This window comes from Urocitellus parryii, unplaced genomic scaffold (genome assembly GCF_045843805.1).
Source record: "Urocitellus parryii isolate mUroPar1 unplaced genomic scaffold, mUroPar1.hap1 Scaffold_37, whole genome shotgun sequence".
Classification (NCBI taxonomy): Eukaryota; Metazoa; Chordata; class Mammalia; order Rodentia; family Sciuridae; genus Urocitellus; species Urocitellus parryii.
Window position 1 is genome coordinate 6171865 of NW_027553327.1, and position 72089 is coordinate 6243953.

At 46.6% G+C, this 72089-nt stretch overlaps 2 pseudogenes; one reads left to right on the top strand and one right to left on the bottom strand.

Annotated features, from left to right (window-relative positions):
• Positions 1 to 23333: 23333 nt before the first annotated feature.
• Positions 23334 to 25920, top strand: LOC144252193 (rho-related GTP-binding protein RhoC-like; annotated as a pseudogene).
• A 1049-nt stretch (positions 25921 to 26969) lies between these two features.
• On the bottom strand, positions 26970 to 41200 carry LOC144252168 (helicase MOV-10-like; annotated as a pseudogene).
• Between the last annotated feature and the right edge of the window lie 30889 nt (positions 41201 to 72089).

The following is a 72089-nucleotide window of genomic DNA, read 5'->3' on the forward strand; positions in this document are numbered from 1 at the left end:
AACCAAACACCTTTCCTACATATTCTCAGAATATGAGACAGAACCACAAATTCACACATACACCCACAAAGGAACCTCCTTACCCCAAGTACGTCTTTGACTATCCGGAGTGTCCTCTGACTGGTGGGCCATACTATATTCCCGAGCAGTGGCCTGTCCTGTCTCAGATCTGGTCTCTTTGGCCAAATCTGTGAAGTTGTCAGGTGCCGGCCATGAGCCAATACCTTCTTTCTCAGGAAAGTTCCCTCTTCAGAACTTTCCTGTCAATTGGCCATCCTCACATCAGTAGGTACAAAGAAAGACTGACTCTGTCCTTGGTAAATCCAAACAAGTGAGCCCAATGGGACTGGGACTGGGACTGGCTCTGGGTGCTTCACTACCCAAATCCCAAGTTCAGAGAGTTCCATCACCAAGGAAGTGAGGTGAAGTCACTTCCTTCAAGGAACTGAATGAGGTCACTGCCTTGGCAACCACGTTGTCCTAACAGTTGCCTCCAAGGGTCCCATAGATGGAGGCTACCCCATGTTCCTGTGACACTTCCACAAGTTATAATGGTATATAGAATTCTCTCTCTCTCTCTCTCTCTCTCTCTCTCTCTCTCTATCCTCTCTCTCTTTAAAAAAATTCAACTCTGCTATTATAGCACAAAAGTAGCCAATAATAAGTAGGCAATAATAAACAAATAAACATGGTTCTGTTGCAACAAAACTTTATTAACAAGGAAAGGTGACCAAGGAGTTTCATTTACAGACTCCTGTAGCAGACTGTAAGAAACTAGAAGCCATCAGGGCTGGCTTCTCAGCTTTCAGGGGTTGACAGGGGCTCCATTCCATTTCCTCCAGAAAAGGCAAAAATCAATTCTTTTTGTAATGGCATTAGTTTTGTTTTATTGTGTCCTGTGCTCTGGTGTTTTGATGTTGTGGTGAAGTGATACAGTACTGGGCTTGAACCCAGGGGCACTTGACCACTGTTATATCCACACCCCTTTTTACTTTTTATTTTGAGACAGAATCTTGCTAAATTGCCTGGGCTGAGCTCAAGTTTGTGATCCTCCCGATTCAGCTTCTCCAGTCACTGGGATTACATGTGTGCCCACTGCACCTGGCTGCTTCTTCCCTCTTTCTGTGTGTATATCTCTAAATGTTTCCATTTTTCTTCTGTCCTCTTGCACTCAAGCCATGAAAGTGTCCAGGCTCTTTCACGTTAATAATTCTCCTCCTCTTTCTTTCTCTTCTTCATCCCTCTCTCCTCCTCCTCCTCTTTTTCTTCCTTTGTGCTGGAGATTGAACCCAGAGGTGCTTAACCACTGAGCAACATCCCCAGCCTATTTTATAGTTTATTCAAAGACAGGGTCTCAGGAAGTTGCTTAGGGTCTTGCTAAATGTTGAGGCTGGCTTTGAACTTAGATATCCCTGCCTCAGCCTCCTGAGCTGCTGGGATTACAGGTGTGCACCACAGCACCTAGCTTCACATTCATTCTTGCTAACTACTTCCCAGGTCCCTCAGCAGTTCTGGGGTAAAAAGTGATGAGCAGTAATGAAAAGATCACTTGTCTGGGTGGTTCCCTGGGCAGAACAAGCAAGCAGTCTGCTGCGTATCTTTGGGAAAATTATCTAAGCTCTCCAAGCCACCCTTTCCTTATCTAATAAATGAGCGAGTTAACTAACTGGCCTGAAATCCCTTCCAGCTGTGAGCTTGTGATTTTAGGAAGCTACAGCATCAACTCTGTGCAACTGTCTAGGGCCATTAATTAAGATGTCACTCACAGACCTTAAGGAAACTGCCAGGAGACAACAGAAATCCATTACATGATCTGTAACTAGCAACCTTCCTAAGGCCTTCACAGCTGAGGGGCAGAGGGTGCCTGTGAACTCAGAGGATGTGAGACCCAGCACACTAAGGGGAGATGAGGAAGACAATCCATGGAAACCAATTTACATTCTAGGCTCTCATTGTACAGCTACAAAATGCACACAAATATTGACTTAGTTGGAAACAAGATCCCAGGTAACTACTATTGGAAAGTGGACCAACTTCTCCATCAGATCCTCTCATGTGGGGCTTTTCTGGCCATGCAAAGGATACCCTTCAAAGCCCTTCAGATAAATATATGAATAGGTTTGAAGGAAATGTGTCTTTGAGGAGCTAATAAAATAAACTACCAGATCCAAGCATGTGTCAAAGGAAAGCAGTCTCCTCTGAGCTTTTATTGCCTGACTCTGCTAAAGTTGTCTCACTTGTAGTCTAAATAATTAACTTACCCATCTCTAAAGGAGCATTCAGAGAAAAACAAAACCCACCCCTGCCCTCAAGTTCAGGTTTCCACGGCACCCAGGGCAGGCCAGGAGGCTGGGAAGCTATCCCAAGCTGCAAACATGGCCTGACTTCAGAGGTTCACTGGGGTTAGTGACCTTCTGAAAAAGGCCAAGAGTTGCTTTTTGTATTTGAGCTAAAGTTTTTTTGCAATTTTGAAAGTTTTTTTTAAACCAAATGACACAAACAGCAAAAACAAAGAATGTGCAACAAACTGTCCTCAATCTGATAGAGAAGGTGTCCCACTTTTGTGGTCTGCAAAGCCTAAAATATTTACTCTCCAACTCTTTCCAGGAATAGTATGTCAACCTTTACTCCCCTCCTCCAGGTCCTTTCCCAGCCTTGAAGGAGGCAAGAATGGCTCTGATCAGCTCACTGACAACCCCACCTGAGAGCCCACTCTATGCAGAGATTATAGTTGTCAGAGCACTGATATTTACAGTCCAGCAAGAAGCTGGCACCATTGTTCACCCCATTAACAAAAAAGAAAGAAAAAGAAAAAATACACTAGGGTGGGGTGAGGGAGACATCAGTCTTGATTCTACTGTATAAAGAGGTAGGCAGAGAGGGAGGAACTGAAACTAGTCCCAAATCATCTAATTTGCCTACTTGAGTATCAGAAAGTGGCATCATCCCAGTTGGTTTCTGATGACACCCTACCCCTAAAGCCCTGGTGATCCCCACCATCACAGAGGCTGCATCCAAGCTATCATATGGTGCCAGCTGATCCTCAGCCCTAGACAAAGGCTCCAGCCTACCACCTCAGCAGGTGAATTCGAAGTGACAGGACTTTGTCCAGCCCTACACTCCTTTCAGACTTTCTCCTAGAACCAGAACCTCTGAGAGCATCACAGGCTAAAGACCACAAAAGAGACGGGTCAGAGCAGGCAATGGGGATGCCAACCGATCACCCCCACTGCAAGTGGGCTGAGTGACCTCTGTGTTATCATGGAGCCTATTTGGAATTTGGGGGGCTTAGGGCAGAGTGGAGACAAAGTGACTCTACATCCTGGTGTGTAAAGATTCTGGTTTATTGCAGATAGGAGAACAGTAAACTTGGTCAAAGTGTCTAGCATATTCCAAGAAATATGTTGCTACTGTCCAGCCAATGCTTTACAGGGTCAGGTATAATAAGGAAGGTCTAGGTTGGAATTCCAATGTCCACACTAGTGAAAGGCTGCAGTCTTAGAGATTTGAGAGACCAGGCTGTGAGCTCATGGGATAATCCTCTCAACCTCAGCACTCTGGGGCTCAGTTTCTTTCTCTCTCTCTCTCTCTCTCTCTCTCTCTCTCTCTCTCTCTCTCTCTCTCTCTTGGTAATGCTGGGGATCAAACTCAGACCTCTCACATATGCTAGGCAAGTACTCTACTATTGAGTTACACCCACAGCTCTTTTTATTTTGAGACAAGGACTTGCTAAATTTTCCAGGCTGTCCTCAAACTTGTGATCCTCCTGCCTCAGTCCCAGAGTTGCTGGGATTAGGTGTGCACCACCACATCCAGCTTTCTTATCTGTTACAATAAACAAATTAACAGAAACCTGAGGTGCTTGGATGAGTCTAAGGACCTGTGCATTCCATACACAACAAACAGCTCAAACATGCTGTTACTCCACAGATGCTTCATTGCTTTCCTTCCCCAAGTCAATCCAATCCCATCCAAATGAGAGATTACTGGCCTGGCATAAGGAAGAAAGCTTTCCTTCAACTTGTTAGCAGTTTACCATGGAATCAGGGTGGATGGAAAGGCGCTGATTGTGAATTCTCATCTTTGTGCCTTGTGACCAGGGAGTAGCCAAAGAGCTTCGAAAATTTCATCCCCAAACTCCTATCATGCCCTCAGCAGGTGGTTCAGAAGTCATGGTTCCATAGACTCTCAATGACCTAAATTATCTGTCTTCAATTCCCCAGCCCAACTGGATATTCCTTAAGGGCAGGAATTGTGTCTTGAACTTCTTTGTCTCTAGCAGAGCACAGTCTTCAAGATATGTGGTTGGAGATCCATCCATATCTGCTTAGAGACTTGATTAAAATCAAGAGAGTTAATGCTGAATTTGACATGAAGCATGAGTCCAGGTAAGTGAATCTCTAAATTTGCTGGGTGATGACTGGATGCCATTCTTCAGTCCAAGGCTCAATCAAGCTTCTCCTGTCCAGGCTGTGATCCCTAAGAGCTATCGTGTTACCTAAACAGCAAACAATAGAAGACAAGGTGGATCCATTCCATTGTGCCAGAGACTCTCCAGGATACGCAGGTCACATTGCTGCTGGACCCTTGCTCCTGAAGCAGTCCAGGCTGCAAAAGTGGCCCAGCTGGACCATGCAAACATAAATCAGGCACGCTTTACCCACTATTTGCTTCCAGGTCACTGTACAAATTGCAAGCAGTGTAGGCTTTATGGGCTACAAACCTAAACATATAATGTGGTGACAAATGTCACAAGCTCTTTGGTGGGTCTCACTCTCATCTAGGCTTAGGTATATTCAGAATGGCTGTCTCCTTTCTCTGCCTACAGATAAGATGCTCTATATCTAGTCAAACTCCCTGCTCCATTTGTTCTGTGCTCTGGGAAAATTGTTGCTTTCTTCAAAACTGTTGAGGCTGCCTTTCTTTCTCTTCTTGTTTGTTTGTCTGTTTGATGTGTGTGGTGATGGGCACGGAATGTAGAAGGCAGTGCCTTGGCTTGCCCCACATTGTCACTCATCTGTACAAATGGTGATGACAAAGAGATGCAACTAATTAACCATGACACGCATGGAATTGCTAACAACTTTAATAAAATTTTAATTACCCCTTGTTTCATGGGATAGGCAACAAACCATGAAAATAATAATCCTCTTGGGTGCTGTCACAGCAGACAGAACAATTTGACTAGAGGAAGGGAGGTATGAACTGTTTGGAGTTTAGAATTGTGGGAATGGAGGGACAGTCCATGGAGAAGTGTTGGGCAGAGTGACTACTATACCTGGAATTCAGGTAGGAGGAGAGACTCCTCCCTGAATTATCTAGATAGCTTCCCCAATTCCCCACTTTGTTTGTATAGACTTGATGTTTTCCAGAAGCAAACTCACTATAGGCAAAGAAGAGAAAACAAGGCATATGGACCATCAAAAAATCTGCCAGAAAGACACTCCTGGATTTCTGATCCAGAGCCCTAACACCAGTCCTCAGAGTCTGACTGTACATGGATGGACCACCTGAGGATGCAGTGAGTATCTCACTGCTCACAGATACCAACTTGGGTCATGCCATCCTGGATCCCCAGGGCTCCTGTGCCCCCTTGGATGCCCCAGGTGAAAGAGGAAGAAGAGTAGTAGAATGAGGTGTCCACCTGGATACCTTAGTGGGTTTTGACTTTGTGTCCACTGCTGCAGCTCCATCCCGACAGATCCGGGAGCACCTTACACTCCTCCCCTGGCAGGCAGGGCTCCATCTGACACCACCACCTCTGCAGGATGATAGAGGCTATTGGGGCAGGAGGCAGGAGTGCATCTCTAAGCTCTCTGCAAGCAGTCAAGAGGGGGGGGTGGGTCTGTGAATGAGGTACACATTTCCACACACCCCTGGCATGGAGTCCAGTGTTTTCCTTGTCTTCTGCCTACTCTGGGATACCCAGAGAGGAAGAAATGTTGAGGCCTGGGGACATAGCCCTACCAACTTTAATACTACAAGTCCCAGCATCTCACCAAAAACATTGAGGGGGAAAGGAGGCAGGTGAAGTCGTCTCTGAGGCAATCATGTCATTGGCACAGAGGTACCAATCTTCAGCTTGGTGTGTGTGAGCTACTATGCACCATGTGCAGAGGTCCACAGACCAGGAGGGCACAAGCTGGCATGCATGTGATCACACTGGGCATGGTTACTCAGATGCCACTTAAGCGTGAGAACAGAAGCCAGAGTGGGTAGGTGGGAAAGGGTGATGTGAAGGAACACAAGTGTTCATGTAAAGGCAGGGTTGAGAGTAGAGCATGTGGAAGAGGCTGGGGAGAGAGCAGTAGGTGAAGAGCCCATGTCTGAAAGGCTGTGTGTGGCAGAAAACCTAAAGTATGAGGGAACTTATCTGTCGGTGTGGGCTGGGCAGTGAGGGACAGCACACAACAAGAGCTTTCCTTGTCTATAACACAGAGATAGTCATATCTGCCCTCCTGTCCCCTAGAGGGTACCCCATCATTTGAGACTCTGATCATGAAAGCCCTGAGATGGGTATGAAATTGGATCCCCAGAAGATGAAAAGGCCCAACCAGACCTCCTTATCTCTCTGCTCAGAGTCTCACTGACCAGGGCCTAGCTTCTCACTCACCATCCACAGAGGAGGGCTTTGCCTGCATAGTGCCAGCCACCTGGCTGGAAACCAGGTGTGCTGGAAAACCTCCTTCCCAGTCCCTACTGCCTCCCCTTAACCTGTGGCAGTTGGAGGCTGCGAGGAAGCAAAGGCCAGGAGGGTCCACAGCCACGTCAGGCACAGTGCCAGCAGCCAGTGGCCTGAGTTCCAGTTCTACACGGCCCTTTCACTCATCCTGTGGAGAGAAGGGCACACCTCGCATAGCTCCAGACAGGAGGAGCTCTCCTAGTGCCCAGCCCCAGTTGCTTCTCTGTGCTATGCCCTCTGGGAGGCAAGGGTGGGTAAGATGCCCACCTTGTCCCCAAGCAGCTCAAAGCCTGGCACAAAGTCACTGTAGGAAGCGATGGATGCCACAGAGAACAGGGGAGCAGGAAGGGAGGACCTGAGGAGGAAGTGACATTTAAAAGGGGTCTTAGAGCTGGGCACAGTGGCACACTTGTAATCCCAGCTGCTTGCGAGTCTGAGGCAAGAGCATCCAGAGTTCAGAGCCAGCCTCAGCAAAAAGCCAGGTGCTAAGCAACTCAGTGAGACCCTGTCTCTAAATAAAGTACTAAATAGGGCTGGGGATGTGGCTCAGTGGTTGAGTGCCCCTGAGTTCAATCCCTGGTATCCTCCCAAAATTAAAACAAAAAATGGGCTGTGGTGTGGAAGGAACAATCATGCTAACTCCCATTTTTTTTTCAGTTCTTAACCCAGGCATGCTCTTGAATCCTTCATGACTATTCCAAAAAGTAGGATAGTTATTACCTATTTTATAGATGAGCAAATGGAAACTCAAAAAGTCTGGACACAACACAAACAGCCACCAGTGAAGGACTGGCTAAATGCTTTGAAGAGAATCTGGGAAGTCTCTTCCAAACAGCTGTGGAAACACAATGGAAAATGCTTTATTTAATGATGCATTCAGTGATCTCCAATGATAATCCACTGTTAAGAGGGAGCAGCAACATGTGGGACGATGTGTATAAAATGTGTAAAAGAGAGGGATTATTTATGCTGCTTGAATAGGCATAAACTAGCTCTGGAGCCACATGTGGTGGTCTGTACCTGTAAATCTCAGCAACTCTGGAGGCTGAGGCAGGATTGCAAGTTGGAGGTCATCCAGGGCAACTTAGTGAGAGCTTGTCTTACAATAAAAAGGGCATGCATTTCGGAGGCCAGATAAGTCTGGCTGAAGATTCCTTAAATGGTGTGTCCTGGAGTCCTGCTAGTAGGTTCTATACCAGGCTCCGATGTCATTGGTGTAGGATCCATATTTTAATACTGTTCCTAAAATTTCATTTAATACCAAGATGTCTTTGACTTGATTTTATTCTTTGTAATTCTAGAAACAAGATTGTAGTTTAGCCATTACTGATATTTTTAAAAAAGGGATATGATTTCTTGCACAGCGCTTCAAAAGAGAAACAAGCTTTGGTTCTCAATGCTGACTTTTCTTTTTCAGGTACAAGTTTTCTAGCTCAGACAACTGAGAAAAACTATAGATCATTCTTGAGGCATTGGTTACACGTTGATTTTCTATATTGCAGGCAGATTGGGCTGTGATGGGTGGTGTGCAGGCAGATATAGGATCTGACAACCTGGGAGGTTCTGTACTAAAATGTTACTTTGTATCAGTTTTAGTAAAACAAAATAAAGGACAATTTCAGAAAATAAATAATTGAAAATAAAAAGGGCCAAGGAAGTAGCTGGCAATAGAGTAGCCCTGAGTACAATCACTAATACAGCGAGCGAGCGAGCGCGCACACACACACACACACACACACACACACACACAACACCAAACCAAACCAAACCTCACCAAATAAAAATGTCAAAAAATTAGCTATGGAAAAAAACAGGAATAACATTGTTTGCCATTAAGAAGGAAAAGTGGTTGGCTGAGAAAGAAGATGACTTATTTTTCTACTAATTTCTTTTTTACTCCCTATTTATTTTTTCCTTTTTTGTACCAGGGATTGGACCTAGGGATACTTAACCATTGAGCCACATCCCCTGCCCCACCCTTTTTATATTTATTTATTTATTGTTTGTTTGTTTGATTTGAGAAAGGGTCTTGCTAAATTGCTTAAAGCCTCCTTATGTTGCTGAGGAGGTACACAAAGGCTGGGAGCTGCCCAGCCACAGATGGGGGCAAAATCAATCTCAGAAGGCATCAGAGTCTCAAGCTCAGGGTTAGACCTGGGTCACTACCTCTGTTGCTCACCTAGCCCCTTGGGTCACTGCTGACCTCCCTCAAGTGCCAGCACAATTCTGAGAGTATTAGGGATCAACCAAATGCCAGGAACCTGCTGCCATATTAGAATAAAATGCCCGATGTCTGCCCACCCCTCACACTTCAAATCTTCAGCTGTTTCTTCACTTACATTTTGCTAGGAACTTTTAGCTTCAGTCTGCTCATCTGCTGGTCTCAGACTCACTCCACCTGGACAAGTAGGAAAGATTTCAGTGAGTTGTGAGGTCCAGAGGGAGCCTGGGCCCTGGTCTGGTTGGGTAAAGGAAAGTTTGGGAGAAGGCAAGGGGGTGGGCTGGCCGGAGTCCAGTTATGAAGCTGTTCTAGGCAGGGGCAGAGTCTCTTCTTCTGGATTGGGAATGGCCCTTACAGAGTCAGGATGAGACTGGGACCAGTGGCCAGGGAGCTTCAATATCACAGGACTGAAGTAGTGGTGGGAGGGGTCTAAGAATCAGCACTGTCATCTCTCTGATTTGGGACAGAGCTGAGGATCAGGGGAGGGTTCTAATCAGAATCTGCCAGATAGATTCCTGCTGGGATAGACCTCTGGGGAGGATTCCTGAGCCCTGAATCCTCTTTGCCTCTACCACCAATGTCCCATGGCACTTGCTTCCTGGACTTACATACAGCTGGCTCAGTTCTGCCACTGTCACCCTCTTTCACCTCACAGAGCCAGAATGGGGGTTCAGCAGGTCTCTGAACTGCAGGCCACAGCTCCCCAACACCTCCTAAGTACTCCTCCTTTTTCAGCCTCCTAAGGAGACAGAAGTGAAACGCAGGATGGTGAGACCCTGGAAGAAAGAGAACCTCCCTCCTAGCTCCCAGCAACAAGGGTCCTAAAAAGGGGAATGAAGGTGTTCAGAGGAAGTGATGGCAATATCCTGGAGATAGGTAAGCTCCTGCCTGTCTGGATGTATCTCTTTCCTGAATAGGTCTCTCCTCTCTCTGCCCCTATCAGGAAACCCCATTTCAACTATTAGAAATGCAGCTTCTCCCAGGTGAGGGGTGCTGGGGATTGAACCCAGGGCCTCAGGAATGCTAGACAAGGGCTCTACTACTGAGCTACATCCTCAGCCTGTCTCAGGTGATCTTGTTTCTGAGCTTACAGACCCTTCAATCCCACTCACCTGGTCTCTCTTATGAACCCCAAGACTCAAAAGACCTGGGGGAGGGGAGAGGATTGGGGCTAGAGGAAGCTGCAGAAAGCTTCTGGGAATGTTTTTTCAACTTCTATGCTCTACCTCAGTTTCCCAGCCTGTTTCCCCCCCTGCTCCAACCCATGCTATAGTGAGACTGAGTGAGCAGCGTTGAAGATGTGAACCACAAGAACCTCCAACCTTCCCCAACCTACCCTCACCCAACTCCAGTGTCCAGTCAGTCCTCAAAAATTCTGAGCACTCTCACAGGGACCTAACTGCCCTACAGCGGTGACCACTGTTCAACCTGCTGGCCTGAGGTCCGTGCTGCCTCTGAACCTGGGACCAAGACTCAGAGAGCAGACGACTGTTGGGTGCGGCCAGGTTGAATGCCCTCCAGTCCAGGGCTCTGTCTGCGTCCCTCACCAAGTTGCTGTGCCCCCAGGACAGCAGGGCTCTGGCCAAACTCGCATCACCGACTCGGCAGTGATGAGAGCCCTGGGCCCTGCTCTGATCAGTCGGACCCTCTCCGATCCTCCCGTCGGAAGGCTGGGGAGCGTGCTACGGCTGCTGCAGCCTTGGCGCAGGTGCTGCCCCACTCCTCCACCCTGAGCCAGCACCACTGCTTCCTTCAGGACAGCGCAGGGCGATGGGCGGGCTGGCGGTCGCAGCCGGCCCGCAGCGGCCCCTGGCGACTCAAGACAGACGGAGGGAGGGAAGAACTACTGGCCCCTATGGTCAGACAGGTAACCCCGAGGAAGTCCTCCCAAACCTGCAGGCCTCCTGACGCCTAGTTCTGTGGCTCAAGGGAAGGAGGTGATGGTCGGAGGTGAAGGGCGGCGGCGGGGTGGAGGTGGCAGTGGGGCGCTGGAAGTGAGGAGTCATTGCCCGGACCTGCAAGGTGTCTTGAGTTTTGAAGATTCCAGAACTGCATTGTCCAGTGGGGTAGTCGCTAGCCGCATTTTATTTAAATTTAAGTCTAAACTCATTAAAATTTTGCTTAGCACTCAAACGCTATTTAAAGTGTCCAGTAGCCACAAGAAACTAGGGACAAGTGTATTGGGCAAAGCAGATATAGAACATTCCCACGGTTGCACAAAGTTGTTCCCTGTCCTCCTCCTACTAGGGCTTGATCAAGGGGCCCTCTACTGGAGTTACATCCCTGGTCCTTTTTATTTTGAAAGGAGGTCTTTTTTTGAAGGGGATATATATGTATGTGGATGTATGTGTGTGTGTGTGTGTGTATATATATATATATATATATATATATATATATAAAATTTGTTTTTAGATATACATGACAGTAGGGTGTATAGATGAGGGCTGGCCTCAAACTTGTGATTGTCCTGCCTCAGTCTCTGGAATCAACAGGATTACAAACAATCACCATTAGACCCTGCTACAAAGTTCTTTTCAGCAGTCCTCTCCTAGATTGATATATGGAAGGCAATATTTCTACCCCAGAAATGGTACCCTTAGTGACATGCAGGAAGACTATAATAGACTGGTGAATGGTCCCTATGGATGATGGGTGTGCGTCTCAACTTGGGAACCAAATTCTGGGACCCAGTGTCTTCATCAGAAAAAAAAAATTGTAATATAATTTCCACTGTAGATTTATTTATTTAGGTACTGGAGATTGGACCTAGGGGTGCTTTACCACTGAGATACATCCCCAGTCCTTTTTAATTATTTTTACTTTGATACAGGTTCTCACTAAGTTGCTTAGGGCCTTGTTAAATTGCTGGGGCTAGCCTCCAACTTGCCATTTTCCTTCCAAGCCACTGGGATTACAGGCATGCACCACTATGCCTGGCAATAGTAAAATTATTTGTAAGGTTATGTTTTGTATGTGAAAAGTACTAGGAAAATAAAGGCAAAGAGATTCTGTGAGTTTTTCTCTTCATATGAAGGACATACCTCTTACTGTAACAGGGCTCTGGGGTTGGGATAATGTGGAGGGAAAAGGCAAGGAGGAAGAAATGGTAAGCAAACTATTCCTGAAACACCAAATAATAAAAATAAAAATAATAGGCCCTGAACCCCTGCATGTGGATTGTGAAAAAGGGGCCTGCCTTGAGGCTCTCCAGTCCCCCTATATGGCTAGACATTATCAGTCTAAACTAAGGAAAATATCCCACAGATTTGCTTCTTCCCAGCCTGCTACCTTTCTCCTCTCACCTTCTGCCACCTTAGGATGGGTAAGGGCGATGACTGCAATACCAGGTCTGGGACAGTCTGAGGATGGAGGAGGTGCAATAGTGTCAGGATGGGCGGGTGGCTCAGGGAGATGAAAGTCTTAGGGTCTGGGTAGGCTGGAGTGCTGTGCAACAGCCCACAGATGCTGTCAACTTCCCTGGGGATTATCTGGTACAGAAGCAAGGGGTCTCCAGGCCCTAGCTCTGGGGCCTATTTTTGCAGCCACTCCATAGATGCTGGGAAGAGCAGGGAATAAGGAGCTGTGTGACAGTGAGAAGTGATAAGTAAACTGTCCCAGAAACATTGAATAATAAAAATAGCTAGTAGTCATATTTTTCTTCAGTCTTTGACCTGGCAGTGATGTTATGTCATTTATGAGAGAGCTGATTCCCATTTTTCCTCAAACAGGAGGGGAACACCCATAAAAAGCAGCAGCGTTTTCTTTGTCCCTGTTTTTGCTGCTCTGTGGGGTCTGATGTTTTCTCCCTCTTGTGACTTCATTTGATCTGGCTTTCTGCCCAAATCTCTGGCATAATTACAGCAAATCCATACACCTCAGTGACTATTGTAGGCCAGGAAAGCCACCCCTTCTGGGAGCACAGTTTAGCCTGGGGGACAGAGTATGCTGTTTTCAGGAAGCACTCAGTGGACAGAGCTCAGAGGTAGGGTCCCTATAATGAACTTGATTCCAGTGTCCTGTGATGGCTAGCCCAACTTGCATTAGGGCACAGAGACCTTGACCTCATTTGAACTGTGTGTTGGGTGGGTGTACCTGGGACCTAAAATGATCTATTCCCTGATACCGTGTGTAGGAATAGAGCTCTTCCCAGGTCAGGTCAGTACCACCTTCCCCCAGGAGTCAGAAAGCAGAAAGAATAAGCATCCCACCTGGTACTTGGTCTAGTTTCAGTCCTGGAGCAAGTGGGCTTTTAATCCATCCAGGCACGAGTTTAACCTGGCCTCTGTCTCCCCCTGGCTGCAGAGAACTTGCCCAGCATTCCAGGACTTCCCAGCCTCTGCGCAAAGAGGAGGAAGGCAGAGGAGGAACTTCATCCCTCTAACTGCTGTCATCTTCTCCCTAACTCTCCCTCCCTGATTGAGAGAAATCAACTTGATCCTCAAGTCAGAACCGGATTTTGGTATCAGGAGACTGACGTGGTTATGAATCTCTCAATGGCCGTATGATCTCTTCTGGCATGCCATATTAAATGACAGGTACACCCAGTCCCATCTCATTTGTAAAATGGGAGTGATAAATTGGTGTATAGAGTGCGCTTTGTAAAAGGCCTACTGCCCAGTAGGTCTTCTATAAATGGTATTTATTTATTATATTACGTTGTTATCCTTATTAACTGATGAGAAGTCTAAATCTGAGTGTACGGGAAAGGTTCTGAGAAAGTAAGTGGGGTAGGAGTGGCAACCGCTCTCCCACATGTGGAAGTGGCCTTCAGAGATAACAGTACCATCAAGAGCCCAGGAATTTACCCCGGCTCTCTGATCCAAGGTGATCAGCTGTGACCTGCATGGTTACCATTGCCTCCACTCTGCACCAGCTTGCTGCTCTCGCTCTCACTCCAGTAGCTCCAGAGGTGTTGTCACACCAGCTGTTTCACACCCAGTGGCCCTGAAGCGGCTGTTTCCATCTGAGGTCATCAGCTTCGTTGCCCTGAAGGCAGCCTGACCACCCTGAACCAGGAGCGGGGAGACCGCCTCCCCCACCCTCGTCACAATAGGAAAGGTCTATTTGATGTCTCTCCTACAGCACGAGTGAAGTAAAATTTCCTTCTCTCAGACCTTTCCCACAACAAACCCATCTCCCTCTGAGAAATTGCGACTGGAAGAAGACAGAATGAGGTGGAGAAGAGATCGGGAGCCAGTGGGGCAGTTCCCGGGGTGGCCTAGAGCTAGGGGAAGTTCTGCCGGGCACAGTCCCAACCAGGCAGGGAGCCAATGGCCTCAAGGGACCAACAGGGGTAAGCACCGCCCACGCTGAGCCCTAGGGTCAGGGCCTGAGAGAGGCGGGGCCGCAGCCGAGGGCGGGGCCAAGAAGCAGCAGGCTAAAACTGGTGCTCTCTACTCCAGGGGTGCTTCACCTCCGCGCACCAAATCCCCAGACCTGCCCAGCATGACCTCCGCGCCACTGGCCTCTGCTACAGAAACGCCCAAGAGCCCTCCAGCGAGGCCAGGGAGTGAGAGCTGGGCGTCAGCCAAGACCGTAGAAGCTCCAGTGAGCTTCTCCAGACCAACCTTTCTGCATCTGAGTCCCAGGGGGCTGCGACACGCCGAGGACCACGCGGGCTGGGCTGTGCAAAGCCCTCCGGACAGGGGCCGCCGCCTGCCCTGGAGCACTGGCTACACTGATTGAACGCCCTCCCAGGGCACCCAAACCTGGATGGGACTACCACTTCTCCCCAACTCTGCATCCCCGCTCCAGGGATGCGCTCCGTGCAGCGCTCAGAGCCATGAACCCCCGTTTCCTGGGACCTTTGCTATCGTCTGAGCTTTGGGCACCACCCGCTCCGGGCCCTCTCTTCAATCGGGTGCAGCCTGAATCACCTTCCTCAGGACCTTGTAACTTGTTGATAACCCTCACTCTCTCCCCTCAAAACCCCGTTTTTTCCCAGAGATGAGGGGGTGGGGGGGCTGTGCCAAGGATGAGTTGGCCAGGTCCTCATCGCAGCTCTGCAGGTTAAAGGCTAAGAAACTTCGGGGTGAGGGCGGTTGTTCAAAAAGGAGCGGAGTTCCTTCTAACCAGGGGATAGGGGTTGGAAAGACTATCAGCAGCTTCCAGCCCTAGAGCCCCAGTTCCCTGTCCCTCTTACCTTTCCCCTCCCCTTCCACACCCAGAAATAGCCCAACACCAGAAGGCAGCCGGCCTCCCAGGGTGGGGGACTGGGCAGCCTACTGCAGTGGGAGGGTACCCTTTGGACTGCGTTCTCTGGGTAGACCTATTGGTGCAGCTGATAAAGGAAATACACCCCTTGATCAGGACTGCGGGCATGCTCCTAGGCTACATGGATTTTTTAATGCATCTACCAGAAAACCTAACCCTGAGGGAGATGGGGACACTGAGATCGCTGAGAAAGGTGGCTGGTGGTCTCATGTCCCCACCACCACCTGTTTTAACTTCCTACAAGGGAGAAGTTTGTGGTTAAGTGGCTCCTTCCCAGTCCAGGTGGGCCTATACTCTTACTCTACTTTCAATTCCTCTTTCAGGATCTGGGCTGAAGCACTTCCTCACTGCCAAACAGGCAGAAACTTTTGCTGGGTAGTTTTAGGGTGAGGGTGAGTGTGCCCATGAGTTGTGGAACGCTGGGCACAAAGTACTGGGAGAACTGATTGAGGTTGGAGGTGAAATGTAGGGTCTTGGTGAGCAGAGAAGTAAAGCTTCTTACCCTCATCTTGCCTCCTCCAGCAGAACCCCTGAGGGAGCCTCTTTTGCCAAGTAAGGGGGAATCTGAGGCAGGCAGGTGCTACTGTCTACCTTTCTATGAAGTAGGGCCTGCCACCAAGACAGTATTCCTCGTCAGCTCTCCCTGCTCCTTTTCTCTCTAGCCTGGATACCAGGTGGCTGTGACCTTTCTCAACTTGGCCAGCCCACAGGGGAGGATGTGTATATGTCTAAGGTGGGGGTTATTCCAGGACCTGGTCTGGTGTCCAACCTGATGTGGTCACTCTGGCCTGGCAGTGTCATCAACACTGGCAAGAGCCGGCACAATGAGGACCAGGCTTGCTGTGAAGTGGTGTATGTGGAAGGATGGAGGGGTGTTACAGGGGCCCCTAGGGAGCCTAGCCAAAGCCCAGTAAGACCTCACCCTTTCTCTTAGCCTCCAGAGTCACAGACACTCGTCCTGAGGGATATCAGGCATCTGGTTTTATTTCTGAGACTGGGAAAAACTGCCTCCTAACTCACTAGCTTTCTGTGTTTGCCACAGAACCCTTATGTGGCATTGATTCCTGCCATGTCAGATGAATGTTTACTTTTCTACTTCAAATGTAGATGTTCTTGTATTATGGATAATTTAATTAATTACTGATACTGATTTTTGCATCTTTTATCCTCAGAATTTGGCTTTTTTGAGGGTCTCCTTTCTTTTGACACATAGTGTGCCCTGGGTGAATAAGTGAATAAATCTAATTTGCCTGTAATGTCAACCTCTCTAATATTTATTGGATGCCTACAGTCTTGTTCTTTTTCCTATACTATACTACACACACACACACACACACACACACACACACACACACACATACACACACACACACACACAGATTTACTCACCTTCAACTTTTCCCCCACCAGGGACTCTGCTTCTATTATTGGGGCCTGTTTGATGGACATGCCGGTGGTGGAGCTGCTGAAATGGCCTCACGGCTCCTGCATCGCCACATCCGGGAGCAACTAAAGGACCTAGTAGAAACACTTCAAGACCACTCACCACCTCCCCTCTGCCTCCCGTGCACCTCAGGGACCCCAGGTTCCTCTGATTCTACTCACTTGATTGGTCCTCAGTCCTGCTGGTCTTCACAGAAGGAAGTGACCCATGAAAGCCTGGTAGTAGGGGCCATTGAGAATGCCTTCCAGCTCATGGTGAGTGGGTGGCCTAGGACAAAGGCTGGCTAGGCAGACACTCTGGCCAACTCTGTGTGAGAGTCAGGTGGCCTCAGGGACCTACCCTGAGAACCCACAACACTATTGAGAGCCAGAGCAGAGTTTGGTTCTGAGGGGAGGCAGAAGGGATAGTTACCCCCATGTGTTTCACTATTTTTCCAGTTGTGGTTTGGCTGTGCCAGATAATTTCTGCAGATGGGAGTGGGGAGGGCGACTCGGTGTCTGCAAACTCTTCTTTTACTCTCCTCACTCTTGACCCTTCCTCACTTGGCAGGTGAGCAGATGGCTCGGGAGCAGGAGTGTCTTGGCCACCAAGTAGAAGGGGGCTGCTGTGCACTGGTTGTGGTGTACCTGCTAGGCAAGGTGTATGTGGCCAATGCAGGTGACAGCAGGTATGAAGGAGAAGGGCTTTAAAAGTGGCTACAAGGGGCCATACTCTCTAGGATGGGGGGATAGAAGAGTGAGGTGGTGGGGTTCAAAGTCAAATATTGGACTTGGCATGGTGGCACATGCCTGTAATCCCAGAAACTCAAGAGGCTGAGGCAGGAGGATCACAAGCTCAAGATCAACCTCAGAAATTTAGTGAGACCCTATAATAAATTGGGTCTCAAAATAAAATCAAAACAGCTGGGGATATAGCTCAGTGGTAAAGCTGCCCTGGGTTCAATCCCCAGTACTGTAAAAAATAAAATATTTAAAGAAACCCCAAAGATTGAAGGAGCTTGGAGGACCATAGATATAAAGAAAGGCCTGATATATCCACAAGGAGAGGAAAGATGGAGTCCTGGGTAAGGAATCCTAAGCAGAAGGCCTGGTCCCTCTGGAATTATCCATGAAGGGGGCTGAGGAGAGCCAGGCCTTTTCTGTCTCTGGGCAAGGCCATCATTGTCCAGAATGGTGAAATCATTCCAATGTTCCCGGAGTTTACCCCAGAGACCGAGCGCCAGCATCTTCAGCTGCTTGTAAGTAGAAACCAAACTTCCTACCCACATCGTTTACTGGCTCTTGTGCCTCTCTGCACTCTTGTCCCTGAGAACATCCCCCCAACCCTACCCTCTCTCTGTCTCTGTCTCTCTCTCTCTCTCACACACACACACACACACCACCACCACCACCACCACCACTACCACCAAACACAGAACAATCCCTACTGGGAGCTTCTTGGGAAGCTGTGTGGGCTCTTGAATGCAGGGCTGAGCCCAGGGGATAATGCTAAAGGAAGGAGCCTGAGATGGTTTGCAGCACCCACTGTGGCCCCAGCTGAGGAAGGAAGTAAAATCAGAGGTGAGGGGAGGGAACAGAAAAGGCCCCTGGGCTCTGGAACTGGACTGCCTGGATACTGAATCCTGATTTGTTGTTCTCTGCTAATTATGTGACCTTTGACAATTCCTTAACCTCTCTGTGCAGTAATAGTTCCTGCCCCATGGGTTGTTTTGAAGAGTAACTGAGTTAATGTGTGTATCAGAATAGGGTGTAGCATGTGGACCTTTACTTAAAGGTCTGCTATAATAAATATCATCTAGCCAGATACAGTGTGGCACACCTGTGATTCCCGCAACTCGGGAGCCTGAGGCAGGAAGAGCATAAGTTCAATGACAGCCTCAAAAAATTAGCAAGACCCTGTCTCAGAATAAAAATTAAAAAGGGCTGGGGATGTAGCTCAGTGGTAAAGTACCCCTCAGTTTAATCCCCATTACTTCAAAAGAAGAAAAAAATTAACATTATCTATATATTGTACTAGGGTACGCTGTGAGTGTAACATCCCCTGGCCCTTTGCTCTGTCTGGCCATTCTCAACCCCAGGGCTTCCTGAAACCAGAGCTGCTAGGTGGTGAATTCACCCATCTTGAGTTCCCCTGCAGAGCTCAGCCCAAGGAGTTGGGGCAGAGGATGCTCTACTGGGACCAGAACATAACTGGCTGGTAACACTTCCCTCAGAGCTAACACTACTAGGAGATCAGGAGATAACACTACTAGGCCATCAGGTTATTGTGAGGACTGAAATAGTTAATGTATATAGAGTCAGGTTCCATAAGCGTTAGATATCTTGAGATAGTTTGTATTCCTCATTTAGACTACAAATTATTTGAAGGCATAAATCAATCTTCAGCACATAACTCTCACTTCATACTGAGTGAACTACTGAGTGGATTAAGAGGCCTGGGGACCAAACTGCTCTTGAACTCAGTTTGCTCATTTACCAAATGTGTTGGCTGTACTTAGATCTTTAAAGTCTGTAAGACTTCTAACATGCATCTATTCAGCAAATATTTCTTGAAAACCGATCATGGGACACACACTGTGGTAGACAAGGGGAGGGGAAGACTGGAGGAGCACGGTAGTCATCAGAAGACAGCACCAGCATTGTAGTCACACAGGACTGACTGTACGAATTCTTGCTATCAGAAATCTCAAACATTTGCTAAGCTGTGTCTTCAAATCTCAGTTTCCTTACAGGCAAAAGAAGATGGGTATACTTCCCCCGAAAGGATTGTGACAAGTATTTAAAAGGTTGAGTTATGTAGTTCCTAGAATATACAAGTCAATAAAATGTTGATAGATTTCCTCCTTCTTTGTCCACCTCCTCAATCATTTTTACAAGGAAGATCTACATGTAGGGAAATACGGTATGTAACACATCAGAAGGGGCTAGTGTCGCTAACGGCACAGTAATACAATAGGAGTGGGAACTGTATTCCTGGTTGGGAATCCAGAAGCACTTCCAAGAGTAACCTTGGAGAAGTAGGTAGGAATTGGTCTCAGGGAAATTCCAGGCAATGGATGGAAGGGAATACGAGGCAGAACGGTGGTCTGGTTCTGCAGGTCCCAGAAGGTTCTGGAGGGCCTTCAGACTAGGGATGAAGTCAGGCTATGCTTGCTCCGCAAGGATTCTAGTGGCAGAGAGTGGTCTTCTGCACACACCACGTCCCACTCCATCGCCCACGCGGGCACCCAGGTTTCCCAGTCCTGCCTCCCGCGAGCGCCCTGGTGGGGCAGGAGCGGGTGCTGTTTGGCCGCAGGAGGGCAGCAGCGGCCCTTCCTGACGCCACCCCAGAGCCTCTCAACTTTCTCAACGCCCATCTGCACCTAGGGGCTGGAAGGCCGGGCAGAGGCCGAGTCCTCCGGGGTCCCACCCGCTCCGGTCACCGCCCACTCCTCTGCAGTTCTGGCAGCTCACAGCGACTCTCCTTCCAGCCTCTCACCCAGCCAGGGACAGGCGCCCCCAATCCTCGCCGCAGCGGAGGCGACCCTTGGCCGCCTGGGGCTGGGCCGGAGGCCAGCCGAGCCAAGGGCTGAAGGAGGGCGGGGCCCGGCCCCTAGGGTCAGTCTCAGCCTCCTGCACCAGCCGCGCAACTGGAGGCAACGGAGCAGAAGGTACAGAGGTCCTGGCAGGGGAAGAAGGGCGTCCCAGTTCCCGGGAGAACAGTTTCCTCCTCTCCACTAGCCGAGAACTCAGGCGGGTCCAGTGAGGGGTTTGGCCCGTTCCCTCCCCTTGGACGCAGCGTCCGGGCTGCACTGGGGTCCGGCCTGCTGGGCTCCTCCCCGGACTGCAGCGAGGGGCCCCAGGAGCGGCCTGGCAGGGGCTCTCTCCTGCTGAGGCCCCGAAAGGAGCCCTTTCCCTACCCTCCGGGTTTCTCCGAGCCTCCCCCGTGGAACAAGGGAGCGGCCTTGATCTCCCTCCGCAAGGGAACCCAGCCCAGACGCCCTGGCTAGCCCCAGGCTGGACGGCCCAGCGCGGACCTGGCCTGGGGTGCTGGGGATGGGCTGGGAGTTCTTCCAGGCCCCGACGGTGGAATGGCGGGAATAAGGGCGCGGTGTGACCCTTGGGGGCTGCCACTGCTCAGCGGAGGTTGGACCCGGGTTGGACGCTGCCCTCGACAGTCCTTGGAAACTGCCTGGGGCATGGGGTAGGGGAGACCTGGAAGAATCCAGCCCTTGTGTGTTCGTGTGTTCATTCATGCGAGTTTGTGAAGGAATCTACCCTCCACACTCCCCATCTAGGCTAAAGATTTATTTTAGGGATGTCAGCTGGGGAGCCCGGGGCAAAGAGTTCTCTCAGATCTGACTTTAAAGTTGAGGAAGAGGTGTCAACTGAAGAGTGAGTCTTTCCCAAACTTCAGGGGAAGTGAGCCAGGTAGGAGGCCCACTGGATCTTCGGGAAAATCAAGAGAATGAGCTAGGTATCCCACATATCTTGTCTCAGGGGAGGCACCAGAAGTTCCAGGCTCCATTCCAGCTCCACTTCAGTCTCTGCGTGGGGTTTGGTTGCCCGTTTTAGGGTCAGTGGGGCAGTTCCTCTGGGGTTTCCTCTCACAGGGAACTATTGTTCATGCCATCTTGGCATTGGGCCTTGTGTCCTGGCTTGGCCTGGGCTGCTTGCTCTTCTGGCCCAACCAGAGCCTGGAGGGAAAGTCTTCTGAGCTGGAGGTTTCAGGTCACTTAATTCATGTCCTTGTCCTGAAGTTCTGGCCTCTGCCTCCCACCATCTGGTGCCAGTTGCCTTGCTAGGGGATGGCAGTGGCGCACTCTTGCCTAAGTGACTGGTAGATCAGTAGTTATTGCTCTCTATCAGCACTGCCTGTGTTGGAGTTACCCCAGCCCATGTTTACACAGTTGCATGAGTTGAACTAATGGGAGTAGGTGGGGGAGTTGGAAGAAATCCTAGTGTCAGTCACCTGGGTAGACTTCAATGAACTCCTGTTTGGAAGGGATGTGTCGGCAGGGCACATCTTCCCTGTCATTTGGGATATCAGCAAGAGCCCTTTTGTGATCCGGAGAGTGGTTTGGATAAATTCTCAGTGACTTATGTCCTCTTCCTCCACATCCCAGTTTTCTGGAGGTGTAAGTGGAGGAGAGGGAGGGGCCACCTAGCATCCCACTGTTGAAGAGAAACAGCCTGGGGCTGGAGTATTCTGCTTCCTAAAAAGCAGACCCAGGCTATATAATGTGAGGTGGTGGAATGCAGGGACTAGAAGAGCTCAGCCCAGCATGACAGGATGTGGGACTGAGGAAAACCTAGGTTTGAGGCAGAGATCAGGTTACCTACCATACCTTGTGCTCCCTGCCTAGTTGGTGGAGGGACTGGTCCTCATTTGTCATTTCTTTTGGGGCTCCTCCCAGCCCAGGCTCTAGCTCCCTCCCTCTTCCCAACAGCCTAGATTTCATTTCAGCTCCAGAGCACACCCTCTCTTTCTCCCTGACTGCAGGGCTGGGAATCTAGCTGGGTGGAGTTTGGCTCCCCTCCCTGGGGAAGGAGGAAGTGAGGGGAGCTGTGAAGGTGTGACGAACTGCAGGTGTGATGAACTGCTCCTTCATGTGTGTTGGTGATGAGGGACACATGATAACCCTGGGAAGCTGACTCCTTGCCCTGAGTCACAGGGAGGGGTGGGCAGGGCATAAAAGTGAGCAGGACAGAGGGAGGAAGGGGCTGTTCCAGAGTGGGTGGAGGTGATTCCCTAGTGGATTATTCTGTCCCTCTGCTGTGGTGGATGTGTGATTCCCTACAGTGTAGTCATTGTCCCCTACTGGGGGCTGAGTAACCTAGTGTTGCCGCCAGGCCCAGCAGGAAGAGGGGAGGAAGGCAGGCTGCCCTAATGTGACCTGTGGGTACTGCCTGGACTGAGCCTCCTTTGTGTGACCCGGGGTTTGGGGACAGGGTGGGGTGGGTCAGAGAAGCTGCTGGCTGCTGCCTCTGTCCTCTGTCTGGGGTTTCCTCCTCCTGCTCTCCTTTCCACCTCTGAGGTGACATGTAGAAAGGCAGAGACTCTGGAGGCATAGAGCCCTGCTTTGAGTGCTGTCCTTGACACTCTGATTATCTAACCCTCAGAGAGTTTCCTTGTTGTCAAAATGGGAAGTGCACCATTCACCTAACAAGCCACTGGAACCTGAGGTAAATAATTTTTGTCAAAATACCCAACAAAGAGTGGGTACCTTGGGGCTTTATAAATATTCCTTCTCTTACCTATCAGCCTCCTAGTAAGTGGTTCTGCTAGTATCTGGTTTTGTAGAGGGACTCCTTATTTTTGACTAGGCAAGCGTGACTCAAGCCAAGGCACAATCTGTTCTAGATTATACCTTAGCAATTATTAAACCTTAAATGTATCAAATCTTGTTACAAATGAAATCTGTCTCATGACTCCAATATGCAAAGCAGATAAAGGCTGGCTTTTCTGGAGGCATCCCTGAACTGTTTCCCTTCAGTTGAGTGTATAACTTTGAAAGTCGTTTTCTGGTTCCCAAGTGGGTTCTTCCACCTCCCACTGCTATATTTTAACCCATTGGAGAAGACCTGTCCCTGCCCCAGAAATTAAAAATCTTAAACTCTGTTTCTTACAGGATTGGTGCTTGGCAAGAATGTGCCGAAGCAAGCCCCCTTTTCTGTTTTCTCTTCCTTTGCCCAGGTTTGTGGAGAGGTTTTGGCAGTCACAGAGCAGTTTTTGTACTACTAGTTTTTTTTTTCCCCCAAATCCCTACTGCCTCTTGTTTGCCAGCCCCAGCCATGGCTGCAATCAGAAAGAAGCTGGTGATTGTGGGGGATGGTGCCTGAGGAAAGACCTGCCTCCTCATTGTCTTCAGCAAGGATCAGTTTTCAGAGGTCTGCTTCCCTACTGTATTTGAGAACTATATTACAGACATTGAGGAGGACAGCAAGCAGGTAAGGCCAAGAGCCCTTTCCTATCCTGCCTTGGAACCCTGTTCCTGGTCATGTAGTATGTCCTTCCTTACCACTCTCTCACATCTTTGTTTTATTTTCCTGTGGGAACAAGTAAAATTTGAGAAATGAAACTGCACTTTTAGAAAACCTGGATATATTCACGTGTGATGTTACATGCCCATCATGCCAGCTACTCAGGAGACTGAAGCAGGAAGATTGATCACAAGTTTGAGGTCAGTGTGGGCAACTTATCCAGACCCTATCTAAAATAAAAAGGGCTGGAGTGTGGCTTATTGGTAGAGTACTTGCCTAGCATGTGTGAGGCTCTGAGTTAATCCCCAGTACCCCAAAGAAAACCTGGATATATCCTCTGGTTCTACCACATACTCGCTTTGTAATCAGGGCCAAGTCCCTTTGCTTCTGGGCTTAAACTCCCCACCACCACAAAATGGTGATGATGGCATGACTTACCCTAAAGGAGTGTGAGAATTAAAGTGGTATTCACGATAGCTATTCATTTGAGATCACAAAAATCAAACACATTTTAGTGATTTTTGTGGGAGAGGGGTTACTAGGGGTTGAACCCAGCAGCACTTTGCCACTGAACTACATCCCCAGCCCTTTTTACTTTTTTAAACAAATTGATACAGCATCTTGTTAAGTTCCCCAGGATGGCCTTGAACTTGGCGATTCTTCTGTCTCAGCCTCGCACATAGCTGGTTTATAGGTATGCACCAGTACACCCAGTTTACATCTTAGAACTTTAAAGAAAAACTCAATTGAGTTTGTTATGACTGTGATTAATATGGTGCCTTGCACACAGCAGGACCAGTGGTTTGAGAGGATCTCTGGGTAGTAGGTTGGGGCCCTTGGGGTCAGCTATGCATTGCCCGTTTGTCAGGTGGAACTGGCTTTGTGCGACACAGCAGGGCAAGAAGACTATGAATGTCTGCAGCGCCTCTCCTATATGGACACAGATGTCATCCTCATGTGCTTCTCCATTGACAGCCCTGACAGCCTGGGTGAGGACTTTGGAGAGAGGGGGTGGAGATGCTTTGGAGTCAGCCATCTTCAGAGGCTGTGGGGATGGAGTCACAAGGGCCACACATTCTCTGCTGGCTCCTTTGTTGTGGCATCTCCAGTGTTTGGAAGAGCTTGGGGGAGGATATGCTACAAGGGATGGGGTTTTGAGGTATGAAGGAGACCATCAGCCTCAGACTGCTATGGGAAGGAAGACCAGTGCTCACATGCTTAAACCAAGGTACCTGTTGGGACATGTCTGTGCAGAAAACATTCCTGAGAAGTGGACCCTGGAGGTGAAGCACTTCTGCCCCAACATGCCCATCATCCTTGTGGGGAATAAGAAGGACTCAGGCAAGATGAGCATACCAGGAGAGAGCTGGCCAAGATGAAGCAGGTGGGTGGGGCTGCCTGATGGGGAACCCTGGGGAGGAAGGTGCCCTCTGAGGGGTTGCAGGCTGGGGCAGAAATGAGCTCTCTCTTCAGCCGACTGTCCTGTGTTAAGCAGTCATAGTGATATCTACCTCCTCCTCTCCCATGTGTGTGCCCTGCTAAGAATCTGAAGGAACCTCAGTATCAAATCAGATGATCATAGAATGAAGTGACTTGTCCAAGGTCACTTGGCATTTTCATTTATTCCAGTTTATTATTCTGTCTTTGGAATTGGGGCTACTAAGATGAATAAGGAAGTCCTTGTCCACGGGGAGACAGCTTATGTTTCACTTAGGGTATGCAGACTGCACCATCAGTGTACCTGGGGAGGAAGGGCATCATCAATGGCTGAAAAAAGGCTTAGAGGGCAAGGGAGCTGGCTTATTCAGGGTCTCACTAAGCGGTCCACTGACCAGAGGAAGAGTTTATTACAGGAAGCTGCCAGGGTATGGAATAGAGACTATCTTGAGAGGATAATTATATAAGGCAAGGTTTTAAAATGGAAACAGCAGGCACAGGATGGGTTGGAGGGATGATGGAGAAGGTAGGTCATTAAGGAGGTAGCCGACACACATTTAGGCAAAACATATGTGGACCATAGGGTCTGCGATTTGGTGGGAGAGGAGGGGCTAGTCTGGGGACAACTTTGAATGTAAATATGAGGTTTAGATCCCTGCCTTGGGCAGCCGGGTTCTGGATGCTTTGTGGGCTCAAGGCTGGAGGAGGTATTTGTTATAGTTACTATACTTATAGGTCATGTGGTGAGAGGTGCACCTAGCCACCAGATTCCTCTGCCTTATCTTCTGTCTTCTCAGAAACCCGTCCGATCTGAGGAAGGCTGGGATATGGCAAATCATATCAGTGCCTTGAGTGCTCCACCAAAACCTATGAGGGAGTGCCAGAGGTTTTCGAGATGGCCACTCGAGCTGGCCTCCAGGTCCACAAGAATAAGCGCCGGAGGGGCTGTCCCATTCTCTGAGATCCCCACGGCTCCTGATGCCACCTTTCTTCACAGGGTCTTAGGGATCACCCACTTGCCCTTGAGCTCCACCCTTAGGACTCCATGCTGAAGGCTCCTTTTTACAGTTCCCTCATGCCCAGGACTGCATCGTTTCCCTAGCCCCCAGAGTGGTGGCAGGCCTGCCCTCCCTCCCTGTCCTCTGGGAGCTGGGCCTGTGGCCTGCCCTTCTTGAGCAGTCCCTGTCCCTGCTGCCTTGGTCCAGGGGTAGGGCTCTTGCTCCCTTTGGCCCTCCCCAGAGGATGGTCACACACTAGCACTTTATATACTTCTGGCTCAGAGGAGCATTTCTAGGGTAGGTGGATTGGGGTTTCTCTTTGGGGCAGGGGCCTTGTCTCTGACTGCACTTGGTGGGGGGCATGAATAAAGGCCACAGGTTCCAACATGTGTGTGGCAGCTTCCTGTTTCCTTTGTCTGGTTCCTATCTTGGCTACAAGCCCAGAGTCCCATCTCTCTCTTCATTTCCAAGTTGCTTGCCAGACTGGCTCCCTGTTGGCAAAGGCAGGAAGTGGAAGTGTGGAGTCTTAGAGCAGAGATGAGGTCATGCCTGGCTTAGCCTGGGAGGCGGGTGATGGGCATGGTCTCTAGCCTGGACTAAACTTAGAAACCGGTGGGTGGCTTCCCTGCCCACTGAGTTTCCTCCCCTGGACATGGAGGCTGTGAAGAGATGTGGCCCTGGACAGGGTGTGACAGTCTCACCCTCTTGCAGGTCAGCTTGGGGATACAGGAATCTGGGGCCAAGATGAGGAGACACGATCAAGAAACTTTTGCATAGAACAAGATTTTTTTGTTTTCAGAGTTTTTCTTCCTTCCCCTTCCCCCATAACAATGCTAACAAGCAGCTTGATGTGTCATTCTCCCCAGGAGTGGAAGGGTGGAATGGCTTGGTTGTAAACACCCTCCCCCAGCCTTCCTGTCCCTTAGAGGGGCAGCCCAGCTGGGTTCTGGTTCAGGGTTGGGTGCAGCGGGCTAAGGCTTCGCTTGGTGTGAGAAGGCAGGCAGCTGTATCTTCAGAGCTCATTCCTCCACTCGAGCTCCACTTGCAGGGACAGGCCCCCTTCACTCTCCCACTCCTGGGGGAGGTAGTCATGACCATGGGGCCCTAGAAAGAAAGGAGGTATGCTTTGTCTTCTTTACCTTCTCTTCCACCACTGTCCCCTGCCTGGCCCACCCTGGCCCAACCATACCTAAGGTAGAGGGGCTGAGCTTGCTCAGATCTTGAAGTAAGTTCTGTCCGTTCTGTAGGTCCAGTTTGGCAGGAAAAGGACACCCTGTATACCCTATGTTTTCTTTACAGAACTCCAGGAATCTGTGGGGTACAGAGGTGTTGGCACACAGAGCTGTGCAGGCCTGGATGAGGAGTACCAGCATAGGCTGGAGGCCAGGCCTGGGTCCTGCCACATCTGAGCTTTGGTTGCTCAAGCTCTAAATGTCAGCTCACTTACAAATATGATGGAGGTTTTATGAAGATTAACTGATCCTGAGGATTGAGCCATAAGCAGGTAGTAATGAAGATACAGCTGCCTAAGCTGGGGCTTGTGGCCACCATGAAGGATTACAGGGCAGGAATGCTCACGCTTTCCAGTCAGGGTCATGGCCCAAGAGAATGGGGTTGCCCACTATGATGAGCAAAGCTTTGGCCCAGGTCACAGCCACGTTTAACCTCTGGAAGGAAGAAGTGGTGGGGTCATGGGAAGGAAGGGCCAGAGGAAGGAAGAATTACTGCCACACCCACCAGCCCTCCAACCTTGGGGTTCTTAAGGAAACCCAGGTTAAAGTTCAGACCCAGCTGCAAAAATCTCTGCTTCACACAGTAGAGATAAAGACCACGCTACGTTCTTGGCCTTGGAATTCTTCCACAGAGCCCACCTAGAAAAGATAGAGGCAGGGCTTGAGAATAGGTGGGTTCAAGGGGAACTTAAGGAACGTCTGCCCCATGGCGCTTGAGCTGCAAGGAGGGTACACTGGGCAATTGTCGATCAGTGGGTGAGTGCTGCTACAGGGGACAGGAGGCATTCTCTGGAAGCACAAGCCTCAAGAGTGAAGCTAACTCTGGGATTGAGCCTGTAAAGCCATCAGAACAAAGCAAACAGTGTTGCAAAGAATACAGTAACTACAAACAGTGTTTCTGAAACTTTCCTGGAGATAATCAGCAAGTACTTGTTAAGACTATAGAACCTTGGGCCCTAACCCAGACCTCCTGATCAGAATTTTCCAAGGCAGATGTCTCCAAATCTCAAAAGAGTAGGTTTCAGGCTTGCACCTGAGGAGCTGCAAAAAATACTAGTGCCCTGGCTCTGCCCAGAGATATCAGTGTTAATTGGCCCTGGCAGTATTAAAAGCACTCCAGGTGATTTTTCTCTGTACTAAGAGTTTCAAATCACCATCTCAGAGCAAGTGTTAAGCTACTGAGGGTGGAGATGAGGTGATAATATCACATGACAGGCGGGGGTAGGCTGTGGCATTTGGACTTCATTCTTAGGGCAAAGACCTCAAAACTGCCCAATCACAGTGACATGGGAAGTTGTTAAACATGCAGGCTTCCTGATCCCATGCCAGAACTATAAGCTGGAGCTTTGAGGAGCAAGAGGATGGGGAAAAACCCAGTTCTGTCCAAGGCAGTGGAGGTGGGACACAGACATGGGCCAGACTGAAGCAGTGGCACAGGAGCTGAGGTCTCTGATTTGGGAAAAAGAAGGGTACAAAGAAGGTGAGAGTGAATGTGAAGTAGTGTGTCACCTTCAAGTCCTTTATGTCATCCAGTCTCCAAAGCTCCCTGTCAAGTTTGGTGATGCAATAATGGATTTTTTCCACCTGGAATGAAGGGAAAGGCATCTTTCTCTTATGCAGTCACCTCAATTCAAGAGGAACCAGGCAGAAAGGAGGCCAGAGAGCTGGGGAGCAAAGAGGGAGGAGGCGGCTGACCTCTGCACTCTTCTGAGATATAGGGCCAGCAGAGGCCAGGGCTGTTCGAGAGGTATCACCTGGGGGAGGACCCATCCTTGCTGGGAACTGAGGGCCTTACCTGCTTCCAGTATGGTGAGATGACTCCAATGCTTCGTTGGCTCAGGCGGGATTTCCCCTTCTTAGAGGAAGGGGCCAGGAGCAGCTTCAGGTAGGAGGTCACCATGGCAGCCTCTTCAGGGTTGAAGAAGGATGGGCTATTGCACTCACGCTCATCTTTGCCCATCACACCATGAAAGATGATGGGAAATCCCTGGACACAGGGTTAGAAGAAACCCTCAGCTGGACTTCCCTGCTTCCCTTCCCTCCCACTCCAAAACCCTTGCAAGCAATAAGGAAGCTTAGGCCAAGGTGACAACTGGAGGGACCCCTGGTGTCCAGTCGAGCCTTTTCCTACCTTCAGTAAACAATCAAGATATGGGGGTGGGGGCCTGAGTCCTGCTCTGTCCAGCCTCACCTGTTGAGGCAGACCCTCTTAGTAGCAGAAGCACTCTCTATCCACCACATCTGCACAGGCCTGCAGCTCTCCATCGTAGTAGAGTTGGTTGGGAATGTCCAGGATGGTGGAATGGGACCTGAGAGGCAGGAGGGAGGGAGAGCTAGACCAAGGCCTGGATTACTTTTGTCCCCTGAGGGGACAGGCTTTAGGCCCACACACGAGCGTCTTGCTTTCTGCTTCCTGCATAGCAGGACACATTCACCTGCAAGTTCTCCTGCCAGGCATTTCACACCACATAAAGCAGAACTTGTGGGTCCATAGGGATCCAGTGACCAGTGAAATTATTATTATTTTTTCAAATTACTTTTAAAAACTAAGATTTACCAGGTATGGTGGTGCATGCCTGTAATCCCAGTGGCTTTGGAGGCAGAGGCAGGAGGATGACCAGTTCAAAGCCAGTAAGACCCTGTCTCTAAAAAATACAAAATAGGCCTGGAGATGTGGCTTAGTGGTCATGTGCCCAGTTCAATCCCTGGCACACCCCATCCCTCAAAAAAAAAAAAAGAAAGAAAAAAAAAACTAAGAAATTAGGGACTCAGCTTTCAATTTTGCCAAGGAAGGTCAGTATGAAAACAATGTATCACTTCCCATTACCCTTATTTGAGATAATATGTTAAATCCAAAAATAAAAGTAGTAAAAACACAATAACATTTCCTTTCTGCAACTGTCCTATTGGTACTCATCCAAGCATTTTTTTTTAAAGAGAGAGTGAGAGAGGAGAGAGAGAGAGAATTTTTTTTAATATTTATTTTCTAGTTCTCGGCGGACACAACATCTTTGTTGGTATGTGGTGCTGAGGATCGAACCCGGGCCGCACGCATGCCAGGCAAGCGCGCTACCGCTTGAGCCACATCCCCAGCCCTCATCCAAGCATTTTTAATGTCTAAACTTATTCACTAAAAGAAGTATATAAACAGGGTATGGCTCTGTGTGCTTGTAGGTCCAGCTAGCTATTCAGGAGGCTGAGAAAGGAGACTGGCTGAGGCCAGCCTGGGCAACAAAGAGACTCTTAAAAAAAACAAAACAAAACAGGGCTGGCTATGTAACTCAGTGGTAGAATTTTTGCCTAGCATGTGTGAGAGCCTGGGTTCAATCCCCACCACTGCAAAACAAACAACCCTGCCTAGCCCTCTAATTTGATAATATTTTTATGAAAAACTATTCATTTTCTCATTTCTCCTTGGATTGCCTGGAAATGCCATCTGAGACAGACATCAGACACATCCTGGTGTCTGACCACCCCATATCTAGATAATCTCACTAGTCCAGAATGAAACCACTAGCTAAAGGAGGCCTCCGACCTTCCAGTCTACAGTCATTTCTGCATCACAGAGGCGCAGAGCACCAGGAATGCAGACCAGAGCCTCCTGCGCAGTGGGTGCGGAGGCATGGGCTAGGAGTGGAGGGAGATGAGGGTGTGGGCATACCTGTAGTTTCATAGTAGCTTGGTTATTAACTGAGGTGATGAACTTGGTCGTAGCCATCAGGGCCCTTCTTGTACAGGGCATTGTAGGTGAGCAGCCGTTCCAGCAGCGAGTACCCCAGCCCATACTTCTGTGTCAGTGGGGACTGCAGCACAGGTCCCAGCTGTCGAGGGTCTCCAGCCAGCACCAGTTGCCCTCCTGGATTGCCTGTTTCCTTAACTTCCATCAGTCCTAGAAGGCAAGGGTGGAATGAGGAGAAAGGTACGTGATGGGATCTCCCCATGCAGGGTGGCACACCTGCACCCCACCCTGAGCCACTCCCCTGCTATGGCCACCAGACTCTCAGGTTCCATGCAGTGGCCAGCATCATCAATGAAGATGTGTGTGAAGAGATGGATGGGAAACTGGGCTGATACCAACCTGGGAGGTGTCAGGCCAGGCAGGGTCATCCCCAGGCACCCAACTACCAAACCTGAATGCTCATCCAATCTGGTCCCTCACTCACCCACTGAGAACCCTTCCCCATCTTCCCAGCCCACTACACTTTTATTTACACACACACTCCCCACCTGCTGGCCATGATGAGTGGTAATTAAGACTCAGTATTCCTGCAGTTCCTTCTTGGCAGGAAACTCATACTCCCCATTTTTCACATCCCTGTTACAGTAGGGCTATGGATTGTGAAGCAACATGAGGCATCAGCTTGGTTCTACCCATGTCCCCCCTCACTTTGGCACTGGGCCACTTTATAGACAAGAAAACTGAGGCCCAGGGAGGGTTCTCACCCACCCAAAGGTGAGTAACCAAGTCTCCCTAGTTTTCTGGTTTACCCTTAGAGTCTCCCAGACATCTGCCATCCCTTGACCCTCTGCACTTCCCTTACCTTAATGTCCTCAGGTACCATGCGGATCTCCCTACTGGGGGCCAGGAGGCAGCAGATGGAGCTGGGAAGGTGGACCCAGAGCCACTGACAGAGAAGGTCAGCACCCGAGTTGGACGGAGCTCAGGCTAGGATGTGAGCTTTGGGCAAGTGCTTCACCACCTGAGATGCGGACAGGTAGAGTGTGGGAAGCAGTTTCCCAAACTCTGGTGACTCACACTGGGGCAGTGCAGCATCTGCCTCCCACAGCCAAGGGAGGCAGTGATATAAAAGACAAGTTCTATCCTGGAGCCCTGCTAGTCCAATTAGCACTTTGACGTGGGACAACAACTGCAATAAAACACACAAGTCTATGAATACTGAAATGAAAAAAGTCACTGCAAGAGCCACACAGTGCCCAACCTACTCAACAGTGCTCAACAGCCACACTGACTCTAGCTCCCCACTTTAAAAAAAAAAAGTAGCTGTAGATGGACAGAATGCCTTTATTTTATCCGTTTATTTTTATGTGATGCTAAGGATTGAACCCAGTGCCTCACCCATGCTAGGCAAGTGCTCTGCCACTGAGCTACAGCCCCAGCCCTCCCCACCTCCTTTTGATGGCTGCTGAGAAACAAGAACTTTCAGGGAGATGAAGGAAATCAGAATTTGGGGAAAAAAGCTCCATCTGGGGGAGTCAAGGATATAGGTCCTAGGTTTATCCTCAAGCCTCACCTGCTTAATGGCCTCCACTAATGTGACAGTCTTGCCAGTGCCTGGAGGCCCAAAGATGATGTAGGAGGCTGAACGTGTGGTGTCCATAACAATGTGCTTTAAGGCCTGCAGCTGCTCTGGGTTTGACTACAGACTCCGGTCATACAGCCTGGCAGGGAGGATAGGAATCCGAACTTCAACTTATCCAGAATCCCAGAGGCCTCTAGGACTCCATCCTCAAACCCCACACTCCAACCAGCACTGGAGTCCCCTGCCCTCCGTCTCACTTGAGCTTCACATCTGAGGGCAGCAGCGGGACCCCACTGGAGGCCACACGAAAAAGCATGGACCACAGCAGCCTGCGCCCTGTCAGTTCCAGGGCCCGATGCTGGACCCACAAGGGCTGGCGGTTGAAGGTGAAGTTCACCTTGAAAGTCAGCCCATCCACAAATTGGCTCAGGAGGGTTTGGATAGGGAGAAAGGTAGAGGAGCTCCAGTTAGATGGGCCAGACAGTAAAAAGCCAGGACCTCCCTCCACCTCAATCTGCTCCACTCCCTCTTTCCAAGACTTCCATAAAAGCTCCCTAGGAGAGGTAGCTGCTGGAGTAGCTCAGAGTTCCCTGGAAGAAAAGCCCCTGCCCTGTGGTTGGGATCCACTCATCTTAGGAGAAAGCCTCTCGTCTCCCCTGGCCTGAGGGAGAAGCCTGAAGAAGGGTTTCCCCAACACCCACCTCATGGAAAAGCTCAGTTTGACATGGTCCAGTTCCACCTTGTGCATGAAGCCCTTGTAGGTGATGGAGTCCTCCTGGTGTGTCTCAGAGGACAGAAGGGAAAACAGGTGGTCCCCCCGCAGCACTGAGGGGTGGCTCTCGGTCACACCAGGAACCTACAGGGTGTGAACTTAACCAACTTCTGTCCCAAGCATGGTCACTGAAGGACCCAACCCCCAGGCTCTCCAGACCTCTGAGGGATGAAAACTGAGGCTCTGGCCTTCTAACCCAAGACTCAGAGAGCTGCGTTTTCCCTGTCCCCCTTCCTCTCCCACCAGACAGGAGTTGTGGGGAGAGGAAGGAGACAACCTTCCCCAGCTGCTCACAGGTGCAGAACTCCAGGGTGCTAGTTTAAGGCCTGGCAGCCGCTTCCCACTCTACTCAGCTGCCCTCTCACCAGCTCCGTTCTACTCTGCCTTTAAAATCTTGTTAAAACTCATCTCCTGTAGTCATCTTGCCCTGATCATCCTTGTTCTCTCTTCCCACCTGCATTTGTGTGGAGAAATTCATTCTCATGGGTAATTATGGTCTAAGGTACACACATTCAAAATCTGTGTGCTAGAAAGGGGCCCAAGAATTATCCAGTCCAGCTCTATGCTTTTTAGATAAGGAACCTATGGCTCAGAGAAAGCAAGGATCTTGCCCAAGATCACACAGCTAGTAGTAGCAAAGTCTAGATTAAAACCCCAATGTCCTGCTCTGACACCATTTTCGGCAAGGGATGCCCACCTTACCCCTTGCTGGCCCCTCTGTGACAGGAACCATTTTATCCTTCTAGTTTGCCCTGTATTTAGGAATGGCCTATAGAGGTTGGCTGACTTGAGTCTGCCCTCCATGCACCTGATCTGAGCCCCAACCTCCAGAGTGAGCAGCCTGGGGTTCTGGTCCATGGAGTCCCAGGTCATGGGCACCGATTCCAGGTCATAGTGCCGGATGTCGTGCTCCATCTGCAGCTCCTCCAGGTGCAGCAGCAGTCAGAGTTTCACCTCATAGTTCCTCCATGTCAGGGCTGTCTCCAGCTGGGCCCTGGCAGTGATGGTTGGGGGATGAAGTGGGAAGGGCAGGAAAGGGACAGGTCAAGCACCCCCATGACCAGGAGCATCTACCCTCTCCCATTTGCAACTAGGAACACACCAGGAATCAGAGAAGACCAGAAGGACAGAGAAATGGATTGGGTCAGAGGCCTTGAAGAAGGGAGCCCCAAGTCTTGCTTCCTCCGATGTCCTTGACCCAACCTCAGACCTGACTTGAGTATCCGCGGTAGATCTTATGACGGAAACATTCTCCCCCAGATCTTCCTTCCATGACTCACACCCTAACCTCATTCAAAAGTCATTCTCTGTTCAAATGTCACCTCCTCAAAGAGGTCAGGACTGACTGCTCTCTGTAAAACATCACCAATTCATCCTCTTGTCCTGCTTTGGTTTTACTTTAGCATTACTTGAGTTCTTCAAAGCACTCACCAGAATATGGAATGTACAAGATAAAATAAAAGAAATGATCAGTGCTCACTGTTCCCCACCATAATGGGCAAGGCCCATTTGGAACAGCACCTGGCAAGTGGGCATGCTCAGCAAGGGTGAAATAATAGAGCCTGGGAGGCTGGACAGACATCCAAAGCAACAGGCAGAGGCCAGCAGGGAGAGAGAAGATGGGAGTGGGGTACCGAGGGGAGGTACTTACTTGATCTCAGCAATCTCCTTTGAGGCAGTGAAGATACTTGTTCCCTGAAGAAGGATGGGGAGCAGCTGCCTGAGGCGTGGGGGTAGGTAGTAGATCTCCAGTTCCATACTTAGCTTCAAGTCATAGCCTTTAGCACTGCAGAAGTGGGGGGAAAGCTGTCATAAACATTGAACTTGTGACCTTCAAGACTCTGGGAATGCCCCTCCGTGGAGGATGCACAAGGACCCCTGTGATGCCATTGCCAAAGGGTGGTCGGCAGCCTCTGCCCAAGGACATGAAGCTCACTAGCTCATGTGGCTGCTCGGTCCATGGCTGGACCAATTTTGGAAAGCCCAATACTTGGAATATTTAAAAATATTATTTATAATACATTTTCATTATTAAAAAAGAATCTGGCAAAATATTATAACATTTTTACCATCCTGAGACAGCCAATGTTAATTTTGGGGGGTATTCAGGCTTCCAGGTTAATTTATATATATATATAGTTTTTGTTTTGGGGTACCAGAAATTGAACCCAGGGGCACTTTACCACTCAGCCACATCCCCAGCCAGCCCTTTTTAATTTTGGTTTTGAGACAGAGTCTCAGTAAGTTGCGTAGGGCCTCACAAAGTTGCTGAGACTGGCTTCAAACTTGTAATTCTTCTGCCTCAGCCTCCTAAGTCACTGGGATTATAGGCATGTGCCACTGCACCTGGCACCTATATATTGTTAAATAAAAGTGAACAATTATCTAACTGTGAAAGTCCTACAGTATTTTGTAACTAGCTAACTATGTCGAAAAGATGTTTACACATGAGTCCATTTGCATGACATGTCCAGCATAGGGAAATTTATGGAGACAGAGATAAAGTGAGTGGCTGCTAAGCACTGAGCAGGTGGGTGAGTGATAAAAGGGTGGTAGCTGAAGGGTATTGGTTCACTCTTCTTTGGCATAATAAAATGTTCTAAAACTGACTGTAATAATGGTTGCACATATCTGTGAACATACTAAAAAAATCACTGACCTGTATGATATGTGAATTATTTCAGTAAAGTTGTTTTAAAAAAGAGAGAGATCTGGGTGCGGTGGTGCATGCCAATAATCCCAGCACCTCAGGAGGCTGAGACAGAAGGATCAAAAGTTAAAGGCCAGTCTCAACAATGTAGCAAGATCCTGTCTCAAAATAAAAAGGACTGGGACTCTAACTCAGTGGTAAAGTGTTACTTTACTGATTTCAATTCCCAGTACTACCATTTTTTTAATTTAAAAACAGAAGAGAGGGGGCTGGGTAGAACATGGGCTTAGCATGCATGGTTTTGATCCCCAATGCTATGAGAGAGAGAGAGAGAGAGAGAGAGAGAGAGAGAGAGAGAGAGAGAGAGAGGTGTGTCTGTCTATAATGGGCTGCCTGATAATTCATTACACAGTGAAAACACTTCTTAAAATATGTTTTCATACTGTCCTTGTTCCTGCTACTCTCCTGCAATTTGCTTCCTAGGCAGAAAAATTTTTCTGAGCCCAGAGGAGGGAATAAAGGGGCCCCTGGTTCCCAGGTCTGGGCTTTTCCCAAGGGCCCACACTGTTGTGATAAGGACATGCCAAGACCCATCAGGTCTGGACGGAGGGCTTACAAGTCAGGTCTTTCTCCTTCCTCTATCTGGTTGGTCAACACAGGGTTTCCAGTGATCCAGGTGTGCTTGAGGGGAGTCGTGGGCTTCAATTGTGCAGCCAGAGGGCTGTGGGCGATGGCAGCAAAGAAACGGGAAATGTAGAAAGTGCCAGCTCCTTCTGAACCCAACTCCCTAGGTCCCAGCAGCTCCCAGAGCACCGTGGCTGGGAAGTAGCTCACAAAGCTGGTCTTACATTGCACATGCAACTCATAGCATTCACCTGCAGGAAGAAGGCTGAGTGAATGGGATGGGGGAGGGAAGGAAGAGACCCTCCCACCAACATGCTGACCCCGACACTCTGCAGCCGGACCCATCCTGAGAGGAGACCACTGGACAGCCACAGTGTGTGCTCCAAAGCTGCAGCCCTGCAAGGACAAGCCCTGCCTACCAGAGTTCTTTCCTTTGGAAAGCTACTCACCAGGGCCCAGCAGGCAGGGCAGCTTCTGGTCACCATAGTAGAAGGCAAACTGGGGTGTCCAGCAGAGAGGAAAGAGGTGACTGAGGGTAGCAGGTTTGTTTCCTCTGTTCAGGAGCCTCAGGGTCAGCACCTCCTTGTGGTTCAAATCCAGGCAGATAAGGAGCTGCTCATCTTGTGCTTCTTGTGGCCCCTGGACTTCCATGTCCACCCCATGCTTCCCGTGAAGATACTCAGCCCTGGGGAGAGTGGGAGTCAAGGGTGGGGGCCAGGGTAGGAGGGGCCTGGGCTGGGGGATGCCCTGGGGAGAGTGCCAGCCATGTTCCCACCCACAGCCAAGCCCCCCACCTGCTTCCCCCATTCCTTAAGGAAGAGGCCTCCCCACAACTTGAGCAAACTACTCTTTTCTTGGTTAGACAGCCCCTTCCCCCATGCCCTGAGCACCCCTCACAAGCAAGTGTGTGTGCACCAACAAACACACACACACACACACGGACACACACACACACACACACACACACACACCTGTCATAAAAGTTCTTGGCTTGCAGTGACTTGTGGTGCTTGCTGATATCTCCTCTTTTCTGGGAGCCGCGAGTCAGTCCAGTGGTCTAGTTTGAAGAACCTGACCCGAGTCTTGGTGACGTATGCCAGATTTGCCTTGAGAAGCACTGAGACTGAACCCAGAGATTCCAGTGTGTGACCGCAGTGCAGCGTCTGAGGCTCCCAGGGCAGCCTAGGGGAGGGGACACATCTCCCAAAGATGAATGGGCACTACCCAGGCAAAAGAGGGAGAGCACAGTGAGTCAAGGTGAGGGGGTTTTACCTTGCTACCTGGGCCGTTACTGCACCTCTGGGAGCCTCGCTTCCCTCCGTTATGAAATGGGAATGGCAGGGCTTGCCTCTTTTAAAGGCTGCTGTGATCCTCACCCAAGATAGTAGCATTGCGGCAAGCCACTTAGCCCAGCACCTGGCACATAGAAGACCTCAGTAATAGTGAGTGATGATTAGTATCACATAAAGAAGTTTCAAATATATCACACCTTGTGTTGTTCTCAAGTAGTTTTCCATAGGAGGCCACACAATCTAACCTAGTGTGAGGAAATGTCCAGAAACCAAGTCATTCTCCAGCTGGGCTAACCTTGTACCTTCTTCCAGGCCAACAGTATAGGAAAGCCAGGAATAAAGAATAACAGGCTTTAGCAACAGGAAATGCAATGTCAGTGAGAATCAAAGCTACAAGGATGGGGAAGATGAAGCAGGGGAAAATGTTATGTTGTAGAAATTGATTATGAAAAGTAGAGGAAAAAACTAGGAGCGCAGCCAAAGATTTTACCCTTTTTTCCCCTCCCCCAACTACCCGATGAAGCCCCAGAGGAGTACAGATGGTGAACAAAAAATTGCCATTGCTTACCATCTCAAAAACCTATTTTTCCACATGCTGATATATGTCCTATATGTCAGAGAGAAAGATGAATATGGATTTTTTAGTTGTTTCAGCAAAATCTTGTATCTATTATCTCTAGTCTCAGATCCGAGATCTATGTACTAGTGCAAATAAGAATGGTTTCCATCAATGAACTACATACAAAGCAGGAGTGACAACTAAGGCCTTGTGAAATTTATCACACAAATCAACAGGTAAACCAAGTTTAGATTCCAGATGAAATAAATGGGCAATAAATAAAATCACATGTGTTACAAAAAAAAAATACAAGGTCTGGTTGATTGTGTCAAATTTCATTCACTTAAGAAAACAATGAGATGTTGAGTGATGGTTCAGTTGAAGAGCAATTGCCCAGCATGTGTGAAGCACTGTGTTTGTTTCTCAACATCATATATAAATAAATAAAAATAAAGTTCTATCAACAACTAAAAAAACAAAATATTTTTTAAAAAGAAAACGAGGGCAGCAGGATGGAGGCTTCAAGTGCTACAGTCTGGCTGGGCACAAAATCATGAGCCACTCACACCTTGTAGATTCAAACAGCAACTCTTTATTCTCGAAACTCTCACTGGCACTCTACAGACACATTCTGGGGAAATCCACATTCTGGCCAAATTCCACCTCCACTCTCTGAATCCCTTGAGAACTCAACGGGAACTCAGGCAGCAGGATACGCCCTATTCCCAGCAGGAATAACCTTAAACCTGGAACCGCCCTAAACCCCAATCCGCCCTAAACCCGGATCTGCCCTGGTCCTTGAGCAAGGTCACCTTACATGCAATGTCACTGCAAAAGACCAAGGCAAGCCCATTTCCACAATGGAGAGTCCTTCTAAGCAACATGGGGTATGCTGACAAGGAAATTGCCATGCGTCATACCTACTTGGCTAATGGCTCTCAGCATTCAAGGAGATTGACCAGCTGCTGCTAGAGTTCAGCCCATAGAGAAGTGCATTGACACTTATCACTGTATATATGGTTAAAGTAATTTGTGAATAAATATGTATATATTTTTATTTATGGAAATTATATCACAGTTACATTAAAAATTATTTAACTTTTCTGTTCTCTGCTCTTATAAAAAACAGCTTAAGATTTAAACTCATTAGTAATTCCCTGAGTCAGCAATGTTCCCATATTCCTCCCCTCAAAAAAAGTGACTCAATAAGTATAATTTTAAAGTTTCTACTATTCACATTAAAAATGAAAACAAGGGCTGGAGATGTGGCTCAGCGGTAGCGCGCTCGCCTGGCATGCGTGCGGCCCGGGTTCGATCCTCAGCACCACATACCAACAAAGATGTTGTGTCCGCCGAGAACTAAAAAATAAATATTAAAAATTCTCTCTCTCCTCTCTCCTCTCTCCTCTCTCACTCTCTCTAAAAAAAAAAAAATGAAAACAAAAGTCATTCACAGTGGAGTGCCCCTGATTTCATTCCCTTGTTTCCTTCCCTCAAATGGGCCTGGAGGTATTGCTAAGCTTGTACAGTGTTTGCCTTGTAAGCATAAGGCCCAGGATTCAATCTCCAGGATCATGAGGTAGGGGGGAAGGGGAGGGAGGACAAAGGAGTTTAATGAAACATTTGGAATGTGTCTATGGGTCATTTAAATAAAATGGTCTTACATATGAAAAAAAATTGTGGATCCATTACAGTTAGTCTCTAGTGTCTGACAAAATAAATCCTCCTATGGAGCAGTTCATTTCTGAGTTTCCTCTGGGAAATCAAGTGGGAAATATACCAGCAGCTGAAATTTTGGAAATTCTGTTTTCTCCATTCATGGTATCTTCAATCATGGCCCCAACCCATGTGTATAGCTTTGTTCTGGCAACCTGGCATTTCCCCAGACTGTATGCTAATGATTGCTGTGATTTTCAGGAGAGAATCCCAAATCCAGGTGTGATTTTTGTTTCTTTGCATAAGGCTTTGCTGGTATATAGGTGATTGAGTTGTTTTTTCTTCCTGAAATTTCTGAGAAGCAGAACATCAAATTCAGAATGCTGGAACTGATCTTTAGCTTTATATTCGTATCTCAGAATATATCCTATATTTTCATTTTCTTGTTCACATTCCTAATGCTAACTTTATTACTCCACAGTATAATAAACAGTTTCTCCTATTATATTTCAGACAGACACAGTATTGTGTAACTATTTTCTCCAACACTAGATGGCACTGTTTATGGGATTTTTCTCTGTTGTACTTTATATGAGAGGGAAAAAAAAAGAGAAGATCACTTGGCTCATTTGTAAAACAATGCTCATTTCTGCCCCCTCTTTGTCTTCCATAGATACAGATACCTTATTGGAAAGTCTTTGAGTGGGGATTCCCCATTGTAGACTTGACAGAATGATGTGTCCTCGTGTCACTTTTATACTTTCTCTTGGCTCAGAGGTTTCTGAGCTATCCACAGCTCTCATGTCTATATACTTTGGAGTGTCTAGCTAATTTGAGTCTCAGTGTCCTCTGTTGCCAAGAGAAAATGGTCTGAAATATGGTGTAAGGGTTAACAGGGGAGTAGTTAGATGCCCTGCAGTTACAAGTAATCTCCTGGTACAACCTTCATTTGAAGAAACTTTATTTCTTCTTCTTCTTTTTTTTTTTTTACTACTGACAATTCTGGTACATAAAATTTGGCATGCAGTTGTTTCTTTATCTTCCTGATTCTAATACCTTGAAATTACACCCAGAATCAATTTAACCATGTTATATTTAGTTGTGTTTTAAATGGTTCAGAGTTTACACTATTTTCAAAAATGACATTTTTAAACTTACATTCTCACCCACAGTGTACAAGGGCTTTCTTTTTCCCATATTCGTAGTTTCTTGAGTCTTGGTTATTATTAAATTATTGACAAAAGCTGTTCTCTCTCTTTTGGGGGGAAGGCTATTGAGAAATAAACTCAGGGACACTCAAACACTGAGCCACATCCCAACATCTATTTTGTATTTTCTTTAGAGACATGGTCTCACTTAGTTGCTTAGTTCCTCACTGTTGCTGAGGCTGGCTTGGAACTCTCAATTCTCCTGCCTCAGCCTTCTAAACTGCTGGAATTATAGGTATGCACCACCATGCCTGGTGATAAAAGTTATTTTAACAATGGTGCTTTGTATACAATTGTCCACTGTTTGACTTGTGTATCAAATCCCTGATGAAAGATTGTAGAGTTCAGTCTGTCATGTAGCCAAAGAAAGTGTGTGTTACAAACCTTTTGGGGGATTAATGGGCAAGTATTATTTATAACACCTTCTCTGCACGATTGCTTGGGATTTTAGCAGCCCATTGAGAAACTTGTACAGCAATGAGAAATGACTGGGTTGTGATCTAGGGGAGATTTGCACGTGTTCAGTAAGCTTACTCCCAGCGCTTGAGGATTTAAAATGGCTTTATATTTGGGGTCCTTCAGCCTAAGCCTCTCACTATTCTTTTGCCACGTAGGTTGGGAATCTTTGTTTTATGTGAGACAATTAGTTTCTTTCATTGAACAGAAGCTATTAAGAGAGAATACATTCAGTGATGAAAATTTTTCCTTCTGGAAATAATTGGCAGTCTTGTGATTTTTACAGGGGAAAACCCAAGATTGGAGCTCTTCGTTTGCTGAACACTCATTAAGGTAGAAGCCAAGTTCTTTTAGATTTAACTTCTCTCTCCTGATCCCAGGAGTTAAAGTCCATGGAGGTCCTTGCCTGAACATAGACAACTATCACTTTTTCTCTGATCTTAGCACTTATGAACGTGTAGATCCTTTCACAGCACAATGTAAATTAAAATAGAAAGCACAGAAAACTGTTTAGTTAGGGTGTCATATAAATGGTCCCAATCTTGCTTTTCTCAGGGTGACACTGGCTGTTGATGTTTTTGTTTCAATTATGTAGCATACTGTCTAAGGCTGGACTAAGGCCTAAGTCTACCCTAGCTTTTTTATATCATTAAGTGGCAGATATGTTCCCAGTTGTGCACAGATATAAATCTCTCAACAAATAAACACACACACACAAAAAAAAAAATGAAAGTGGATTAAGAACAAAGATTTGCTTTACGAAATCTATCCCCCCCAAAACCGAATAGCCAAGAAGTAAAGAAAGCACTGAGACCAGTGGTGGTGGTGGCAGCTGCTAAGGCAGATTTGTTGGGCTGGTGGATTTATTACAGGAGTACTCCTGGTTGGATGGAAAGGCTCAAGCTTATGCTTTTCCCTCTTTCCGCTTTCCTCTCTCTACCTCCTCCCACCCATCTCCCATAAGTACTGATGGACAAAAGGTGACTAAGGAGAGGTGGGGAAAATATCTTTGGCTGGTGATATCAGAAAGCTATTTGAATTCTCAGCGAGGAGGGAGGCGAGAGACGTTGAGAGACGGTAAAGCTCAGTATTGGCTGTGCGCGCTGGCGAGCTGCGCTCCATCTCCCCGGGGTACACGCTAGAGAGTTGCCCTTCCCCAAGCTCGCGCCCGCAAGATGTCCCCCTGCGTGCTAGTGAGCGCCCGCACCCGCTGCCAGCACTCATTCTGTGCGCCGAAAAGCTGGCCTGAGGCTCCTTGTGCACCGCGCGTTTGGGGAACCTTCTAGGAGCTCTGTCTCCAGAGGGCGGGTGTGTGTGAGAGCATGTGAGGAGAGCAGCTGGGTGGGAGAAGAGGGAGGGCCCTAAGGGCGGGCGGGAGAGAGAGAGGGGCGGGCAAAGAGAGCAAGAGGGGCGAGCGGGAGAGAGAGGGAGAGGGGCGGGAGGGAGAGGGAGAGGGGCGGGAGAGAGAGGGAGAGGGGCGGGAGGGAGAGGGGCAGGCGGGAGAGAGAAAGGGGGTGGGCAAAGAGAGAGAGAGAGGGGTGAGCTGGAGAGAGGGAGAGGGGCAGGCAAAGAGAGAGAGGGGCGGGCAAAGAGAGAGGGGCGAGGGGGAGAGAGAGGGAGAGGGGCGGGCCGGTGAGAGAGGGAGCATGCTGGAGGAGTGTGCCATGGAGATCCAGCCAGGGCCATGCCTGCAGGTCACCACTACTCAAACCCAGGCAAGTGCCAAAAGGGGTAGTTTCTGCGTCTGGGAATGTTTTGTGTGCTTGGTTCCTACGCTCGGGCTGGCAGCGACCAACTGTAAGAGAAACTGTGAGGCGGGGGTCCGGTGGGGTGAGGAGCGTATGGTGAATGGGAAGGCGACTCTGAAGGGTGGGAAGTAAACGCTGGACTTGACCATCCTTCTCTGTCTTTCAGCACGTCATTTCAGCATCAGGATTCAGAATTGATCCAGGCCGCGCAGAAGGGGCTATATCTCAGCTTCCATTGCTGTGGGTCTTGGCCTGGAAATAGTAGTTTTTCTCAGCAAGGACACAATTAACATCTAATTTGTTCAGGTTCGGTACAGGTTATGTAGGGACTGCAGTGCAGAGACCTAGGTTGGTAATCTTGCATTGATTTCTGCATGGGAATGGGATCATGGTTGTGACATCTAAACTTTTGTTTTGTTTTGTGGTCTTAATGTATCTTTTTCTTTTTCAAGTTTTCCCTAGTAACAAGCTTGGGGAACAAGTGGGAAGAAACCTGGGAAAACCAAGAGAAGGACCTGATTCTCCATGTAAGAGGGAAGGAAAAGATAAATTTCCACTGCCCCGCCCCATATTTTATTATTTATTTATTTAGCCTCCTAAACTGTAGGCTCTTGAAGTATTTGCTGAACTAGCTTCAAATATGGGCTGCAAAAATATCATTGGACTCCTTACTATGTCTCTGCTTGTAGACTCAATTGGTGGTTTGCAAAACAAGTGCTCAAATAGTTCAGTGATGTGTGGGAGGAGGCCATAAAGGGTAATTCATTTCAAGTGTGGAGTCTTCTTAAGGGTGAGTTGCTTGAGCCACAGGTAAAGTTGAATAAAGCAATTTACTATCATTTTGTCTCCTTGCTCTTCTGCATTTTTATTCTTTTATTCCTCTCTCCTGGGGCGATTGTGTAGCCAAGAAAAAAATATTTTATTAAAATGTTAGAGTGAAAACAGCTGAGTGAAAACAACATAGTGGTTTGAAATATTAAAATTGGCCCTTTGCTTCTTAATACATGTTAATAGAATGACCCTCTTCAAGGCTTTCTTTTCTAGGATAAGTGTTTAAAGAAAAACCCTGCAAAGGAAACGTTAATCATTTCCTGGCTGGCTTTAAGAGTATTTGCAGGAACAAATCACCAGTGAGAGAAACTTGGGTGGCATTTTTGTTTTGTGTCATTTTTGGTTCATTAAAACAATTTTAATTCATTGAAACAAATGTGCAAAGAATATATGGTTTATATGTTCAGGGCAAACTCTATAAAACAAACACATTTTTCTTAAAAAATAAAGAACATTCAGCAATACAAAGAAGGTACACATTTTATTTATTTCAACTTCCAGAGATTGAAATCATGGTATCTACAAAACATTTTGGTCAGTTCTGTTATTTTATCCAGAGAAAAATACAGATTAATGATAGATATGTAATAAAAATTAAGAAAAAATGCTTTGCACAGTTTGTACTTTAAAAAAATGAAAGAAAAGTAAGGTTTAAATATGCTTCTATTTTACATTTAGTGGTTTCTCACATTATCCTTTAACATAGTGATTTTGATGTTTCTAAGAAATTCTTAAATGTCAAAACTCAGTGATGTAAGAATAACATCCAAAGAGAATTTTAAAAGGCTTAATTCTAAATGGAAAAGAACACTCATTCTCAGGATCATTTCTATTCAAGTAGAGTGCAGGGCTGGATCAGAAAAGAAAGCTACCCTTAATAAAGTGTTTCAGCCTTCACACTGTTTCCTGTAACCTTCATAAATCACAGGTTCCTGAGCTGGCCTGATGATGAGCCTGCTGAGGTATATTTATAGAAGATGATTTGTAGATGATAAATATGCCAAGAAAGACATCATCTCCAGTAACCCCAGGCTCCACTGAGTTCCTGAGGGGTTCATAATTAAGACTCATAAAAGAACCCTGGGTGTGGAGAATCTGTTCTCTGAACCCTGACAATAGTACAGTCCAAAGGCAAACCAAGGAGTAATCACTTTGTTTCATGTTTGCACAATGTTCCACATAAAAGCTTTGCCTACATATTGACTCAACAACCAAAGAGAATAGCAGTTTGCATACCCTAGACTCTGTGTCTTTTCCTTCCTATTGACATAGGTCCCTTTTTATGCTTTAAAGTATTTTAAAATCACCATTTCAAATTATAAGCTGCTTAACCTCTTAAGTCCCAGTGCATGTCCATGACATCTGTATGTGTACAAACACATTTTCACACACATATATAATGCACATATATGCTTCTATTGGAATACATACATATATAAATATACATGCATGTTTTCCAGTTGGAACACGTTTTTGAGGATGTTTCACGACATTGCTTTGTGTATCTCTGCTAAAAAAGTGAATTTTACCCCCAAATTGCCAAATTAATGGTGTGAACTAATTTTGTTTCCTTTTGATTTTCAACAGAACCATTGAGAAATCAGTTTAACACATCAAAATATGGACTGACATTGCATTTTAAATTAGCCCATATAATTAAGTTTAAAGTCAATTAAATTAATCTCTCCTATTATATATCCATTTGACTAAGATTTCTTTAGAAAACATGACATTTCTAAGTGTATTTTTATATATTTTCCTCTTATTTTTTGTTAATTCTTCTATATTTGAGAATAACCTTATTCTCTAAGATTCCTACTTAAAATTCAGTGTCACCTGCAAAATTCTTCTACTCAAAAATATGTTTCTCAAACTGGTTTACTCAGTTTTAGAAAGTTTTTTCTTCCTTTGTTCCTCCCTTATCTTTGATGCATTAAAATTTTCTAAATTGTTAGTTTCAATAAGGCTTTAGAAAGGGGAAATAAATTTGTAGATTATTCCTTGTTCAAAATCTTCTGATATATCCGTCTTTATTGTCTCCAATATGCACAGAAATGGCTTCTGGAAATAATTTCTATAATTAAAAGGAGAATTACCAGTCAACACATTGTTTCCTACCTTGTCCGCCAAGAGTCTTAAGGTGCATAGTTTAATAAAAGTATTGTGAAGAGTTAGGAGAAAAGAAAGTTTTTAAGTTTGTTGAAAGAGGTTTTCCCAAGATTTTGGACATGGAACAATCCCTACCCCATTTTTGCATGACATCTGTTAAATTTCTGCAAAATTTGTGTTCTTTGGAAAATACCTTGGGGACTATTGACCTAACCCCAATTCTGAATTTTACTTATGGAGAAACAGACACCTGAGAGGGGCTGAAGTTCTTAGATATTGTTAGAGGGGAAGTTGAAACTAGAACCCCATCTCCTATTTGACTATTTGGCCTAAATGGTCATCTGTACCCTAAGATGGGTCCTAGGATGCCAGGCATCATGGGTAGTGCTATGAACCTCTTACTCCATTATGAGTTCTTCTTGGGTTGATTTGCTAAAACAGAGTTTTTTGTATGTTCTTTTAAAAATGGTATCTATATCCTATTCTTATATAATAAATCTTAGGATATCTGCCCAACACAGCATGGCTATGACACTGGTACTTAGTATTTATGCTAAATGAGGATGGAAGTGAAAGCTCCTCGAAGGGCTTTAAAAGGAGGTTGATCACAGGAAGGAAGAAGGAAAGGGTCAAGAAATGAAATCAAGTGAGAAGGAAAAAACATGAAAAGAATAGAGGGTTGGGGAAAAAATAGCCTCTCGATGGAATTGAGACTGAGAGAAGAAAGGATGGTTGCAGATGATTAAAAAAAATCATAAAACTGAGTGGGAAGCTGTGATCTTAACATGCAAACATGACCCATGAGGCTAATTCAGACGCCCTTGTCTAAATGATGGGGAAGACTACCAACTGCTGAGAACCTTTATGGACTCGTATCAAGATGTATTCATTGCATGGGTGTATTAAGTTGATGAGGCAATTTCTTAGGCACCACAATAATAATGAGTGAGACAAATCTTGTCCTCATCAAGGTTACATTCTTGTTAGGGAGAAGAGTTCAGACAGGGACTCATATAAAATAAAACTAGGTAAAATTTGATCAGGGCCTGTGGTACTGGGAGAAATCAGGGAACAGGAAAACAGATCATGAAAATTATGAGGCAGAATAAAGACTAAGTGGGTGCAGCATGAGGCGTGGATAGGATTGCACCAGGTAGAGATGGAGTAGGGCAGACCCATTTCAAGGTGATATGATGAAGAAAATGGGGAAGCATATGTAGCTGTGTTTGATGCAAGTGGGTTGGAGTCAAGGTGGGTATGTACTGGAAAGAGCATAGAGACATGGCCAGAAAGCCTTCAACCTCACTGCGGTTCCTGAAAGTTTAGCTGAGGTTCTGACACTCCAGAAATTGATGAGAAACTAGTGAAGAGTGTTTTATTTTGTGCAGAGAAATAGTAGCACTAGAGGTGATATGTAGGCATGGTGAGGTTTAAAGACAGGAGAAAGAGCCAGCTGGTAGGGGAGGAGGCAGTTAGTTTTGGAGAGACCAACACACCACTCAAACATTGTCCATCAGAGAGCTTGTGAGGAAAAGTCACAGAGACCAGCCACAGGAGACTGTTTCAATACAAAAACCGCCTGCATGGTGGAGAACCACAGCCTTGAAATTCTGTATGGGTGCATTTGAATTCCAGCAACCTGCCTAATTTGCCAAGGGACTTCAAAGCTTGTTTTAGTCTCTTTATCTGTGAAATGGGAACTATTTCTATATCAAACGGTTGTGGATATTCACAAAGAGAAACTTCTTAGCACGGGAACTTCACACAGCCAAGGAGTGAGCATGGGACACTGAGAGAAGGAACTGGAGAGTTGGCAGTTCAGAACGAAATTTGGGCGCTCAGGAAGCCCAAAACCCTGGCTTCAGCTGAGTCTGTTGAACGCCTTCTGGAGAGAATGGGTGAGCTGGGGCAAGGCAGCCTTGCCCTAGCTCCCATCCCAGGTTCTGCCCAGGTTTCATCCAGACAAGTGTCCCAACAATTCCGAGCTCCTGGAATCCCAGTGCCTCCACTGTGAGGAGCCAAATGCGCAGGTGCCCCGCTGTGCCCCTCCCCCCAATTCCCTTCAGCACTCTAGCTCCACAGCTATGATTGACCAGAGGACCTCTGTGTCTTGGCCAATAAACTCCACTGTGTGCACAGCCTTTACTGGGTAGAAGAATACAAAAACTGTGAGAGGGGCCCTGGTGGCCCGAGGTGGCAGCCGAGGCTGAGGAGCCAGGTCTAGGCCGGACGACCAGGTACCTGGGGAGTGGTGGCAACACTGAGGGGTCAGTACAGTGGGCACGGCTTGTAGGGCCAGGAAGACCTTGCCCTCTCCCGGAGCTCCGGACCCTCCTCAGAGGCCACAGCACCTGGGGAGGAGGCGGGGTCCTGGCCTGGCCGGTGGACAGGGATTCTCGGCCCCTCCAAACCCACCCGCGTGGGCTAGTGGCGGTGGGACTTAGGGGTCAGTAATGTTGGGCACCGCTTGCAGGCTCGGGAAGACCATGTCCTCTGACCCCGTCCTGGAGCCTCCTCGGAGGACACCACGCTGTGGGGAGGGGAAAGGGGCATGGAGGATGTGGCGGGGTCCTGGCGCAGGGTCCTGGCAGGCAGGGCGCGCCACCTGATCCAAACCCGCCAGCGGGCTGGCCTGTCCCATGGCCCTGTGCTGCAGGGGGTTGGCGCTTCCCCTCTCCCAAGACCTCTCCCCACCGACGGGGCGCTTGTGGGCGTGGGCGCTTTGTCAGGGATGCAGATTATATTTGAATCAAGAGTTATATTTGCAGAAGAGTTTTAATTTTGGAGAAGGATCAAAGTGTGTTTCCGTGAGGCTGAAATTCTGGGAGGATGGTCTACACGGTCCCCACCTTTTTCCTTCCCCCAGAGAAGCCCAGGCACCTCCCAGGAGTCTCGGGGCTGGGGGCCTTGGGAGTCCAGAACATGCGGCTGCATTGCAGCACGTTCATGGGGAGTCAGACACGTGCCCACCGCCCAGCCCCGCTCTGATTGTCCTGTGTCCCTCCACTGGAAAAGGGTCTGGGTAAATTAAATATAATCTCAAAGAAACAGGACGGAAGGGGTCCTTGTTTTGCTGCATATATCAGTTTGCTGTAGGATGCAGGATATTTTTTAAGCGCTTAGAGCCGCTCTGCAGTCGTCTGTGTCTCCCATCTCCCTCTTGCCCTTGTGCCAACCGGCTGCATAAGCAGCATCCATAGGATCCACAGGTGATTAACAATGCAGTGCGTCAGGACGGTCAGGATGAAACGTTGCCACCTGTTTTTAACTTTAAATTGTTACTGTTGTTTTCCAGAAATTTTAGTGTTTTTATTAAAGGGATACTCTTTGGGAAGCCGCCTTATACATTTTAAAAAAGGGCCCACAGCAGATATGTTCTAAATTTAACTATTGTTATGTATGCCTTTAATGACGTTTCATTATGGTTAATTTAATTCCTAAGTATCTCAGTAGGTGTGAAGATATACTTTGTTTTCATGTAGTAGTAAAGGTCAAGGGAAAATAGGAATTCAAAAATAAGTGCTATTGGATAATTTCTATAGTGCTACTTGGATAATTTCTAAACTTTTGCGTTACACTCCTAGAGTGTTTCCGGGTGATTTTATGTTGCTGATAAGGACGATTGGAGCCAGGGAATGCAAAAATGTCATTTTATATTTTAAAAAACATGTAATTTTCTATTTAAAAAATGACTTCCAAAAATGGCAGAGTAATTTATCGGATAAATATCAGGAAGAACATTGGAGACAAAAAAAAATATTCAATTTCAGCCTTAATATTTTCCAACTTAATGTTTTTCCACCTCTTGTTTCCTCATTGAAAATTAACTTTTATAGATTAGTATGAAAGAACTAGGGTTTAGGGGTTTTCCCTATACATTTTCTTAATTTGAAGTTGAGAATATTTTAAGATTGTTAAATAAAAAAAATCTACTTTGAAGAGTGGGAATGTGGGATTTTTTATCCTTTCTTTTTTCTTTTTTTATTTAAAAATGTTTTAATCTTGATCCTTTCAACTACTTTGCTGCTACCAAATGTGTGGCTGAATTCTTGATTTCTTCATAAGGTTATCATTGTCTAAAGAATTACTTAATAAGAACAAATTTAGTAAGTTATAGATAATAAGCAAAACCTGATAATTTTATTTATCTAACTCAATGTCTTCTGTATAATATTTTAAAATAATTTTGTTGTTCAATAAGCAGTACTTAAAATTTTGATTTAACAATAGAAGTCTATGCTTTAATAAGCTTCCCTCTATTAACTCTAAAGAGAATTTTCATGAAGAATATTATAAAATCTTTTACTTCATTTATTAGGTCTGAATTTTAACCTTGGTTATTCCATTGAGCAGCTGTCTCTCCTTGGACTGATTACCTACCTTCTCTCAATCTATTTAATTGTGTGAAATGCAGAATAAACTACCTCAAAATTGTCCTGTGAGGTGCATGAAATGAAGAATGTAAAATGATTTTGAAATATAAAGGCTTTATGAGCTTTATATTTCTATATTTCTCTTTATGAGCTTTATATTTCTATTTCTAAGGTTCTGTAGGAAAAAATCTCATAGATTATATTTGCATCAAGAGTGAAACACTTTAAAATATAACTTTAGTTTAAAAAAACTCAACATATACCATATAACAAATATAACACATTATCCCTTTCCTATAATATACTGAAATTAAACAGTGTGTGGCATTCTTAGACATGGAAAGGGCTAAATGTTTTGGTTTACAGATTATTTTTGTTCATATGTGTTTGAATCAGTGTACATGCATTTAAAAATTATTTTTAGTTGTTGCCAGACACAATACCTTTATTTATTTTTCTGTGTTGCTGATTATGGAACCTAGTGCCTCACCTGTGCTAGGTAAGCTCTCTGAGCTATGACCACAGCCCTCTTATTCATATTTTAAGATTCAGTTTTCCCCTAAATCCAGAGTTGCTTGGAATTATAATGAAAAGTGATTATATAGAATCACATATGCCAGTTTATTCCGAATAGACTTAGATAATGATATTTCTGTTTTCTTAATTTCTGAATCTATAATATGATAACATCTTACACTAAGGTTTACCATATGTTTATAACTTTAGCATACTCAGTATTTGTGTTGGTTTCACAATTTCATAGACTCTTATTTTGAGAAAAGAGCTATGGACTTAAGGAGTATTGAGGAATTAAAAAGTCAGCTCATCTTTGTGTTCCTAGAAGCATCATATATCATTTTATCCTAGAATGACATCTAACAGTAAGTCATTGTATATGAAAAAAAATTCTGAAGTTAGTTTTTCACTAATTGTTGCATTTTATTTTGAAAGATAAGCACACTGCAACTGTAATCACTGAAAATTACTGGAAGAACTTATATCCAGAATTTATGACTTAAACAGTATACAACACTTATGTACTTTAAACTATTTTTTAAAAAAATATATCCAGAAATTTTGAAATCTTACTTCAGATTTGACATCTGGCAATATATTTTAAAATATATTCCCAAGAAACAAAATTGTAAAGTCTTTCTTTAAAATAATGAGTAGTTCTTGTAAGTAATTGGTAGAGAGCTTCCCCATATTTATGTATGTGTGTGTATGAAAACATCAGATTTTGGGGCTTGGTATTCTTAAAAGATTTGGGATATGTGTATGTCTTTAACTTGAAATATATACATACAGAAAATGTATGTTTTAATTCCAAGTTTAAAGGGTGCACTGCCACACACTGAAATCTTGTGGTATTTCATATAGTTAAACTTGTCGAGAAAATTTGAATCAAATGTTAATTAATTTATTCGTGGTTTCTTGGAATATAAATTGAACTCATAAAAATAGAACTGAACTTGTCATAGTGGTGTATGCCTGTAATCCCAGTGGCTCAGGAAGCTGAGGCAGGAGGATCACAAGCTCAAAACCAGCCTCAGGCAAAGAAAGGCATTAAGCAACTCAGTGAGGCCCTGTCTCTAAAAAAAAAAAAAAAAAAAATACAAAACATGGATGAGGATGTGGTTCAGTGGTTGAGTGCCCCTGAATTCAATCATCAGTGAGCCCCCAAAATAGAATTATGTAATCTTTACCATGTTCTTAAATATGTTGGATTTACATTATTTTATCAGTTTAGAAAATGTTAAAATTTTATGTTTTAAAAAATAGGTACTAAAGGAAGTCTTCTATTTGGTAATTTGTTTAATCAGTGCAAGTGAAATGAAAAAACAGTATAAAAATGAATTTAGAAAATGAGAAGATACTGAGTGTAAATCCCATAGGTGAGTAGAGATTTATGACAAGTGCAGGCCATTTGATAGTAAAAGTGTCTTTAAATACTATCGTTTTTTGCCATCAGGAAACAAGTGATGCTATTTTTATTTTTAATTTTGTTTTTATTTCTTACATACATGACAATAGTTGAATGCATTACTATTACAATTATCCATTCACAACACCATTTTTCATAACTCTTCCCTAATCATTATACAAAATACATGTATGAAGACATGAATTTGGTGTCAGCATACCTTATATACAATCAGAGATATGATGCTATTTTTTAAATCAAGTTTTTTATTCTTATTTTCCTAGAAATTTATTCTGCCCTCATTTTTTTCTTCTGCCTGTCCTTACACATTGCATATATTCTTACTTGCCATTATTTATAATGAAGTACATAGTACAGAATGGAGAAGAATAGTGAACCTACTTACTAATATTTCACATTGACTTGTTAGTGATCTCTTCAACATAGGCTATAATTGGCATCTTTGATATATTTCCTAACTATTTCTTATAAATTACATATGGTATTTTCCCATGGTACTTCAAGCACATAAACAACATAAAAACAAACATGGTTTTGTGGAATAGATGACCCTGTTCTAAAGAAAATGTGTTCATTTTGTAACTTTCAGAACATTCTTCCAAAAAGAGTTAAATTAGGGTTGTGCAATATGTTAATAGTGATATTGGTGTATTATAGATAATTGCTTGTTAATAATTTTATTAAAATGAAAACCTTGTGTTTTCTGTACTTGTAGATTATTTAACAGTTAAATACTAATTTCATTTCATTTCTCCAGTGACTTTTATTCACTATTGTATACGACTTTAGTTTTCTTTATCTAAACCTTTTGATTTAAAGTAGGCTAGAAAATTATATTTGAAAATTTGCTCCAGGGCTGGGGATGTGGATAAAGCGGTAGCGCAATCACCTGGCATGCCTGCGGCCCGGGTTGGATCCTCAGCACCACATACAAACAACGATGTTGTGTCTGCCAAAAACTGAAAAATAAATATTAAAATTCTCTCTTCTCTCTCTCTCTCTCTCTCTCTCTCTCTCTCTCTCTCTCTCTCTCTCTAAAGAAAAGAAATAAAAAAGAAAATTTGCTCCAAAAATTAGTGATTATTATGTGCTGCTATATACAATGACTAAGTGAGTACTGGGAAAGGTGGTAGAGAATGAAGGCTGAGGCAGGAGGTTCACAACTTTAAGACCATCCTCAGGAATTTAGTGAGGCCCTGTCTCAAAATTAAAATTTACAATTGCTGGTGATATGGGTCAATGGATAAGTATTCCTGGGTTCAACCCAAAGTACCAAAACAAAAGTTTTTCATGTATAGGTAACTGTTTCTTTTCTGCACTGTCCCTTACAATATCCACTAGGCATTTGTGGCTATTCTGAATTTAGATGCAGGTGAAATCTCAAATTTCATATTGATTGCATGTTCAAATAATATTATTGTTACATTGGGTAAAATATTTTAAAATTAATTTTATCCATTTTAATTATTTTAATGTGGCTACTAGAAAATTTTAAATGATGTGGCCTAGATGTCACTTCTATGAGAAAGCATACCTTTAAGCTGTATAAGTTTGTATTCTTACTACAAGAAGACATCATTAAAACTCATCCTCCCAGTACTTCCTTGAAATAAGGGATTTATTTTTTTTAAAGAGAGAGTGAGAGAGGGGAGAGAGAGAGAGAGAGAGAGAGAGAGAGAGAGAGAGAGAGAGAGAATTTTTTAATATTTATTTTTTAGTTCTCGGTGGACACAACATCTTTGTTTGTATGTGGTGCTGAGGATCGAACCCGGGCTGCACGCATGCCAGGCAAGCACGCTACCGCTTGAGCCACATCCCCAGCCCCGAAATAAGGGATTTAGTCTTTAATATTTGGATAGCCAAGAGGCAAACTTTGCAGTAAATTCTTCCTAGAGCATATAGTTCAAGTCAGAGACAATAGTATTTTAATCCAACTTCTATCTTTACCAGTTTTTTTTTTTTACTATGAGGAAGTAGGTTATTTATGTAACCTTCAGTTTCCTTATGTATAAAATGGGAGTATACAGTTTTATAAATTTATTTTTAGAATTATCGATATATTGTATGTCAAGCATAAAACCTTTTAAGGTATGTAAAATACTCCTAATATTGTTACTCTAAGGTTGCCACTCATTGGAACTCCAGAATTGGAAATGTGATTTCTGATACTTTGGTCATATAAGTGGAAGTGGTTAATACTGAAATGTCAGAGAATTCAGAGAAGGAATTAATTCACAGTAGAATACAATTCTGAAGATACCACCTTCTCTGTTTTCAATTTTTTTTTTCCTTTTTAATTTTATTCAGTCAGATTAACAATTACTTGACTTGCCCCAAATTTAGGTAAGTCTGTATAGCAAGATATCAAAAAAAGAATTGATTTAGGCATGGATGAAAAATTATAAGATTATTAGAGAAAACAATGCTGCAGACACAGGAACACATATTGAAGAGGGTGCTAAAATATTTGGAGAAAAGAAATTCAAGTATGGAAATACATATGTATAAATTAGATACTTTAATATTTCAATAGAGTTTTAACACCTTTTATTATACTTGTAAGCCCTTTATCTTGTGGACCCTCTATAGTTTAATGGTAACAGAATGAAAGCAATATATTTCAATTATATTTTAATGATTTTCTTAATCACCCATTCTTATTTGAAAACTCAATCTAATATGTCTATCTCTGGTTTTTCCTCCTTTCCCTTATCTTCTGTTCATCTTTCTCTACCTTTATTCCTTTGTTTATCCTGTCTCTTTAGCTTTCAACACTGCTGAATTCTAGTTTTATATTTTCTGTAGTTTTATGAAATTTAAAATGTGGGTTTGATTCCTGGTCACAATTCTTTCTAGATAGGGCAAAATTTCAGTAAAATAATTTCTTTCTGTAAAGTGAGTTTAAACTTCCATAACTTCTTTATAGAGATTTGTGTGGCTTATAGACCATATATAGAAGTGAATGGCATGCAACCTGGTATACAGTGTGTACTAGGTAGTATAGAACCTGATATCTAGTAGGTTAACAATAGTAACTGTAATGACAAAAGAAGTAATTATAGAAGTGCTACTAAATATGGTAAGCTACTCTTGCTAGTTTTGTTATAATGATGTCTCATACATGTCCTTGTAACACCAGCTTCCCATGTCAAAAACTTGTAAAGCATTATTTTACTAATTCCAATATGCTAAATCTGTTCCATGTGAAATGATATTTTTAACAGTGAACCATTATTATTAACTCCAGTTACTACACTTAACCTTTTCCAATTAGCTTGTCACTGAATTACTGCAACATTTTCTTAGCTGTCACCCACATTACATTTTATGTTTTTATCTCATACATTTTATATTCCTCCCTGCAACTTATTCCCTGAACACCTACCTATCATACCAAATAGAAGGTTTAACGATTTGGATATGTTTTTAGTCAGCAGTGATACTGTAAGGTAAGCAGGGATAAGATCATGGATTACTTTAATTTACATGGTAAAACCTTTGCATTTTAAGATAATGGGAAAAGCTTTCAAAGGGTTTTCTGTGTTGGCATATTTTGGACAATGAGTCTCTTTTCTGTTTGGAGGATATTTAAAAGATTAAAGACAGTAATACTACTTGTGAGAATAATGGGAAAATTTGATTTCAATTAATGTTTTTATTTTTTAATTTTTTGTTTATTTGGACACAGTACATTTATTTTATTTTCATGTGGTTCTGAGAATCAAACCCAGTGCTCCACATGTGCTAGGCGGGCACTCTACCACTGAGCTATATCCCCAGCCCTGTTTTGTATTTTATTTATAGACATAGTTTCACGGAATTGCTTAGAACCTTTCCCTTGCTGATGCTGGCTTTGAACTCATGATCCTCCTTTCTCAGCATCCCAAGACACTGGAATTACAGGCATATGCCACCATGCCTGGCATGCTTTTTTTTTATTACAATGATGTTTGTTATTAACTTTTATACTTTATGTCATGAATTTTAAGTGTTAATCTTTTTAGAGCTTCATATAAAATTTTTTGTTTCTACAACTTAAAATATATTAAAGCCCATGCACATAGATCTGATGCATGGTAGTTTTAAGTAGGCATATTTAAAAACATTTAAGACCTGGAAATAGTGGTGCACATCTGTAATCCCAGCTACTATGGGAGGCCAAGGTAAGAGGATTGTAATTTCAGGACCAGCCTGGGCAACTGAATGGGACCCACTCTCAAAATGAAATAAAATAAAATGGATGGTGGATGTAGCTCAATGGCAGAGTGCTTGCCTCACATACATGTGGTTCTGGGTTCAGTCCCTACTACTGAATAAGAAAAAAAAAACTTTTTGTGCTCTGACTTGAGATAACCATTGATGAATAAAACCAACATAGTGATAAAATAGCTTTTCTAATTTAAAAAGTTTTCAGAGCAAAGATTAAATGTCTCTATGTGATCTCCATGAACGTTTGAGTTGCCAGAATGAAGGATGATTTGCCAGGTGTTGGTACACAGTAATCACAGTCATAGCCATTTGGAAAAGCAAGGCTGCTTCAAAAAGAAATAACAAACTGATTTCCAAGATGTGTTAGATGAATGGTATATGACTCTTAGTGTAGCTGTGACTATAGAGTTGTTACAAAAAGTCTTCATGGAGGGAGTCGGATTGAGGTATATCCTAAAAGATTTGGATAACTGAAAGAGCAAGGATGATATTAATATGGGAACCATAAAGAACTCCAAATTTGTTGTTCTCTTTTATGTTATATTGTCATTAGGCTGGAAAGTTTCTTGAGTCTGGAAAGTACAATAGCATGTGTCAAAGTTGGGGAGATTATTAGAGTTTTTAGATGATGGACTTGAAGTAAGCCTTATCTTGAAGGCAGTGGACCATCAACAGTTGAGCTCATTAATCACATCTGATCATCTGTTGGCCAAATGTGTTTCACTCTCTTTTGAGTTACTTATATTTCCTAACCCTAACAGGGTAACTGTACTTCAACATGTTTGGCAAGTCATTTAAACACTCTGAAACTTAGTTTACTTATTTGTATGAATGGTAAAATAATTACCTGCCAGTCTTGAGGGTAAACTCGACACAGTATAGAGTACAATGCTTGATAAATAATAGACTTTCTGGAAACATAATTTATCTCCTTTTTTCCAAGATTCTTCATTTTAATATTTCTAATTGCTTAATTATTTTTGCTCCCAAATGTATAATGATTTTATGATGTTGATATTAACATAGATGTTGTGGTCTAAATGTGAGATAACATATTTTAAGGAAAGCTTGTTCATTAAAATCAGTGTTTTAGTTTATCTTTCTTTATAATGGGAAATGTAATCTGATTCAGTTGTCAATTATTAGATTGAGACGTTTCCAGTTTGTAACTGCTATATTAACAGTTAGAAATGGTAATTTCATGAGAGTCACCCTAATTAAACTTGGGACATCACCTGGTAGACCAGTGGATACTTAAATACTTAGTTTTCATAATTTCCTTTTTTCTCTTAAAGGTCTTGATAAATTCAGTGCCTTTCTACAGCAAGAGCAGCCACCCCAGCCTCTGTCCTCTACCAGCTGCTCTGAGACTCTGGACTGGTGACTTCACCTCTCTGGGCCAGGGTGAGGGTGAAGTGCACAGCTCCACAAAGCTCTTAGGGCGGTGCTGGCCCCAGGAAGCACTTTGTACAGGTCGATGATGACTGCCGTTCCCAGGGGCTCCGAGGTTAGCAATGATAGAGGGGAGTGACCAGGGGCAAGTGGCAGTGGTCCCAGGGCTGGGGGCTGTCAGTGCCAAGCCAGGAGGAAGGAGGGAGAGAGGGCTCTCTGAGCAGCACTACAGGCTGGACCCTGGCGTGACCAGCCCCCTCTGAATTTCAGTTAAAATTTCATAAAGCATAAAAATTCCCCCCTTGTTCACGTCTCAGTGATGGTCCAGAGGCACAGAGGGAGGTGCACCATCCCCACCACCCATCCCCAAGACCTTTCACCTTCCCAAACTGAAACTCTGTCCCTGTTCATCATGAACTGCTGGACCTCCTCCTCCTCCTCCTCCTCCTCCTCCTCCTCCTCCTCCTCCTCCCGTGCCAGGGTTTGAACCCAGGGGTGCTTTACCGCTGACACATCCCCCGCCTCCCCTTTTCTGTTCTTTTATTTTGAGACAGCCTCTTGCTAAGTTGCTGAGGCTGGCTTTGATCCTCCTGCCTCAGGCTCCTGCACTGCTGGGATTAGAGGTGTGTGCCGCCATGCTGTCTGCAAGACTAGGACTATTGCAGGGACCTCGTGAGTGGAGTCCTATAGAACTTGTCTGTGCGTCCACTTTGGGCTACTGTGATTAGGCTTCTGTGAACACGGGAGACCCTGCTTCACTTCTTTTAGGTGAACCTCCAGAGCGCAATTGCTGGTCCACAGTCTCCCCACTTTCCACAGATGCAGACCTCGTGGCTGTCCGGGAGGGCTCCGAGGCCTGCCTGGGAGCCCTGCCTCACCAGTGAGGAGCAGCCACCTCTGACCCAAGCCTGCTGGTTGCTGGACCCAGGCCTTCCCCTGCCCCAGCTTCTCTGTGCCCATTCATTCTAGGTCTTCCAGAAAGTTCTCTGGAATAGGTGAGCCTTGACAGAGACACCAGGGGAGTGTCATCGCCATTCTGCACTGTTCTGATTCATACTTCTGTCACCAAATACGTGGACTTTCCCCCCTACACCAGCCAGTTCTCCACCTCTTGGGACCCCAGCCGGGTGTCCCACAGTCCCCTTAATTCTGACGCCAACTCCCTGGAGTCATTGCAGACCTCCCATCGAGGGCTCTGTTCTGTGACAAGAGGAACCCTCACTTTAGACCCAGTTGCAAATCCAAGGTTGTCACTGGGCTGAAAGTCGAGGGGTCCCACAGCCCCCTCCTCAGGTTCCACAGGTTGCTGGATGGGCCACAGGACGCAGGGAAGAGCTGTGCCAGCTGCCACCGCCGGGTTACAAAGAACCCACTGAGGAACCTCCGAGGCACAGAGGCTCCCAGCTCCCTCGCCCTCCTCTGCACCTGGTGTGTCCACAGCCTGCGGCTCTGAGCCTGTCCTGTAGGGTTCCCTGGGCTCCACGACAAGAGCAAGACCTGGAGAATCCAGGGCCTCGATGAGCAGCCCCGTCTCCAGTCCCTACCCCTCCCTGGAGCCACAGAATTGGTCACTTCCGGCTGGAACATTTAACACCTTCCAGGTCTACTCCTGAGCAGCCTCCTGCTGATCCAAGGGGCATGTGACCATGTTGTGGGAAGGAGCCAGAAAGCAAGGCTGCAGTTAAAGCAGCTGTCTCTGGGCTTTTTGTGACAGTGCCACGCCTGCCCACTGGGGTCCTGCCCAAGCACCGTAGATCAGCTTCTGCTTCATCTGAAGGCCACCAGTGCCCTTCCCAGGCTCTTCTTCTGCCAAGTCCACCCCAAGGAGATTTTGCTCTTTGCACGACAGCCTAGCCAGAGGAGGAAGCTGTTGAAATGTGATCCGCAGGTTGTGGGCCGCAGCCAGGAGGCGTGGGCAGGGGCGCAGGGGCTGAGACTGAAGGCCGCTGCAGAAGGAGTGATGCGGCTGTGTGTTGGGGAGTGCTAAAGGAACTTCCACACCCGAAGGCCAGGTAGCCTAATGGTCGAGGGCACAGTCTTCCCCTGCCTCTGCCCCAAGCCTGGATGTGGCTCCTAACACCTCAATTCCCAGCTTCGGGTCCCTGCACATTGGCCTGTCTAGATTCCAGTGAGCATGTCTTTGATGTGGCCGTGACAGTGCACAAAGGATCTGGGAAGCCCGAGAGGATTCTGCACAATGCCTGGCACAGTGTCACACACAGGAGCCACTCAGCTCACCCCGGTCATGCCCCCAACAAGGTGCGGCAACCCTGCAGCCATGGCCCTGGGCTCCATTTCCTCCATGCCACCTGCTCAGCCCTCTGCCGGAGACCCCTCCTCTACTCCCACCTGCCGCCCTTGCAGACCCTCTCCACAGGCCCCCTGCGGGCTCTGGAGGCTTCGGCCTCCAGGCGGCCCGCGGTCAGGATCTTGGCTTCTCTTGATTGCTTTAAAGTGTTTTGCTGCTGGGAAGCCTCAAGCGGCTCCTCAGAGGGACATAAATAAAGGCAATAACTTGGCCATCGGGAGGCCCACGTGGCGCTTCCATCCGGGACCTGGCATTCTGCGAGGCAGCCCTTGAGACTCAAGCTCCCCACTGTGGTCAGGCGCCTCTTCCCTCTGGGAATGTGCCCAGCCTGGTGCCAGGGAAGGAGTGGGCGGGCCAGCCCTGGGAGGGACACAGAAACAGTGGGAGGCAAGGGAGACGTGACGTGGACAAGAACTTGCTTCATACCCTCCCTCCTCCCCCACTGCTGCACATCAGCCCCAGGATGGAATGTCCAAGTTAGGTTCCGCAGCTGAGGGAGAGCACCGACCTTAGCTCCAGTCTTGGGTCTGCCCGCTGCCTGGGCCTTGGACAGCTGCCCTGACCTCTGAGCCTCAGTATGCCATGTGCCAAGCAGAGACGGCGCTGTCCCTGATCTGAGGAGCTAGATTCAGCCTACAATCCCTGACACAGGGTCTTGGGCACGCAGCCCTCAGCTTCATCCTGTCTGGATTGTTCTGCACAGAGGTGCAGCCCTGTGCCCCGGAGGCCCTCCTTCCTGCACCCCAACACAGAGGGACCCCTGGCCGCCTTAGGACAGAGATGGGAGGGAACCCTTGACCTGCCTGCAAAGCTCCGGAGCATTTAATTTCCTGACAGGAGGGAGACCTAGAGCTCCGCAGAGGCAGGGATGCGGAGGTGGGCCGCCGGGCAGCCGGGCAGCTGCAGTGGGGTGTGCCTGGGACCTGGCATCAAGCTGAGGTTCATTAGACCCTGAGTGCCCAGGCCACTTCTTCTACACTGTTCACCCAGTCCTGGGCCTCTGTCTTCCCTTCTTTAAAAGGCCTTCAGGTGGGGGTGGGGCTGGGGCTGGGGCTCAGTGGTGGAGCCCTTGCCTGCATGTGTGAGGCCCTGGGTTCGATTCTTGGCATTGCATATAAATAAATCAAATAGGGGCTGGAGTTGTGGCTCAGGGGTAGAGCGCTCGTCTAGCACGTGTGAGGCCCTGGGTTCGATCCTCAACACCACATAAAAATATAATAAAGGTATTTGTCCAACTACCACTAAAAAATAAAAAAAATATTAAAAAGAATAAATAAATCAAATAAAGGTCCATTGACAACTATATAAAATAAAGGTAAAAAATACATTAGAAAAAAGGCCTACAAGGGCTGGGGGTGTGGCTCAAGCGGTAGCGCGCTCGCCTGGCATGCGTGCGGACCAGGTTCGATCCTCAGCACCACATACCAACAAAGATGTTGTGTCCGCCGAGAACTAAAAAAAATAAATATTAAAAATTCTCTCTCTAAAAAAAAAAGAAAGAAAAAAGGCCTACAGGTACACTTTCATTACTATTTAATAACAAATTTTTTTAAAAAAAACAGACAATGCAAGTTGGGCCTGGTGGTGTATACCAGTAATTACCAGTGACTCATGAGTCTGAGGCAAGTGGATTGAGAGTTTAGTGCCAGCATCTTAATGAGACCCTGGCTCAAAAAAATAGAATTTAAAAAAGGGGTGGGGTGCAGCTAGATGGTGAAGCGCCCCTGGGTTCAGTCCCCAGTAATATAAAACAAAACAGAACACACGCCCATGTAAAACAGTTGAAACCGCACAGACATTCACCAAGGTCCCTCAGTTGTGACCCTGTGGCTCCAAGGCACTCCAGGACACAGGTGGAATTTGGGGGCTTCGGGACAGAAGGCAGTGCAGGCAACAGTGAGGAGCAGCGAGGGAGGTGCAGGGAGCCATCCTGACCTCGTCCCTCATGTCCCAGACTCAGGCCGGGCTGGGGCTTGTTTCCCCTGTGCATGGGTTTGCTCAAGCAGTTGTGTGCTGTCCAGGCACAGAGCAGGGAGGAGCAGGACTTGGGGGGCAGCCCTGCAGTGCCCAGAACAGGTCAAGTGCCTCTCCCTCCCTAGGTAGTGCTGAGACAAAGGGGGCTCTCTGACCCTCCTTCCTCCTGCTTCTCCATGGAGTCAAGGACCCGGGAGGCTATCAGAGGATCTGAGTCGCAAGAGCCTGGGACACAGGCCAGAGCCAGTCTGTCCGGGCCACCTTCCCCGAGGCCGTGAGGATGCTCGGCTCCCTTCCAGCAGCACATCTAATGGGGTTTTACACAGGCCTCTGGCGCTGGACTCCATGTCCCAACCCCCTCCCCTCCCCATGTCCGCCCCAAGGTCTTGCCCCCCAGAGCCTGCACCCCCTTTCCTCCCACCCCCATCAGCTGTCCCATTCCACTGGCCAGGACAGGCAGGCGTGGAGGAGTTGGGGCACCTTGCGTGCCTGTGCTTCTCCACGACCATCTGAGGCACAGCTCCCCACTTGTCCCGTCTCAGGAAAAAGAAGGGACACCTGAGACAAGGTGTCCCATTGCCTCCATGAGCATTGACCCGAAGGGAGCCTCCTCCCTGATGCTTGCCCCTGGTGTGGGTGAGAAGGAGGGTTTCCAGGATGGCCTGCATGGTGGCACCAACACTGGAAACTGTAGAGACCGGGGACTTACCCTGGATAACGTGTGTCACATAAGGAGTGGCACCCGATGAAAATATCTGTCTGCCTGTCCATTTCCTGACCACTGCCACCTCCCAGTGTGCAGGACAGAGGAACAGGACACGCAGGCACAGTATCTATGATCTCTCTCTCTCTCTCTCTCTCTCTCTCTCTCTCTCTCTCTCTCTCGGATTGAATACAGGGGCACTTAACCACTGGGCCACATCCCCAGCTCTTTTTACATTTTATTTAGAGACAGGGTCTGGCTGAATAGCTTAGGGCCTTCCTAAATTGCTGAGGCTGGCCTGGAACCAGCGATCCTCTTGCCTCCGCTTCCTAAGCTGCTGGGGTCACAGATGTGGGGCACAAAGCAGGCGCTTGTGTTTCTGCTATGTATCAGACCTCCACTGTGAGCAGAGGGAGGGCAGGTGTCTGGGGGCTGCAGTGGGCAGGGGAGAGAGCTGGGTGGGAGGCAGAGCCAGTGGGAGTTTACAGCGTGGGCCCACTACAGACATGCCTGGCTCTTCCATGAACTCTAAAACCTCTGGGAAGCAGGGGCTGTTGGGGTCTCCATTTGCAGTCAAGAGCACCGAGCCTGAGAATAGCTAAGGAACTGGCCCTGGGTCCCAGAGCTCTTCCAAAGGGCCCAGGACCCATACTTGGTCTGCCTGCGCCCCCCCGGGCCTGCCCTCCAGGTGACCAGTTGTGCAGGGGGAGCAGAAGGTGTCCCAAGCTTGTCCCTCAGTGGTCATCACCCTTGTGCATTTGCTGGCCACCTGCTGCCCTGCTCTTGGCTCAGTGGGCAGTGAATGCTCTTGTTGGGGTTCTGACAGGTTGGGCACCTTGCGTGCCCGTGCTTCTCCAGGACCATCTGAGGCACAGCTCCCCACTAGTCCCATCTCAGGAAAAAGAAGGGACACCTGAGACAAGGTGAGCCACTGGCGGAGTTGGGGCACCTTGCCCGACACACGTTATCCAGGGTAAGTCCCACCATGCAGGCAAGGGGTCACACCCTGGAGACCCTCCTTGTCACTCACACCAGGGGCAAGCGTTGTTTTTCAAGACCATGTCAGCAGAGGCCTGCCAGGGAAACAGACCCCTGTCCTGTCCAGGGATGGCTCAGGGCTCGCAGGTTGAAAGGGGCCGTGTTTGCATGATTCCCACGCGGCCTGCACCCATCTCTCCGGAAGAGGGAGGCTGGAAAGCGTTGGCAGGGGTGCCGACCACTTGGTTTTTAAAACGAGGCCAAAGCTTTTTACTCACTCCCATAGGCAGAGTGACCCGCTGTGGAGGTTTGGCTGAAACGAGGTAGTGACATCAGTGCTGCTCCCCACCCCTCCTGCCTGGAATCCCCCTGCCACCCCGAAGGCCCTTGGTCTCTGATTTCAGGTTCGCCCCTGCTCTGTTCCACGTCTCCTGCAAGCAGACAAGCGTGAAGCCTGCCCTGGGAGGCGGCATGAATAATAGAACTGAAATCATCCCTGGTTAAAAATAGATATTCTTCTTAATAAATATTTTACATACTGTCTTTAGGACACACAGTTTCCCTGACTGAAGAGTTAAAGCAAACCCTGTTATTGAACCCAGTGGAAGCAGGAAAGGCTTAGCCCAGCTCTGCCAAGCGTGTTCCTGTGGCCGCAGCTTGGCTCAAGTCCGCCCACGCCGCAGCCACCACTGATACAGGCGGCAGCCACCCTGGAACCGCAGAACCTGCAGCCGGGAGCGGCTTGGAAATTCTCGGGCGTTTTCGTCACCTGTGAATTTTATGCAGGCAGATGGATTATAAAATGCCCTTGGTTAGTGAGGCTTGGAGTCCAGACAAGTCCAAAGCAGGCGCTTGGGTTTCTGCTATGTATCAGGCCTCCGCCGTGAGCAGAGCAGGTGTCTGGGGGCTGCGGTGGGCGGGGAGAACGCTGGGTGGGAGGCAGAGGCAGTGGGAGTCCACAGCACTGGCCCATTTCAGAAAACTTTGCAAACACAGAACAATCTTGAAGGTCTGCACTAATTAGGACATGGCATGATCTAGAAATGTCAAACGGATTTGAATTGTCTGCAGATGTATCTTGATGCTCTGACCCCACCTCCTTCGCCAGGGGCCTCCCCTGGAGGGCAGGGGCAGGCAGGAAGTGCTGGGGGCTTCCCAGCAAGCAGACCCCTTGCAGGTGACTTCCTTCTGCAGCTAGAGAGGCTGGAAACTGGGTACTGGGGGTACAGGGTGCTGGGCCAGGACCGAGGGCCACACGAGGCTCCAGGGCCCACGTCTCAGGTGGGCGCCTCTGTCTGGAGCCACAACCCCACTGTTGAGTCAGCTTTTCAGTGCTGTGACTAAAAGGACCCCATCAGAACAACTGTAGAGGAGGAAAGTTTATTTCAGGGCTCTGCTTTTGGAGATCACAGTTTGCAGAAGGCAGGCTCCATTCCTTCGGGCTCTAGATGAGGCAGGACATCAGGGTGGAAGAGTGTGGCAGAGGGAAGCAGCTCACACGATGATCAGGAAGCAGAGTCAGACTCCACTCACCAGATACAAAATATGTGCCCCAGAGGGACGCCCCGAGGAGCACTTCCTCCAGCCACACCCCAGCTGCCTCCAGCCACCACCCAGTTAATCCCATCAGGATTGATTAGCTGACTGGGTTAAGGCTATAACGCAATCATTCCTCCTCCAAACCTTCCTGCGTTGTCTCACAGGTGAGCTTTTGGGGACACCACATCTAAGCGGTAACACCTACATCCCAGCTGTCCTGCTGTGGGACCGTGTGGCTTCCTTGGACTGAGCACAGAGGCCCCTCTGTGAGGACCTGCTCGGAGGAGAGGCCACCGTCTCCCTCTGTGCCCGGCAAACCTTGAGGATATTCAGGTTTAGAAGCCAGCACCTTGGGCGGCATGCAGGGCTGCAGGTTTGTCTCCTCTCCCTGGCCTGGCGCTGGCCTGGCAGAGGGCTGGTGGGCATGTGGACCCTTGGGTGGACCCTCGGGGGGACGCTCCGATGGGACAGGCGTGTGTGTTAGACTGCGGTGGTGGAGTCGGTCACGGAATGCAGTGGGGGCTGTCACCACTGTGGTTTCAATGATGCTCAGGTAGGTGGTGACCTGTTTGATCCTCACCTCTCCTGCCGGAGGTACCCCAGCTCCTGAATTCCTGACTCTGGAAAGACTGGGTTTAGGAGCCGGGAAGGAGAGGGACTCTCCCAGACCCATGGAAGATGGACAGTGGAGGCCACAGAGGAGGGGCCAGGCCTTGCCCACATGCGCAGAGGCTTCGAGGAGGATGGTTGCCGGGAACCGTGTGGAAGGCTAGGAGGTCTCCCGCGGCCCCTCCAACAAGCCCACGCTCCTGCGCTGGTCCCCAAGCTCAGTCTGCCCCTGGGTCCACTAGGCACCTGCTCTGGCGCACAGGCTCAGGCTTGGCGGGGAAAACAAGTCCAGGGTAAAACACAAACGTGAAAAGGGCTGGGGTCGTGGCTCAGCGGTAGAGCACTCCCCTAGCACGTATGAGGCCTGGCTCCATCCTCAGCACCACATAAAATACATATATAAAATAGAGATATTGTGTCCATCTGCAACTAAAAATATTTTTTAAAAAATGTGGGGAAAATGAAACAAAAATGAAGGCATAAAATTACATCAACAAAGGGATATTTAAAAAATCCACGCCACCTAGCTGTACTTGTTTTAGTTTTTTTTTTTTTGTTTTTTTTTTTTTTGACCAGGTAAGGGGAAATTATGAGATGTTTTCATTTCTCTGTGATTGCACAAACTCTTAAAATATTAAACTATTGCTTAATAATTGATTAAAACTAATCTCAGTGGGAGCCAATCACCCATTTGGCAGGATCTCGTTAAACTTGTAGGGGCTTTTAGCTCCCCTTGGCTCCTAACCTTTCCCTTGTCTGATTCATTCAGGGATCAGCAGACGTCCTGCCTCTGTGTGATTGGGAGGTTGTGCCGTGGCCGGCTTCACGGAACTGGATTCAGAGAGAGGAAGCGTCCAGGGACGTCGCGTCTGAAGGGTGGTGGGGAAACAGGAGGATGGCTGGTCAACTCTAAGACTCGGACGGGAATCAGAGCAGCCTGCAGCCCTCAGACCCGCTCAGCTCGTCTGGCCTGAGTCTGTCCACACGGTGACGTGTCCCCTGCCCCTCCATTTTTTCCAGGATCACTGAAGACATTAAGCCACGTGGATCAGAACACAGGCTCGGCATCAGAGGTTCAGAACTTGCCGGCTGGATACTTCTTGTACGGCTTGAGCAAAGGTTGTCCCCCTCTCTGCCTCAGTTTCCTCATTTCTACAGCGCGGATGGCACGTGTAGAAAGGCACAGGCAGGTCCGCTGCATTCCTGCACTGTTGCTGGGCAGGGCTTGACATGCATTCATTCTGCTTACTAAGGGCTCAAGGGGGTCTCTGGATTCAAAAACGACTTGGGGGCTGGGATGTAGCCCAGCCTTCATGGGGCCCTGGGTTCTATCTGAAGCACCGCTACCAAACCAGACAAAAAACCTGCTTAGGATTTTAGGGGCCTGAGAAGAGGGGGCAGTTATATGAACAACTGAGGCTTCCAGCACTAAGCACCGCCTCCAAGAACACTTGTACACCTCTGTCCTCAGCAGGACTCTTCCCAATAGCTAAAAGGTGGAAGCAACCCAAATGTCCACTGACAGATGAGTGGATAAACACAATGCCATCTTCCCAGGACTGAGGTACAGCTCAGGGGCAGAGCACTTGCCTAGCATGCAAGAAGCCTTGGGTTCTACATCAGTACAGGGGTGGGGGGAAAGTGGTTAATCCATACAATGGAATATTACTCAGCCTTAAAAAGGAAGAATGGTGCCTGTGATCCCAGTAACATGGGAGGCTGAGGCAGGAGGATAACAAGTTCAAGGCCAGCCTGGGCAACTCAGCAAGACTCTGTCTCAAAATAAAATAAAAAAGGCTGGGGACATAGCTTAATGATAGAGTGTGCCTGAGTTCAATCCCCAGCTCCAAAAATAAAAATAAATAAGCAAAGGGCTGGAGATGCAGCTCGGTGGCAGAGCACCTGGATTCAATCCCCAGTCCCACAGAAGGAAAAAAAAAAGAAATGTTCTGTTGACTCCCTGCAGTGGTCGATGAGGACTTTGCTCATTCAGTTTATTACTCTGTTTTTAGTTCTTCCATGGATGACCTTCTAACTGGGACCTCTGTCCTGGGTCTGGCCTCCGGGATCACCTTCTTGCTCATACCCAGGCTTTTGTCCAGTCCTGGTGAGTCTTGTGGGGCAGGGCGTGTGGGGCAGGGCTGGGCACCGGAGGCTGTGTGCTCCAGGGCAGTGGGCAGAGCCCTGGAGACCAGAATTGCCGAAGCCAAGTGCCAATGACTCGGCTTGGCACAGAATCACGAGCCACCACACAGCTCTGTAGGTTCAAACAGCAATTCTTTATTCCGGATCTCACACCAGCCTCCACACACGTTCAGGGGCAGTCTCGTTCTGCCCCACACTTCACCTACTCCACGAGGCTTTTTCCAAAATGCCATTTGAATCTCACGAGAACTCAACGGGAACAAGCAACAGGAACACCCTAATCCCAGCAGCAATAATCTTCAACCTCAACTTCCCTAAAACCCATATTCTTAAACCGGGAAACGCCTTAAACCGGGAACACCCTAAGCCCCAAGGACCGGGATACTTCCTCAAACCTGCAGGATACTTCCTCAAACCTGGATCCACCCTCGATCACCTTGAGCAGGGTCATCTTTCTCAAACACACAAGCAAGGTCGCAGCAAATTTCCAAGGCAAGTCCATTTAACATGGGGTACACTGGCAAGGATTACGATGCGTCAATACCTACTTGGTAATGGCCCTCAGCATCTCCCCCCTTCTGATTAATTAAACAACAAGCAATGTGGCTTAGGACCGTGCCTGGTAGGTTGTCCAATTCAACATGTGGTTCTTACCCGTCATGGGAGAGCTGACCTTTGGGCGTCAACTTCCTGTCTTAGGTTGAATCCACTGCAACCAGATCAACCCGTCACTGACTACCGGTCCAGCATTCAGCCATGCTTGTGGATAGGCCTAAGCACCAGTGGGGGGGTGAGGTTCTTGCCTCACCTCTGTTGGCCCCCAAATTTTAGACCATCACTAGTAGAAGGGAGGAAGACACAGAAATGCCAAGACACCAAGCCAATTGACGGCTCCTTTGGAAAAATTGCGTCACTGGTGACACCATCAGCAAAGATGCCAGTGTTACCACAATTAACATGGGGTGCGCTGGCAAGGAAATTGCATCACTGGTGACACCATCAGCAAAAATATGCCAGCAGTACCACAATTCGCTGCACCAGACGATAGTTCACAATGCATGCAACTGATATATAGTCCAGGCAAGTTCTGCAGGCAGTTCAAAGTGGAAGAGTCTATCAATATGTCCATTTCCTCCCAAAGTAAATCAAGTCCTTGATTGAGCATTACTTGTTGAGTTATATTCATTGATGCATCAGTTTATACAGTTTACTGTGATCATAGAAGCTGTAGTTTGGTTTTCTTAGTCTTCACAGGCACTGGGATGGAGATGGGAATTCTGGCAATGATGTTAAAGAGACATTATCCTGAACAGAATTATTAAATATAATGAAAAGGAAAAGTGAAAGTAAACAAACAGATCTGTTAATCACTTTTAAAAACAATAGCAAGCAAACAGATCTGTTAACCACCTTTGAAAACAATCATTAACAGCTGTTTACCTAATTTAGATTAAACCACTTAAATCACGTGAATAAAAAAAAAAAAAAATTCGGATCCATTTTTTCATGAGCGCTCCTCAAATAAAAATATGGACATACACACATACTGACATGCAACACAAAACAGTACACACATAACATACAACACATAAGACAATAATAAGTAAAGGCCTTGTAGCTATACCTAAGTGAAATCTCCATTGCAATGTTTAAAAACTCCACAGTCAAAAAATAAAACACAGTCAAAAAACAAAACTGATCAGAAAAACATTAACCTAGGTTTGTATGAGCTCAAAAAATAAAATAGAACTTTATGATGTGGGAAAAATGCAATAATAAAATAGATATTGAAAAAAAGCACCGTGGTTAATCACTGTCGCAGATGTAAGAATAGCCAAGCTGGAGCTCTGGATATCAGCTGTTATGGATTTCAGTCAAATCATCTTCTTTTTCTGTAGAAATTGTTTTGGTTAACCTCTCTGGAATCCAAATCGGCTGCTGTTCTCCCTGTGGGAACACACAAACGGAACCCCGACTCCAGACAATAACTGGGTCGGGACCTTTCCATTGTCCTGTTAGAATATCTTTCCAAAGTACCTTAGGCTTATGTACATTTTTCGGATACATATGTCTTTCCGCAGCACTAAGTCCTGATGAATCCAAATTTAGAAAGTTTAGAGTAAAAAGGGTTATTTTAAGTTTATCTTTGGGGGATATATACCCCTTTCCAATTCCCTCTTTTTGCTTTAATAAGTACGTTTTAATAGTTTGATGAGCTCTTTCAACTATGCCTTGTCCCTGTGGGTTGTATGGGATTCCTGTTATATGAGTAATACCAAAGGATGAGCAAAATTGTTTAAAAGAGTTAGAAGTGTAACCAGGACCATTATCAGTTTTTAACTGTTTAGGAACACCCACAGTGGCAAAATTTTGTAAGCAATGAGCTATAACATCTTTAGTTTTTTCTCCGGCATGAAGGGAGCCCATCAAAAATCCGGAAGAAGTATCAACTGTAACATGTAAATATTTTAATTTTCCAAATTCTGGCAAGTGTGTGACGTCCATCTGCCAAATATGGTTAGGTATCAGTCCTCTAGGATTGACTCCAAGATTAACTTGTGGTAAAAAGGTCACACAATTTTGACATTGTTTTATTATATGCCTGGCTTGTTCCTTAGTTATTTTAAAACGCTTTTGTAAAGTATTAGCATTAACATGAAACCTTTTATGAAAATTTGTAGCTTCTTCTACAGTAGAAAAAATATGTATATCATGTGTAGTTTTATCTGCTAAATCATTGCCCAAACTAAGGGCTCCAGGCAATCCTGTATGTGCCCTGATATGTCCTATAAAGAATGGATCTTTTCTATCCCAGATTAGACTTTGTATAGTGGAAAACAAAGAGAAAACAGTAGAGGAAGGGGAAATCCTACCAGCATCTTCAAGGGATATAATAGCGTTAACTATATACTGACTATCAGAAAATAAATTAAATACAGAATCTTTGAACATCAGGAAAGCTTGTAAAACTGCATTAAGCTCTACCTTTTGAGCTGATTGTTTGGGAACTAAAAATGTAAAAGTTTGATCAGGGGTAACTACTGCAGCTGTACCATTATTAGACCCATCAGTGAATATATTTGGAGCATTCACGATAGGTGTTTTTCTTGTCATTTTAGGAAAAACTACAGGATGCTTAGACCAAAAAGACAACAAAGGATTAGATGGTAAATGATTATCAAATGAAACATTTGATTTACACATGATTATTGCCCATGTATTTAACTCATTAGCTAACTCATCAATTTGCTCCATAGTATATGGAGTAATAATTTTATTGGGAGAAATTCCAAACACTCCCTTTGCTGCTTTTATTCCTTTGAGTATTAATTGTCCTACAGCCTCAGGATACCTAGTAAGAATAGTGTTAGGAGAGTAAGATAAATGTATCCACAATAATGGACCTTCCTGCCAAAATACTCCTGTAGGAATATTTTTTGTTGGTAGTACGATAAATAATAAAGGCAAACTTATATCAATTCTATCTAAATGCATATTTTCCATATATGTTTCAATAATTTTTAATGCCTTTCTAGCTTTAGGAGTTAGCATTCGGGGT